At 39.9% G+C, this 72089-nt stretch overlaps 2 protein-coding genes and 1 long non-coding RNA gene across 3 annotated transcripts; 1 reads left to right on the plus strand and 2 right to left on the minus strand.

Annotated features, from left to right (window-relative positions):
- The first annotated feature begins 4139 nt into the window (after positions 1–4139).
- On the plus strand, positions 4140–31001 carry LOC148871294 (uncharacterized). The gene is made up of 3 exons (XR_016108234.1): positions 4140–4286; positions 24748–24890; positions 30727–31001. It is a non-coding gene; the product is annotated as an uncharacterized LOC148871294 (long non-coding RNA).
- A 26545-nt stretch (positions 31002–57546) lies between these two features.
- Positions 57547–58170, minus strand: LOC148871295 (uncharacterized). Its single transcript, XM_088970022.1, has one exon. The coding sequence runs from the start codon at positions 58168–58170 to the stop codon at positions 57547–57549; it is 624 nt and encodes a 207-aa protein (XP_088826148.1).
- A 6089-nt stretch (positions 58171–64259) lies between these two features.
- LOC148871296 (uncharacterized) lies at positions 64260–67801 on the minus strand. Its single transcript, XM_088972881.1, has 9 exons — positions 67569–67801; positions 67202–67363; positions 66995–67090; positions 66769–66892; positions 65526–66669; positions 65219–65384; positions 64961–65125; positions 64709–64861; positions 64260–64613 (listed from the first exon to the last, which is right to left on the minus strand). Exons 1-9 carry the CDS (start codon positions 67629–67631, stop codon positions 64413–64415), a joined length of 2274 nt encoding a protein of 757 aa, XP_088829007.1. The 5' UTR covers positions 67632–67801; the 3' UTR covers positions 64260–64412.
- Between the last annotated feature and the right edge of the window lie 4288 nt (positions 67802–72089).

Genomic DNA, 72089 nt, shown 5'->3' on the forward strand with positions numbered 1-72089 from the left:
ATAGTCTATGTCATGGTTGAAGTGATTGTATTTGTTTAGGTTACGGTTGGTGGGGTCGCCTCTCATCCTAGGTGGCCATCTGGCGAACTCGACCATCTTGATCTACATCAGGATCTCTCCCCTCTTTGCATTCATGGTGGTGTACTTCTGGCTTTATAATGGGGGAGTTCTAGATCACTAGCCCGATCTGGAACTCTGGTGTGGAGACCTGCTCCTTCTTCTTTGCGATTTGTTTTGCCTATTGCGGGGTGACTGACTTCTAACTGGGATCCCAAAGCCGCCTCCACCTTTTTGAACTTGTTGGCTTGGTGGAGGAACTCCTCCATAGTGGATGGAGGGTTCAACTTGACTTCCCAGCACAAGTTGGGGTGGCGAACATCGTTTACCACTGTAGTGAGCTGAACTATGGGGTCGAGATTAGGGATCTGGAGACGTTCCAAGTTGAGTCTTTTTATGTAATCCCAGATTGTCTTGTTGGGTCTTTGGACCACGTTCAGTAAGCAGGTCGCGGGCTTAGGGCACCTCTTGCTGGTGGCAAAGTACGTGGTGAATAGGTCCATGAACTGGTTCCAGCTCTTAATCGAACCTACGACCAGTCACTGGGAGGCCATGCAAAGGCTTGTGTTGTTCACCCCATGAAGCTGCATCGGGGCCTGGAAGCTGTCAATGTGGTCGACTAGATCTGATATGCCATCTTACGACTCCAGGCTCGGGGCTTTGAAGTCCTTAGACCGTGGGGCTATAAGGTTCTCTACTGCTAGCGGAGAGGTGTGGGTCACCTGCGGTGCTGTGGTGTTGCTAGTTGCGTGATGACCTGACTACCTCCCATTTCTTCTTTGCCTCCACATTGTTAGTGGGAGCGAGGTAGCTTCTCCCAAAGTGGCGACATGCCCATTAGCGATGTCTTCTCCTTGACACCTCGGTGGTATGGTTACCTTTTGTTCTGGTAGGTTCCAATGCCTTACTGTGTTCATCAACTGGGACCTGGTTCCAATCATTAGTGTGACAAGGTGGGTCTGGGACCTGGTCCTGGTTCCTGATGCTGAGCTGTTGATCATTTGGCTGCTGGTGCTGGTTTTGGTTCTATTGGTTCATATGGTTCTATTGCTGGTTCAAGTTTGGCTATTGCGGCTGCTGTTGTTGCATCATGGATGTGAATTTCTCCTCCCACATCTGCATTTGCAAGTTCATGCCGCAAACCTACTATATCAATTCATGAAACTGGTGCACATGAATCCCCACAGGAGTCGTAGAGGGCTCAACTGGAGGGAGAGGTGCATTTACTTGGGGTAATGGGAAGGCTGGGTTTGGAACTGCTGGCACGTTGGGTAGAGCTAGGGGCACTGTAAATTGCCCGATGGTTACAGACAGGACCTTAGGGTGTGCTACGGGTTGTTCTTGCCCCCCTATGACCTGGATGTTGATGTTGACGGGCTGGTTGTTTCTTGATGAAGCCATTGATCAGTAAAGTGAGAAAGCAGGGTGGTGAGATCACAAGTTTTTGTTGCGTTCCCATAGACCGTGCCAATTGATGTAGCACAATCTAGTCGCTCCTTGCTGGAAGGCAGCTTAGACGTCAGACTGCTACATGGCTGGGTCAAACTACAAGGCAAAGAGATCAAAGGTCTTGGGGTACTTTACCTGGTGTAGGCACTTCAATGCTTAAGTTAGCATAGGAGATTGTAAAGAGATGATAGCTTGTGAATACTAGCAAGTGGGAGCTAAATTGCACGTACATTGTGAGGCTAGAGGCGAAACCTTTATATAGGTGAGCTGTTGTGGGTCTCACAAAATGTGTCCAAGATCTTCGGCCTGACTAACCCGGAGTTCATTCCTGACCCTAAGATGGACTCTGTATAAGCTAATAAGGCTTATCCAAGTACATCCGATTCAAGTGGGATAGAGATACAATCCGTTGGGCTGCGGCATGACCCCATGGAGATCAGAAACAGATGGCTTGCTTCTAGAAGGAGGCTACGTGGCATCTCAGTAGGTCGGTGAGTGTGGCGAGCTGCTTAGACCCTAGTACTAGCTAAGTGACCCGAGGTGCCTGAGGTGATTTGGACTACTAAGGTGTCTGAGGATGCTGAGATGTCACCAAGTCAATGGGTCGCTCCACGTGTCATCATGTCACTGGTCGAAACAAATTATCCCTCATCAGGGCCATTCAAGCCTAGTAAAACTTATTTATTTATTTTCTTTTTTTGTAAAAGCCAATTTTCATCAATAAAATGACTAGTAACACAAATGTAACTTATATTAAATTTAGAGGTCCAAATATCAGAAGTAATTGCAACCTTAGAATTAAGATTTGATGAATATAAATTAAATTTTGTTTGTATGAATAAAAAAAATTTAAAGCATATGATCTAATAGTATTCCTAGAAACTTCTTTAAATTGTGGATTTATAGAATTACGTAAAAATCTTTCAAATTTAGTATTTTTAGCTTATAAAAATGGTTGTTCAGCATGTACAATATATATTGCTAACTCTTGAGAATACTTAAAAGTACCAAAAAAACCATACCCAATTTATGTTTGTGTTGTTTCTTTCCCTTCTTCTTCTTCTTTTTCTTCTTCTTCTTCTTATTCTTCTTCTTCTTTCTCATAGGAGAGAAAATGTCTGTCCAAGTGGCTAGTACTGCCCTTGCTACAGTAGCTAAAGTCTTTCCTACATTTTTGGGAAACGACTATTTTTTCCTTCTCCTCAACCTCCTCTACGTTAAATATTTTCCAAATTAGGCTAGTCAACTTAGTGGCTTTCTTTTTCTTTCCCTGGTATCAGTACTAGGGGTGGAAATTCTATCACTATCAATAGCATCCATATCGGTGCTAACACTATCATTTTGTAACTGAATATCGTTGGCATTGAACATGTTGATGTTGGGGAATTGGTTTCGAGAGGAGTCAACCATTTTTTTAAATTCTAAAAAAAAAAAAAATTAATTTAATTGCACTTAGCCGAATTGATGGTTCGGAATCTCAACTTGATTTTAACAATTGAAGCCTCCAAGCTTCCCAAATTGCTAACTTGAGATACTTGAGCAAGCCTTCTTCTTGTTGAAACTTCAGTAAAATTGAGAATTAGAGAGTGTACAGTCATGCCATGCCGTAACGTGCCATGCCATGCCATGTCGTGCCATGCCAGCCCATGGACATGAAACTTCTAGCTCGACACGACCCGCATTTTGTCGTGTTGGGCCGACCAAAAATTGTGCAAGGCCCAACATGTTTTACAGATCTAAGCTCTAGGCAAGGGGCAGACCGGGACTGGATTTTGCATGTCCCGTCCCTAACCCCGAACTCAAATACTTCACCCTGTATCCCAGTAGGGTTAGAAATCCCTACCCCATCCCTATCCCTGCATAAAATGGGGATCCCCGAATTTGCATTGCCTCATCCTGCCCTGGTCATTTCTACTTGCAGATATATATTTTTTAAACCTACCTAAACTATATTATATTATGTAATGTAAGACACACACACACTTTTAGTCAAGACGGGTTTAGGGCTGAGGTCGAGGCAGAGTGGACAAATACCATCCCCACCAAGAATGGCAACAGGGCAGGGCAGGGATGAGGAGCCACTCCCTATCTCTGTCCCTGCCTGTCCCCATAGGAATCACCACTCTTGTGATTCTTTCATGATATCATGGGCAGGGATGAGGAGCCACTCCTATTAAATATATACATACATACATACATACATAGCGAGGATCCCCATGGGCAGGGATCGGGGGCCTGTGGGGTGAACATCCCCAGCCCATCCTCACCAACAGGGATGGAAATTTTCCCATCCCCACCCCTACAGGGAAAATCATTCCATCTTGGGGAGGGTCTCTACAGGATCAGGAAAATAGAGAAAATTGTCATCCCTAATCCTCACCCATTGTTGATCATCAGAGTTCCGGGTTTCCTCAAAACCTACCTCAAACCCGATCAATGGTAAAAAAACCAGTCCTGATGAAAGCGAGTCAAATTGCCATCTCTAATGAAGAAGTATGGTAAGAAGTACTACAAATGAAAAATACCATTACCGTCTCAATGTTTTTTCCAAAAATATGATAGGAGTTGCTGAAAACGAGGATCTTTATCCAAGTGCAGTTCATTGAGTTACCAAATTTTCTGATCTCACGGAAGATGAATTTGAGAGGTTGTTTACGGGGTTCAAAGGTGTTTCTCCTTTCACTGATATCTCTGATACTGCACCCACCGTGGATTCTAAAGGCCTGACTAGAATTTTCCACTGCAGAAAGAAGGGAGATATCACCAACGTCAAGATGCAGGTTTGGAGTTTTTTTTCCTCTCTTCTTTCCTTGTTATTTTCTCCAAAGCCAATATTTTTCCTCTCATATTTTTTCAGGGGTACTGTTTCTTAGTTCCATAGGAGGTGAAATTAAGAAGAGTAGATTGGAAATGTCAATTCTAACTCCTCTACAATTTCTTACTGTCATACGTAGAAAAAATTGAAAATGCTTGATATGTGGAATTGTGGATTGATCATTAGTGGATAGTTGCAGACGTCACAATTAATGTAGGAAACTTGTGGATCTTGTTGGGCACTTAGCGCCATAGGAGCCGTTGAAGGGAACAATAGATCCCTAGCTTGTATGCAGCCTAAAAATGAAGTCTCTAATTTTGTTGCTTTTGTTTGAATTTTCTTTTGGAAGTGTACTTTCTTTTTTGATTTTGAGAGGGGAAAAGTTGGTCAATGGGATTTTGATTTTTATTGACCAAGAACCCATGTTATTTTTTCAAATTTATGTTCAGACCAGGAAAAGTTAATTTTCTTAGGTATCACTTATCCATTTCTAAGTGGATAAATAATTTTTTCACCTGGGGAGAAGTTGCCAATACTTGAATGGGACAAAAGTACCCCTTTTAATAATGGATTTTTATGGCTAAAATGTCTATTGTTTTATTTACATAAAAAATAAAAAAAAACATGGATATATAAATGCATTTACATGGATAAGTCTTTTCTAAAGAAACATTTATGTGAGTAAATGTATTTATCCGATTAAATAACTTACCGAACAGTGAATAGAACCTTCATGTATTGGTATTCGAGGAAATCAGTCCAATTATAAGTAGATAATAGGATTTTTGTAGACCTGGAGTCCTGGACAAATCAAATAGGTGGAAGGGAAAGCAAACACCCCTTTCAAAAGGATTGTAGACCATGCATAATTACTACATACAAATACTCTAGGTCTGATAAGTTAGTCATCAAGATATCTTTGGATTGCTTCCAACCAGTGTTGTCAACACTAGGACCGGACTAGATTGGTTACAGTGAGAACCAGAAATTTTCCATATTCTTAGAAATTGTCTTGATCAAACCTCTCTGTGTTTTCAATAAATATATAATATATGATATATATTGTTTTATGCTTATTTTAATATAGAATATCCTTGAGAATTAATGAAAAATTAATTATTTTTCTTAATTTTTCTAAATTTTATTTGAATGAATTAAATTGTTGATCCAAATCAAAGGTGATAAAAGTAGTTTGTCCAATCTGACCCTAACCTCGATGGGTCAGGTTTGGTTTGTTTTCGATAGTGTGCATCAATCCCATTCTGATTATTAATCAGGACAATAGCTTATACCCACAATTGGATCTAACCGACAAAGAATTCACAATTCCAAATAATAATGAAAACTTAGAAATTCATTTTGATAAAATATAATTTTAATAAAATTGACAGTAAAGTAAAAAGCTGCTCATATGTTGATAAAATAAGTTTTTATCAAAGTTTTCTTATGAGTAAAATATATGTCGGTATACCTTGTTTATCTTTCAAAAGTTAAGTCTAAAAGAAAATTGTAGAGGACAAAAGTGTCATTAACTGTTCATTGAATTTTCAAGTAATGTCATACTCTCTCCTTTCTTCTTCCTTTTCTCTTTGCTTCTTTTTTTTTTTTTAAATTAGGGTAAATTACAAAGACCCCCCTGCATTATGTGGTCTGTGACAGACCCCTTTGTACCATGACCGTTAGACAAACCCCCCCTCCCGTTAGCTTTCTGTTGAAATCCACCATTATAATATTTTTTAATCCCCATACTACCCTTGTAGACAATTGGGAGAAAAACAAGTTCAATTTCTCAGAAGTGGGGGAGGAAGGGCTACTCTTCCGGTGGCTATAGGGAAGGAGAGAAAAGGGAGATCGACAAGTTCTCTATCTCTCAGAATAAGCCATGTCTGCACCTAGGCACTCAATCTCCATGACACCGATATTTAGCTGGAGTGCTACATAGCCCAGACCGGATCCAGGGATGGTTAAGTTTTGCCGGAGACTTGATAATTCCACGTGGGACGAAGTGATTCACTCATGTACACATGTGAAGAACAAAACCGGATATGATGCTGAGAAAAAATACAGAGATGCTATGAACAAAGTGAGGGAAAAATACTGCAGGTGTGTTTTTCTTATTACAAGGGTAATATGGAGATTAAAAAATATTATAACGGCAAATTTCAATGAAAATCTAACAGAAGGGGGTTTTGTCTCACGGTCATAATACAAGAGAGTCTTTGTCGCAAAACAAATTACAGGGGAGGACATAGCCCACCTTGCCCCAAAACCCAACAAGAGAACACACTTACACTCTCAACCCAGCCCTCAAGCATTAAAGGCCAAGCATAAACAAGAAGACAATACATTAATCAATACGTACGTAAGACAGGAATCTTCATATATTCTTCCCTCAAAAGATTTCTAAGGTCTCGAGTATCTTGAATTGAGCTAAAGCTGTGGAAACTCCTTTCTCTAATCCTCATGTTGGCCAAAAAGTCTGCACATCTATTTCCTTCTCTAAGAGTATGAGAGAATTTAATTCTCATGGAATTACACATATTCTTGATATTTCTTAATAAATAGGTCATATTCCTAGAATAAGATGTCTTCTGAAGCAAAATCTCAACTAAATTCTTATTATCACTGTCTACCTCAATCTCAGTAACCCATCATAGAAGTTCCATTTCCATAAAAATAATAGAAGCCAAGACAAAAAAACACCGTTGCTATCCCTCATGATTTCTCTACCTGCACTCTCACCCAGATTTCCACGACAAGCATTATCAACATTAAGTTTAAAGTGGAATTCACCAGGAAACTCAAACTCCCAATAGAGCCATCAATGTTTTCTTTTTTCAATAGGTTTGATGGGAGTGTTCAAAACATGAAGGGCAAGGGAGTTTACCTCAGGATATGACGAATTACCTTGAAGCAAGCTAATTTCCAAAAGCCATTATTTATTAATTCTCTTGACAAGGGTAGAAGAGGTAACCCCTTTACCTTCAAATCTACAACTACATCTCTCCTGCCAAAAAAACCCAAAGTAAAATGGGAGGTAAAATTTCGATAAGGCGCTGAGATTGAGAGTCCACCACGTGTTGAGCGATGATGATGGGAATATCAAATAAGTTGCTATAATACACCCTAACTTATTAGCCAAAGCTCCACTAACAAAAACATGATTAGTACTCTCCAAACTTGGCTGATCACAACAACATTTATAATTCACGTTATCAATAGGAATCACACCGTGAATCAATTTCCAAATGAATAGAGATATCTTTGTGGGGAGACCAGATTTCCAAACTTGTTTATGCCAATCAACAATAGGACCATGGTCTCTAATCACACTCCAAGCTGAAGTAAGAGAAAATCCATATGATGGAAGATGATTTGGCCCGACCTACAAAACGATGACATGTGGACCTGACTCAGTACGAGCAATAGCTCAGCATCATAACCTGATAACAGTTAAGTAACAGGCCTATAAAAGCAGTTCGTTATATCATAGCTTGTTAAAGAAGGAGCTCGCTACAACACGAGCTCCGGATTCCCCGAGCTACCCCGAAGGGAATATCCCAAGGCTACCTTAGCTCGCGAGCTAGGGAAACCAGCTCGCTCAAGCCCCTAAGCAGATAAGTCATTAGAAGGGCAACCCTCAAGTACTCCTAAGCTCGCTACAAAATAGCTCACAAATGAGCAGCGCAAGCGTTTCTCAGGAAGTTTCTATCTGACAGACTGTACCGATCAGACTACGCCATGTCCCTTGACTGACGACGCAGTCCCTGTCCTTTCAATAGTCTGCACCCACGTCTTTCAACAGGCGGAGGCGTGCCTGCCCTTTGGAGACGTGTCACCCATCCGAACAAGGGGGTACATCGCAACGGCCACCTGCGCAGCCCCTGGCAGGTAACGGGCTATATCATAGCTTGCTAAAGAAGGAATTCGCTACAACACGAGCTACAGATTCCCCGAGCTACCCCGAAGGGAATATCCCAAGGCTACCTTAGCTCGCGAGCTAGAGAAACCAGCTCGCTCAAGCCCCTAAGCAGATAAGTCATTAGAAGGGCAACCCTCAAGTACTCCTAAGCTCGCTACAAAATAGCTCACAAATGAGCAGCACGAGCGTTTCTTAGGAAGTTTCTATCTGACAGACTGTACCGATCAGACTGCGCCATGTCCCTTGACTGACGACGCAGTCCCTGTCCTTTCAATAGTCTGCACCCACGTCTTTCAGCAGGCGGAGGCGTGCCTGCCCTTTGGAGATGTGTCACCCATCCGAACAAGGGGGTACATCGCAACGGCCACCCGCGCAGCCCCTGGCAGGTAACGGCTGTGGCAGGGGTCTAGTGGTGGTTTTGCCCGATCTGACAAGAGCGCCCCTATAAAAGCACTCGAGGCAGAAGGGGAAGGGATCTTCAAATACTTTTGACACCAACTCACTCTCATACTCTCAACTTGAGTACATCTTTGCTCGCGAGCTAATCTCTCAAGCACAGTGATAAAGCGCGACCTACACTCTTAGCTTTCGCACTCTTCTTTTCTCTTTCCCCTACGTTCTGACTTAAGCATCGAAGTATTCCCACCGGGTAAACCCCCGGGAATCCTTCCTTTCCATCTTCTTAGGTGCCGTCTGTTTCCAGCAAGGAGCCAGCCCACAACTAGTTAGGAGTGCCCAGATCGTGTCGCATCAATTGGCGCCTTCTATGGAAATCGTTTCTAAAAGCCTTACTCTAAGCTTTCACAGTTCCTTTTTTTCGAAAACTCAGCATTCATGGCTTCTTCAAGCAATGTCGGATGCAGCATGGAGATGGACATCACCAGGGAACAACTCCAGGCTCGATGGTCTGCATTGGGCAGTTCACCATTCCCCTCTCAGTGGACGGAGTCCCTAGCCTGAACGTGCCACAAGTAGTGGCGCCTATGAGTGTTCCCCTTCCCCTCTCTGTTGAGACAACCTTTGTTGAACCAACTGTTGTCCCTCTAGCGACTAGCCAGAACCAACTTGATGATTTGATGCAGTGCATGCGGGCCATGCAAGCCCAAATGCAGCAGCTTCAGCAACACCAACTCTACCAGTAGCAGGTACTGCATCACGTCTCTCAGTATCACTATCTGCAACAGTTCCCTCAGCTGCCTCAACCTCAGCCTCAGCTCCCTCTTCGGCACCCAACCTCGCGACAAGCCAGGTCTCACCACCAGGATGAACGCCCTTCTCGCCCAGAAGAGGCTTCCCAGAACCCCCCTAAGAGCCAAGCCTCCTCCTGCTACAGGAAAGAAAGGTCCGCCGCTCCGGTCTCACCGTGGGTAGTCAGGTCGGGAGGATCCCAACTCGCCAGGTCTATGTCACCCCAGCAATCAATGTTCGAAGCCCCACTTCTGGAGAACCGGTTCAAGATCCTAGCTGTAGACTCTTAACAGAACCCCTCTGTCCGCAGCCATCACCAGCAGCCCAAGTTGTTTCCTGCGCAAACTATCCCTGACAGTGTGGAGGCGAGCAACACCAACACGGAGCCCGCCAAGAAGCAAAGACGTCGCCACTGAGTGCGCCGAATTGCCACCTACGACCTGCTCGAACTCAGAGGTAGGGAAGAGGGAAACTTGGGTGAAGTAAAAGCTCATCTCCTTTCCGTTCCATCCCCCTGTCTCCCGAGCTCCTGGCCATTCCAAAACCCAAGGACTTCAAGCTCCCCCCTCTCGATAAGTATGATGGGTCGTTCGACCCAAATGATCATGTAGACGCTTTCCAGTCACAGATGCACCTGGCGAGGGCCAGTGAGTCTTGCATGTGCGTGGCCTTCTCCACCACTTTCAGAGGAGTGGCCCGCACAGGAAAGCCTTCTCAGTATAGTTTAGAGAGAGGGAGAATCCATTTGGGGCTACATCGAGCGGTTCAACAGTGCATGCATGCAGATACTGTGCCTAGACCCCGCAATGCGCCTTGCAGTAGCCAAGAAGGGTGTGACGCACAAGGAATTCAAGTGGCACATGGTTGTCAACCAACCGGTGACCATAACAGAATTCCTCAAGCTCGTAGGTAGGTTCATAGCCACGGAAGAGGAGATTAACCAGAAGGGCGAGAGCGCACCCGAAAAGAGAAAGAGAGAAAGAGAACCTTCCAGCCAAGGAGACAACCGAAAGAAGAAGCTCGGGGGGCCAAGCCGAGTTAGCCATTCCGAGCCCCTGTAGCAGATCGAACTGACTACACCCCACTGAATGCTAAACGGGCAAAAATCTTGATGGCAATCAAGGATGCCCTGTACATGAAGTGGCCACCCTACCTGAGGGGGAATCCTAATGAAAGGAATAAAAATCTATATTGTAGCTTTCACAGAGACCACAATCATAGTACCGAGAACTGTAAGAATCTCTACGACGAGATAGAGGAACTCATTCATCGCGGATATCTAAGGAATTTTGTACAAAATAATAATAATAATAATAATAATAATAATAATAATAATAAAGTAGGTCAGCAAGGGAGCACGGTAAGGATGTTCCCGAATCCAACAATAGGCCAGCAGAACAGTCACAGAGGTAGCCCTCGGAAGAGAGGCTAGTTCGGGGCACCATCCACATGATAGTTAAAGGCTCGATCGTTGCGGGCTGTACCTCAGATGCAGCTCAGACATCAGTTTGCGAAGCTGCCAGAGAAGAGCAGAATCATCCTAAGCGGCCGAAGACAGAGGAACCGATCTTCTTCATGGAGGATGATGCACATGGGGTCCACTACCCCTAAGATGATGTGCTCGTCATAAAAGTAAGGATCAATGATTTCGAGGTCAGGCGCGTCTTCATTGGCTCAAGTAGCTCGACGGATATCCTCTTCAAAGCCACGTTCGACCAGCTTCAGCTGCAGGGAAGTGACTTAAGGCCCGCGAATACTCCCTTGGTAGGCTTCAGTGGAGAAGAAGTCAGGCCCCTGGGGAAAATAACAGTACCTGTGGAAGTCAGTGCATGGCCCAACGTAGTAAGACTCAACCATGACTTCTTAGTGGTCGCGATCCCTCCCCGTACAATGCCATAATAGGCCGATCGATCACCCATGCCCTACGGGCGGTGGTTTCCACTTATTACTTGGCAATGAAGTTCCCTACGGACTTCGGAGTGGGGGTAGCGCAGGGCGACCAGCTTGAGTCTCGCAAGTGCTATGTTGCCACCCTCAAGGGAAAGACCAAGGTGGCTGACAATCTCAAACTGGAGCGACCTATGGAGCAAGGCGAAGAACGAGCTCCACCCACAGAAGAAACAATTGCTATTCCAACTTCAACAGAAGACCCAACTCGGGCACTTCAGGTCGGAGTTTCAGTCTAGGAGCCCCTGCGATCCGAACTGGTAAGTTTCTTGCTTCAAAATTTAGATGTATTTGCATGGTCCGCGGCAGAGATGCCCGGCATAGACCCTAATTTCATAACTCACAAACTCAATACTGATCCTGCAGTTAGGCCCGTTAGACAGAAGAAACACAACCTAGCCCTAGAGCGATGGAAAGCAGTCGACGAGGAGGTTGGGAAGCTCCTCGCAACTGACTTCATAAGAGAAGTCCATTACCTGAGCTGGGTAGCCAACCCCGTTCTGGTAAAGAAGGCTAACGGCAGCTGGCGCATGTGCGTCGACTACACTGACCTGAACAGAGCCTGCCTAAAAGACTACTTCCCCCTCCCCAGAATCGATTGCCTAGTGGATGCGACCTCAAGGCACGAGTTGCTGAGTTTCTTAGATGCCTATTTGGGCTATAACCAGGTCAGGATGGACCCGACGGACGAAGAAAAAATTGTCTTCATCATAGAGTTTGGTCTATATTGTTACAAGGTTATGCCCTTCGGGTTGAAAAATGCTGGGGCAACCTTTCAAAGGCTTGTAAATAAACTATTTGAGCCATTAATTGGCAGAAAAATAGAGTGTTATGTAGATGACATGGTCGTCAAAACCCAATTCTCAAATGAATTAGTACAAGACTTGCATTCTGTCTTTCAAATTCAGCGACAATTTAACATGAACTTAAATCCAAACAAGTGTGTCTTCGGTGTCACTTCGGGTAAATTCCTGGGATACATCATCAACCGGTGTGGCATTGAGGCCAACTCGGATAAAGTTAAAGCTATCCTAGATATGAGACCACCCCAGAAGTTGAAGGAGGTTCACAGGCTGAATGGCCGCATAGCCGCCCTGAGCCGCTTTATGTCCAAGTCAGCGGACCGCTGTCTGCCTTTTTTTAAGGCAATTAAAAGCAAAGGGTTCAAGTGGACCCAAGACTGCCAACTCGCATTTGACGAGCTCAAGAAATACCTCGCTAGTGTACCAACCTTAACCCGGCTCGAAGAGGGTGATGTTTTAGAGCTGTACCACTCGACAAGTGACGAAGTGGTCAGCTCGATACTGATAAAGGAAGTAGATCGGGTCCAACGACCCATCTACTATGTTAGTAAAGTATTGTAGGGAGCAGAGACGAGATATCTAGAAATAGAGAAGCTAGCCTACGCACTGGTCATCGCAGCTCGAAAGCTCTGTCCGTACTTCCAAGCTCATACTGTTATCGTCATCACCGACAAACCTCTGAGGCAAGTCTTACTTAAGCCCGAGGTCTCTGGTCGACTGACGAAGTGGGCCATTGAGCACAGCGAGTATGACCTCCGATACAAGCCGCGAACTGCCATTAAGGCCCAAGCCTTAGCAGATTTCATCGCGGAGTGCACTTTCAGCTCTGAAGTCCCTAGGTTGGTTGAGCACGAGGCCCCCAGTTTGGGCAAGCCCAGAGCTCCCAGGCCAGTTGAGTCCGAGCCCCGTGAGGTAGCAGCCAGTGTGGAGTCTCTCCTAGTTAGGCCAATCGTGAACTGGGATGAGGAGCCCTGGATCCTTCATGTAGATGGCTCCTCAAACCAGCAGAGCAACAGAGCCGGAATAGTTCTGCACGGCCCAAGTGGCACGAAATTGGAGTATGCACTACGCTTCGAGTTCGCGGCATCCAACAATGAAGTGGAATACGAAGCGCTGATAGTTGGATTAGCTTTAGCTAGAGAAGTAAAAGCCAAGCACATCGTCATCTATAGTGATTCCCAGCTCATAGTCAACCAAGTCATAGGAGATTATGAATCTCCCGAACCAACCATGGTTGCCTACTTAGCCAAAGTAAGAGAGGCTCTGCTTAACTTCCAGTCACACTTCATCAGGAAAATCCCGAGGTTGGAGAACGCTGAGACCGATGCCCTGTCCCAGTTAGCCAGCACCAACGATATCACCATGAGAACCGTGTACATAGAGGACCTGCCTCGGCCTAGCATTCTTGGGGGGGGGGGCAGAGGAGGTCACTCCCGTCGTTCAACCAGAGCCGAGCTGGATTGACCCACTCGTGAGCTTCTTGCTACACGGGACCCTCCCCGCAGATCGCAATGCGGACGGAAGGGTAGAGCGCTAGGAGGCCAAATACGTCATAATAGACGAACGGCTGTACCGAAGATCCTACACGCTCCCCTATCTACGCTGCTTGTGACCTATTGAAGCCGAGCTCGTACTCCGCGACACTCATGAGGGTCTATGCAACGGACACTTGGGGGCAGGGCCCTCGCCTAAAAAGCACTACGATAGGGGTACTATTGGCCAACAATGAAAGCAGATGCCATCGAGCTCGTCAGAAAATGTGACAAATGCCAGAAGCATGCCAATATCCACCATCAGCCCGCTGTCGACCTCAAGTATCTCACCAACCCGTGGCCCTTCGCACAATGGGGCATCAACATACTTGGACCTTTCCCACCAGTGACAGGCCAGAGGAAATTCTTAGTAGTAGTAGTGGATTACTTCACCAAGTGGGTAGAAGCTGAACCTCTTGTAACAATCACAGCGCAGAACGTCCAAAACTTCTTTTGGAAGAACATTTTGTGCCGCTTCGGGTTACCTCGGGTACTAATTTCTGACAATGGCAAGTAGTTTGAGGACATCAAATTCCAGAACTGGTGCCAAGATATGGGGATACGATAGAATTTCACTTCGGTTGCACACCTTCAAGCAAACGATCAAGCAGAGGTCACGAATAGGCCATCCTCCATGGATTGAAGGCACGTTTGGACCGAGATAAAGGATTGTGGGCAGATGAGCTACCTAGTGTTCTATGGGCTTACCGAACCACGGAGAAAACTGCCACAGGAGAGACTCCCTTCAACCTTACCTACAACACCGAAGTAGTTATCCCAACAGAGATTGAAGTACCTACGTTGCGACTAGAAGCATACAATGACAAGATAAATGAAGATGAGCTATGTAACAACCTCGATTTACTCGACGAAGTAAGGGACCTCACGCACATCAAGACCGCAACTTACCAGCAAAGAGTAGCTCGGTACTATAACACCAAGGTTAAGAAGCGGAACCTCCGCATCGGTGACCTGGTCCTCCGTAAAGTTATGGTACCTGAGCCCGGCATTGGCAAGCTTGGGTCTAATTGGGAAGGACCTTATCGAGTGAAACGAGTGCTCGGGGAGGGAACATATGAGCTCAAGACCCTCAAAGGGAAACAAGTACCTCGGGCATGGAATAGTGTCAACTTAGGAAAATATTACCTGTAACAACTGAGTAGACCACGAGTCACTCCCAGAGCCTAAGGGCCAAAATGCCAAGCTATCGTGACCTCGATGCAATAAGACCCAGTCATCTCCATAGCATGGGCAAACTTCAAGGACAAACTATAAGTCACCCCCCAGCTCTCGGGCCAAAACACTGAGCTAACTGAGACCTCGGCATCAAGAAAGACTTAGCCACTTCAGTGAGGAAGGCAAAGTATGAAATATCATAGGCGTAAACAAATCGGGTTTAAACCCCATGAAACATAGCTCGCCTCAGTGCGTTGGTTGAACTAAGGAATAACCGACAAGGGCATGGTTCGGGCACACATGGTAATCACTCCGCCGTGCATCGTAGAGATGCCTTAAATGATTTAGGGACAGTTTGGGATAACGACTATCGAGAAGTCCTACTTCGGGTATGTAGCTCTAATAGCTCGGGTGTTGAGATCACCTTAGCAAAAATAAAGAGAGCGCATCATACTTGGAAGAAAGAAGAAGAAATTTCATTACCACTCAAAAAAAATGGAAAAGAAAGAAAAATAGCAAATGACAAAGCTATAGTCTAGCTAAACAGCTCTGGAATGTCTGACAGAGTGAAAGGGCACAACCACCCAACAAAAAGATGTTTCCATGACTGGGTTTATGGCACCCAGGAGCCACCAGAAGTCCAGACAAACGCCGCCAAAGCCTCAGGGATCCGCCTCCTCGTCCTCGTCCTTCGGAGAGTCAAGCTCCTCTTCCTTCGCCTGGTCCGCCATCTCGGAAGGAAGACTCTTCATGGTGATGCCGTCGAGGCTGAGCCCGGAGAATTTCTTCCGAACCAACCACCGGCAAAGCTTAAACCTAGAGCGGTATGAACTCGAGCCATATTCTACCTGGAGGTCATGATATTCCTGGGATTTTTTGAAGTCCCAGACCACCTTCTCTCGCTCGGCCTCCACCATGTTGTCAAAATTCTGAGTTCGATCCAATAGAGTGGACTCCAAATCCTGAACCTGTTGGTGAAGGAGCTCCCTCTCCGCTGCCACCCTTGACGACTCCTCCCTGTAACGTCCGCTGCCACCCTTGACGACTCCTCCCGGACGAGCAGCTCTTGGGACCCACTCCCCTTGCGAGTGTGAAGGAGCTTGCCCTAAAGCTTCTAAAGGTTGACCTTCTGGTTATGAGCGTCGCAGGAGTGGACGTGCATCTGGAGGGCCATGGCGTGTATGGCGGTGTTTACCTGCCAACAAGAGACAGGAGTCAAAAGACAACAAAAAGGGAAAGGAGGGCAATGGAAGAGAAAAGGACCATCTACCACCATACAGTGAGAAGCAATGAGCACGGCAAGATCCCCGGGCTCCATCGCCCCCCACTTTGCGACCTCCTCATTGTAGATCACTCTCCGACTTCTTCTGCGAGCCACAACAAAGTCGTTTACGCCCTCCCATTTCCCCACTGGGAGCCGTGGATAGGGAAATGACCGAGACGAACCTAGAGGGGCTACCTCTTGTTGCGGCGGCTTGCCCTCCTCGAGGCTGGCCTCGTCGGCACCCCCTTCGGATGGAGGCGGTGGAGAGGTGAAACCCGACTCGGCAGACCCGAACTCAGTACCCTCAGAGGGAGGAGTCTGGTCAGGGTTCGACATCTTTACTTTGCGCCTCTAGTTGCTTGACAGAAGGCGGCATGAATCAACACCAGGCATGATGGCTACCAAGAAGAATCCATAAAGTGTCAAGTTCAGTAAGAACAAAGTACACGTATATATACAACATTGTGACAAGGTGCTACGTGACCTAAAGAGGCAACCTACCCGGGCTCAGGCCGGCCTGCACGAGCTTCTCCTCGTCCAAGTAATCCAAACAGAGGAAGCCAACTGATGCCTAGGACAACATCATTTTTTGAGTGTCGGGGTCCAGGTCGACCCCGAAGTCATGGATGGCGCCCCCCCAAGAAGTAGGGAAGGGCCACCCCTCAGGATTGCGGACCAAAAAATAATCCCGTTTCCAGGCGGGAATTTTATTCGAAAGCCCGTATAAGAGCTTGTAGCCACGACGAGGAGAGAAGTAGTAGAGATGCCTCTTCGGTGGAGCCCTGGGAGTGGCATTCTTTATACAAAGGATAGTAGAAAAAATGTCGAGGTTTAAGGGAAGACAGTATTCACAACACAAGGATATAGTCCCAACCATGTTCCGAATGGTGTTGGGATGAAGCTAATCGATGGTGATGTTAAAGTGGTTTAGCACCTCCACTATCAAGGGGTGTAGGGGGAGATGCAGGCCAACCTCGAGCTGCTCCTGGTATATAACTATCTCATTGGGACCATGCTCCCACGGAAAGTTACTGGTGGGAAGGTAGTAGATGAGGTCCCTAGGAAGGTGGAAATAGCTAATTAGAGACCTAAGTCTCCCCTCTATCATGGAGGAAGGGCCGAAAGTATCGGCTCCCTCCCCCAGGAAGTGGAGGCTCCATCACTGGAGGTCTTCCAGACCCCCAGGGCCCGTTCCCAGGCTCCCCTTGAGCTCGAGGGAGCATCATTATCCTGATCACCACCCCGATGACGAGTGTAGTATGGGTACTTAGACATGACTGATAGTAATCGAAACTCACCAAAAGGGACGGGACGAAGTGAACTGAGGAACTCAAGTAGACTTGACAGATGTGCGACCTCAGAATCCCAAGACAGTAAGATGGTGTGAGGGAAAATGAGACCAAAAGGGCCCTTCTATTTATAGCCTCCACGCCTCTGATTCAATTACCCAGATTAAGGTAGATCCGACGGTTCGTGGGTGTACTGACCGCACGCCTTCTGAAAACCAAAAAGCAATTGGCTGCACATCTCCCATGATTGAGGTAATGACGGTTGCACGACATCCAGAGTTAAGAGCCACTGCAGCACGTTTTCAGAATTCAAAAAGTCAAAAAATCTCCTGATTCCCGCGAACGCATTTAATGTGAGTAGTCAATCAAGTTTGAATTTCGGTCAAATCAGTCCATCATACATCACAAACTCCTTGCGCTAAGGCAACACTCTCAGCCCAAGGAGTGAGGGGCAATTGATGGAGGATGATTTGGCCTGACCTACGAAACGATGACACGTGGACCTGACTCAGCACGAGCAACAACTCAACATCATAACCTGGTAACGGCTAAGTAACAGGCCTATAAAAGCAGTTTGCTATATCACAGCTCACTAAAGAAGGAGCTCGCTACAACACGAGCTTCGGGTTCCCCGAGCTACCCCGAAAGGAATATCCCGAGGCTACCTTAGCTCGCGAGCTAGGGAAACCAGCTCGCTCAAGCATGACCTGACAAGAATGCCCCTATAAAAGCCCTCGAGGTAGAAGGGGAAGGGATCTTCAGATACTTTTGACACCAATGCACTCTCATACTCTCAACTTGAGTACATCTTTGCTCGCGAGCTAACTCTCGAGCACAGTGATAAAGCGCGACTTACACTCTTAGTTTTCTCACTCTTCTTTTCTCTTTCCCCTATGTTCTGACTTAAGCATTGGAGTACTCCCATCGGGTAAACCCCCAGGAATCCTTCCTTTCCATCTTCTCAGGTGCCGTCCGTTGCCAGCAAGGAGCCAGCCCACAGCCAGATAGGAGTGCCCGGATGGTGCCACATCACCACCTAAATAATTGCATGTCCAAATAAATTTGTCCTCTTCATCATGCAAAGAAAGCTTCACATCTTTAATCATATAAATTATATTTTGGGGAATATCTTCATCAAGGACAAAATTCCAACTACCATCCATATTTAATACGTGGTTCAAGGGAATACCTTGGATCTCACAGTCTTCCAATTCGTCCATGAGAGGACCCAAACCCAACCAATTATCATAACAAAAAGAAATATTTCCTTTCCCAATTAGCCATTGACAATGCTGTAATGCTATGCCTTTAAGACTCATCATGTCATTCCAAAATTTTGATCCATTTCTAATCTTAACAAGCAGCGCCAAAGAATTGGATTGACATATTTTGAATACATGAATTCAGCCCATAAGCTATTTCTTTGAATGAGTCTAAACCATGCCTTAAGTCTAAACCATCCCTTAGGCTGTGCTGGTTGCAATGCAAATAAATTTACACTGATGCAAAATCATGGCAGTGCAAATGATTTGAGTGTAAATTTTGACTTATTTTTGTTTCAAATTTTAGCTTATTTTGTTTGTTTGCAGTAAACATGAAGTAAATTAAGATATGAAGTAGAATAAAATAAAATCCAAAGCAAAATTAAATGAGAATTTGCATTTTTTACATTTGTACTCCTATGCATTTGTATTAGTGCAAATAAAATTGCACTGCAACCAAACACAGCCTAAGGGATCTAATATCAAGATCTCCCTCTTGAATGGGTTTACAGATTTTTTGCCATCCAATCCAATGAGTTCTACTACCAAAAGTAGAAGCCCCCCAAAAAAATTTTGCAAAAAGCTGGTGTATCCTGTTAATCACTGATTTAGGAGGAGAAATTACACTAAGGCCTCGTTCGCTTTTTGGTAAGTTAATTACCCGAGTAAATGTAGTTACCTGGGCAAGTTTTTCCTGGGAAACACTTACTTGGGTAAGTGCATTTATTCATGTTCTTTTACTTCTCATATAAATAAGGCAATGACCATTTTAGGCATAAAAATATATTATTAAAAAGGGCATTTTTGTCCCATTCAATTGTTGTCATCTTTCCCTCTACGTGGGAAAGTTATTTACCCACCTAGGAGATGGGTATCACTTATTTGGGTAAGTGATACCCAAGAAAATAAGCTTTCCTTGGTCCCCACAAAAATCTGAAAAAAGAACATGGGATTCTTGGTCAATGGGAACCAAAATCCCATTGACCAACTTTCCCCCTCTCAAAATCCGAAAAAAGAACGCTCCCTAAGAATGTAGATTGGCATTGACTATAAAACATGTTTGATTAGCAACAATCTACTAAAGGGATGGGAGATCCATCATATAGATGGCCGAACCCTACAAGAAGGTTGGGCGAAATTTCAAAAATTTCTTTACCCCCATCCAGGAATCTTATTCCCAATTTAGAAAACTATATTTTCAATGTTCGTTCTTGTAACCAAACCGGACCAAATCTGATACCAAGATTAGGGAGGGATATACCTGATACGGAATCCACGCAGAATCTCCTCCCAACGTAGGTATTCACACCCAAAGAGTGTACCAAATCCTTCCTTCCCTGAAGATGACACAGCTTTGGATGAGGCTGGATCAATAGGTAGTTCTTCACCAAGAACCTATGATTCTTCAACACGAATCAAATGGGGTAGTGAGCACAGATTCAAAATTGTTTCTTCTAGTAAGAAACAATATCAAGATCAAATCTTGATCAGATCCAAGAATTGGAGATCGGACAGGGTAGGGCGGCAAGAGCAGGAAGAAAAAGAATTGAAGGCAAGATCAGTCTAATTGAGTTGTCTTCTCTCTGTGTTGTGTGTCTTTTCAAGTCCGCCCTGCTCTCTATTTATAACCTTAAAGAGACAACCTCCTAATCTGATTAGGAGTTTCTTGATCCAAATCTTTATTTGGATCTGTACTCTTTAAGTGATAAGGATAATCCCTTATCTTATATGCAGTTCAAGATCAGTTTATTCCTAATCAAATTAGGAGTTTCCTGATCCAAATCTTTATTTGGATCTAAACTCTTTAAGTGAATAAGAGTTATCCTCTTATCTTTATCTACTGATCTAAACCTAGATTCGCCCCTATTTAATTAATCCAATTAACCTAATTCGAAATGGGCCTCTAGGCCCATTAAGCTTTCAAGCTCACTTCCTTTTAATGCTGGTTAGCTTGGCTTTCTTTGTATGGCGTGGGATCCTAACATTAATCTACACATCAACCACATTGGTTCAGCCTAGCCTCTATTACAAGGCCTGGCCGAATTCACTACTGAATACAATGAACCCTTGAGCCTATCACTATGGGCTCTTAATGGGCCCAACATTTACAGTAAATGGTCCTTGAGTCCAGTCATCTTATGAAGGCCTAAGGACTATGGGCAGATGCAAGATTTGCCCATCAGGTATAATCCTCAATGGTTTTACAGTGATGTACTCTCCCTTGGCTGCAAGGTACAGTACTGTACTCTCTACTCACATGGATCCCAGGAATTAAAACATTTTGCAAACAAGATTAAGAATTGAGTCCAACCGAGTCGTGGTCCCATTTGTCATTATCAATTGCATAAAATTTAATTATGCAATGTCTAGGGTACATACAAGATGTGTCACTTTGTATTCTTAGTGGTTTATATAACATAATTATCATATCCACCAAGCGTACAAACTAAAACACAATGCATAAGATAGATGGATAGATAGGCACGTTAAGGTTGTGTTTGGTTTGAAGGGAAAAGTAGGGAAGCGAAGGGAAAGGTAGGAAAACCTTTATAAAGCTTGTATAGATTTCCCTACCTTTCCTTTCCTTTTCCTACCTTTTCCTTCAAACCAAACTTAGCCTTAGTGGCAGCAAACGGGAGTGGATTCCCAAGACTTCAAGGAAAATTTTATCTAATACTATAATCATTACCATGATTGGATATGATCCCATTCTCAGTAGAAACTGATACAAAGACAGACCCAACAAGCTCTAGATTGTGATTGGAGTTCAATTTCGTTCTGCCATGCTTTATTTTTTAGAGGGGGGGGGGGTTCAAAAATAGTAAACCGGCCAGACTTGTACCACTGTTTAGTGTTACTCTAGCTCCAGGCAACCTCATCAAACAATTAACCATGTGAGATAGGAATTCTAGTGCTATATCACCTTATTTCTGCGTCAATTTTGACCATCCATCACAAGAAAGACTGATGGAACAAACTCAAAAAAAGCTCAAATTTTGCAATAATGCATTTGCACTTTGTCATGGCCCTACTACAACATTCCATGCTTCTCGAAGACGTTGACATTCAACCAAGCATCAAAAGTTTCCACTCAAAGTGCTTGGCAATTTGGACTAGAATGCTTGCAAGTTAGATAATTGTACCTTCAATTTTCCTTTTTTTTAGTGGGAATTGTACATTTAATAGAATTGTCTCTTATTAGATAGGTATTGAGAGCTAGAATTTACTCACTTTTGAAGAGAATTTAGTGTCTAAAGATAAAAAGTATGCTTTTGATTTCATTACAACTTAAATGATATTTTATTATTTTTTTTGCTGCAACCATATATTATTTTGACTGTTTGGCAAGTTGGCATTATTGAACATTAAATATATGGCATTTCTTGAACTCATGTCACCTATCTTGGTCCTTGAACTGAAATAGGTGGCCTTTGGGGGGGGGGGGGAGATTTGTCTTGGTGGCTTTTGGACTGAAATAGGTGGTCTATGAGGAGGAAAGACTTGTCTAACTAAAGAAGTGAACACAAAGTTGATTTTGAACAGAAAGATCACACACGCACTCGGTGATCATTGATTGTATTTATAGTTATTTTGATATGATTATCATGTACAAGGATAACTACAAGTAAAGATCAGATTGGTTAGGAATTTTGGTTTATCTTGATTAGTTACAAAAGATGAGGCTTATCTGGGTTAGCTGGCGTATGGATGAGATTTATCTTGAATAACTGGTGTGTGGGCCGATGCATGGGCCTGAGGAGTGGGCTCACTATCACTAACAGACGTACTGGCTCTTATTACTTACTTGATAAACTGGCAATTTTTAAACCCATGTCACCTATCTTGGCATTTGGGATAAAATAGGTGGCTTTGAGGGGGGAATGATTTGCCTTGGAGACATCATCTTTTATTGCTTAGAAAAATGGAAATTCTTGAACCCGTGTCACCTATCTTGGCATTTAGAATAAAATTGTAGGGAAAGGTTTGGTCATTAATTTCTAGCATTTGCATATCTTGTGGAGAGACAGTTCTTGAACCTATATTTCCCATTTTGGCATTTGGACTAAGATAAGTGATCGTTGAGGGGGAAAGATTTTCCATAAACTTCTAGCATTTGCACATTTGGTGGAAGTTCTTGAACCTGTATCACATATATTGGCATTTGAATTGAAATAGGTGATCTTTGAGGGGAAAATATTTTGCCATAAACTTCTAGCATTTTCACATTTGGGGAAGAGCACAATTCTTGAATCCATATGACCTATCTTGGCATTTGGGCTTAAATAGGAGATCTTTGAGGGGGAAAGACTTGGCATTAGTTCCATTATTGGTAAGGGTGACAGACTTTTCTTTGTCTTTTCTTATGTTTGTTTTGAAGGAAAAAGTAGGGAAAAGAAAGGAAAGGGAGGGAAACCTTTATAAACCTTGTATAGATTTTCCTACCTTTCATTTCCTTTCCTTTCCTTACCTTTTCCTTCAAACCAAACATGGCCTTAGGAAAAATTCTAGATTAGTACTTATACTTTAGGGGTAGTGTCAAGTTAGTACCCGAACTTCAAATCATGTCACAACAATACCTAAACTTTCAAAAACTGTCAAGTTGGTCCAACATTAAACATCATATAAAAGGACAAAAATGCCCTTCACTTATCATCTAATTTTCTTTATCTACCACACTCATATAAAACGTTTCATCAACACCTCGACCACCACATGGTTCAATCTTAAAGTAGTTTGGACCATCTAAACCAGAAGAAACTCTTGGTATGCCATTGTACAATCCAAGACCAAGAGACGCTGAGATAGACGAGTGATCTAAGCTAAAAAAGATGTGCATGCATTTCTTTTCCTTCTTCTCCATCAGCCCACCACATACAGAGAGAGAGAGAGAGAAACTTGCTCAATCAGACCAACCATTACAAGAAAACACAATTGAAGGCAAAATAAGAGAAGAGGGGAAAGCGAAATCCTATGACCACAGCTGTGATCTCATGTCCCAAGAACACAACCTTTTCTCTCCCCTGTGTTTATGTGGTTTTTCTGGTTTCTTTGAGGGTTTTGAACCCAATGAACTCATCCTATGCTCTTCCCAATCCCAATACAACTGTTGACTGAACGTTGTCCTCCAATTTTCAATTATTGAAACAAAGTTTTAGTCTAGAAAGGCGAGAACTGTATATGAAGCAAAGAGTTGTGGGAGGTGGAAGTTGGTAGAAATCAATTTACAAAACCGGTAGAGCCATCTGGCTTTAGAAATTAAAAAAAAAAGCAGACAAAGTTGATGGGCCCAATTCTTCTCTTGTTTAATTTCTCTGCACATTGACTGGAGCAGGGTAACTAAACTCAACGCAATGCAGCAACCTTTCTTGATACTAACTCAACGCAACGCAGCAGCATTGCTTGATACAGACTTGAATTGCCAGAGAACAGAGGAACGACCATATATGTAGACCTCTTGTTTTTCTTTTTGTTTTTAGCTCTATCTTCCACAATTATCCCAACAAATTCAAGTGTGACAATACCCATAAGTCAAAATTTGAGCACTAATGATGATCATAGAATTCTACACTAGCCCTTGTTTCCCGTTGGCTCTACTACACCGGCCGTAGTGTCACCGCCCACTCCATCCGGCCGGAAGCTCGGTTTCTCCAAACCTAGAGCAGCCCTTCTTCCCAGAGGTACCCACGAGGCCAACCCCAGATCAGACCCAGACCACCACTCCGTCTCCTCCTGCCGACAATGCCTCCACCTCGGGTACAAATGTAGTAGCACAGCAAGCTAGTCCAACCAAGAAGGTTGCAATTGGAATTTCCGCTGTGAATTGCGCTTCTAGCCATAAATATCGTCATCTTCTCATTTCCCTCCTATTTTTCCTGATTTCAAACTCGACCTAGTTGAGATTCTTGGTTGAAGGTTGGTAGGTTGCTCTCAAAATATTGAAATAACATCTAGGCCTTTTTTTCTTTGCTAAAAACATCTAGACCTTATTTTCTACAATTAGAAGTTTTAACAGTTACCACACTTTTTGTGTTATTAATTGCAGGCAGACCGTCTCAACTGCTGACGGTTTAGTCCCTACTGTGCAATGGCATACCAAGGAAGTGAGCTGAACCACTCTATGGAAACAATGAACAGTATGGTTCAGTTTGAAGGTAGAAGACAATGGACATTGTCTTCTTTTGAAAGGTAATTTTGATAGTTTTAAAAATTTTAAGTCGTATATGTCATCAAGTGATAATTTTGAAAACACTTTAGGAAAATAAATAAATAAAACTGAAGGGTCAATATAGTAAGAGCGACAAATCCAAATTGTAAATAGCAGCTATATGAATTTAATGCATAAGTAAGCTAAATGAATGAGACAATCAAAGCAATTTAATCTATGTGAGTATATGTTAAATCCAGAATTTGGGTTTTACAGAAAAGGGAGAGTATGTATATAATTGTATCAAAGGCTCATTTGAAAGCAATGCGAATCTGAATTCAAGAATAATGAAATGAATTGATGTGAATATTTCAATGTTTGACAGCAAGAAGTCAAGAAAATAAAATAAAATAAAATAAACTCAGAAAACAAGAAACTATGGTAACATATTCAATTGATACAAACCAGTAATGGAAGTGGGCATACAAGATGACCAATGAAAAAAAGGGAGAATCGTGTTAACAAGTCCAGTTATGCACATCAAAATAGATCTGAATATGAATGTAAGTATTCTAATAACGTATCCCTAAAGCACAGGTATTATGCAGAAAGGTTCTCTATATGGTTGGATGGAAACACATACATTTAGATATTGATGATAGGGGGACTTAAACAGAGGTAAACAAACAGAAAAGATTTTATTTTATTTTATATTTTTTAAACAAGAAGATCTTATCTGACAATATTATCAGTAAAAAAAATCAAAGAGGCAAAGAGAGTTTAGAACTTTCCTTTGTTTGGAGAGATCTGTGGTTGCAATCTTGAGGCTTAATGTAGAGCTTAATTACTCACATCACCAATTCGTCTATGTGATTAGAGGTGAGCTGATAGCAGCCCTGTTGTGAAACCAAGGTGGGAGATTGTATTTGTTGTTGCCCCTTTCAATAGAATCGGTTGAGGGTTTATCCGCCTTTGAGTCGTGTGGGACCTTTTGAAGAAGATGATGATTTCTGAAGAAGAGGTCCCCTAGGTTTCTTCTTTTTTGAAATTTAAAGGGTTCCTCCATGAGGAAGATATTGGGGCCTCCTCTTAGAATGGAAGGTGGGGGCATAGGAGGGAGAGAAAAGGGAAAAAGAAAAAGGGAAATGAGGTAGGGCCCATAGGGGAAGAGAGGAAAGGAAGATATTAAAAAAAATGTTGTTTACATTTTTCCCCTCTTTTCCACTAGCTATGTGTAGTGAATGGCAAAGAACTGGGCTGGATGAAATGGGGTTCCGGGTTATGGTGAGTGAATGTAACTAGAGAGAGATTGCCCTTCTTGGATGCACGTGGCAGCCAAGAAGAAAGGGAGGTAGAGACAAGGAAGGCATGGTATGTAAGGGAGGAAGAAATTGAGAGGATTTAGGTTAGGTAAAGAAAGAGGAAGGGGAGGAATAACATACAACCATCCTTATATGCCTCACCTTGATATAGCAAGTAAGTAGAGGAGAGTAGCTAGAAAGCAATCTCACTCTAAAAACCTGCAAGTTAAATTATGAAAAGTAAAGAAAAACAAAGAAAAGGTAAGCAAAGGAAATATTTATTATTATTATTTTTTATTAATGTGGTGAGAAAATAGAGGTTAGAGAGCTGCAATCCAAGACAAAACGAAGCAAATTTGACGAAGAACAAAGAGTTAAATAAGGATATTGAAGATGCATCAAAGCACATTTGTTTTAGTGTGTATAAGTAAAGAAAGAAAGTGGTTTTGAAGGTGCCAAGGTAAAAGCAGAAAATGTTAAAAGAAATAAATGGAAAAAATATTGTAAAGAAAAGGAGATGGAGTTCAAGGGAAAGAATTATAATATTAATAATTAACAATAATAAATAGGGGTAGTAGTAGCAGTAATGGTGTATAACAAGTAAAATAAATGAAGGATGAGGGGTGGGATCTAACCAATATAACCTGCAAACATGTGTTATTAAGCATACAGATAACATTAGTTATGGATAGAATTTCTTCATGTATTTAATGTTAATTGGGGAAGATAAGGGTGTACCATTAGCATGAGCTAAACGATAGACAGAGGCAGAGTATGCAGTAATTATAATGAATGGTCCTTCCCAATTAGGACGGAGCTTACCATGGCGATGGAAACATTGTTTGAGTACTAAATCACCAACATTAAAGTCATGACTATGCACACGCTTATTATAATAATAAGCAAGGTGTTTTTGATATGCATGCATATGATCAAGAGAATGTAACTTGTGTTCTTCTAAGAGATCTAAGCGGTGTAAGCTTGATTGGCTATCATGTGGGATTTTGTCATGCAAAGAAATGCATAAGGATTTAATTCTAGCTCCATGGGTAAAACGACTTCAGTACCATAAAGTAAGGTGTGGCACCTGTTGGTTTTTTAAAGGAGGTGCAGTATGCTACTCTATGTTGGAAGAGTCGTATTGTGCTAATAATAACAACCAAGAGTAGTGTCACTAACAGAAATATAAAGGAGTAAAGTTTTGTTTGGTTGAGGTGGAATAAGAATAGGAGGGTGAAGGAGGAGGGATTTGATGTCTTCAAAGGCTTTTTGACAAGTAGGGGTCCACTCGAAGGGAATGTCCTTTCGTAAGAGCTCATAAAAGGTTTGCTACGAAGGGCTTGATGTTGATTATATCTACAAAGGGATGTGAGTCGACTAAGGAAGCTACATACCTCACTAACGGTTCTAGGTGGTGGCATGTCTTGGATTGCTCTGATTTTGAGAGGGTCCACTTCAATTCCTCAGTGGCTAACTATGAATCCTAAAAGTCTACCAGAAGTAACACCAAAGATGCATTTTTGGGGATTGAGCCAAAGCTTGTAAGTATGAAGGCGAGTAAATACCTTTCTAAGAATAGGGAGGTGGGATTCTCGATTTTGGATTTACCTAGGATATCATCAACATAATCTTTTAAGATGTCATGCATAAGGTCATGAAAAATGGTGGTCATGGCATGTTGGAATGTGGCTCCTGAATTTTTTAGGCCAAAAGGCTTTACTTCATAACAATAGATGCCCCAAGGGGTTATAAAGGCTGTATGGTCTTTGTCTTCTTCGGCTAGGTGGATTTGGTTATACCCAGAAAAGCCAATCCATGAAGGGTAGCATTTCATGACCGGCTATACTATCCACTAACAAGTCAATTTTTGGAAGGGGGAAGTTATCTTTGGGCTATGCACGATTAAGGTCACAATAATCTACACAGATACGAATGGAACCATCTTTCTTTGCGACTAGAACTACGTTAGCTACCCAACCGGTATAATAGTGGGGAAAATGAAACCTACATCAACTAGTTTTTGAAGTTCAACCTTAACTTTTGTGGCTATGTCTGGATGCGTTCGACATAGTTTCTGGGTGACAGGTGGGGTGCTAGGCAGTACGCCAAGGTGATGGACAACTAAAGAGTGATCTAAGCTAGGCATGTCAGTGTAAGACCAAGCGAAAATGTCTTGAAACTCTCTAAGTCAGTCAGTTATTTGAAGATGTTCATATTTTGTAAGACAAGCTCCTATCTTAACAATGTGTGAATTTTCTTGAGTACCTAGGTTAATGTCAAATGTGTCCTCGATGAGAGATGTAGGGTCATCTTCTAGTTGGTGAGGGGCGATGAGCACTATAGAAAAGTCAGTATCATCAGAAAAGTTTATGGTATGGGTGGAGGATCCCTAAAGTGTTAATTGGTGAGAGTTAAGTGTAGTTGTGAAGGAAGATGTAGATTAAGACAAATTTACGTCAATTGGGTGCGGAGGGAATGGGTTTGCAAAGATTCCTAGATCAAGAGAGGGTTGGTTTTGTGATGTGGTGGAAGTGAGTAGTAGGTGGGGGGGATGTCAACTAAGAGTTTATTTTTTTCAATTAAATCTTGGACAAAATATTTAAACACGTTATAATTAGCTACAAGTTGTCTTGGTGTACGGTGGAAGTGGTAGTATTGGTCTTCTCTATAATTTTTATGTTTTGGTGCATCTGGTTTGATTCATGGGTGTTGGATCATATTGCGTTGGAGGAAGTTATGAAAGAGGTCAGCATAATCGATGTTAAGTATCTTTAGTGGTTTTCATTCATTTTTATGTTGGGTTGGTGCATATGTGAAGTGTTGATCTGTGTTATGGATGGATGTGTGGGGTTGGGTGTAAGTACGAGAAGATGTGTAAGTAGAGGACCTAAACAGGAAGGTTCCGTTTGCTTCAAAGGCTCTTTGGATAGCTATACCATGTTGTATGACTTTTTCAAAGGTGGAGAGGCAAAGGATGGATAGTTGAAAGCAAAATTGGGGAACAAGGACATGTATAAAGGTTGAAACAAGGAAATGTTTTGGTTGGTTATTTGGAAGTTGGCTTGCTAAGGCTCTCCATCGGTTGTAAAACTGGGCAAACGTCTCATCATTATTTTTTTGTCTCATGTTGGTTAGGTCATTTAAGGTGACTATGTGAAGTGTTGATCTGTGTTATGGATGGATGTGTGGGGTTGGGTGTAAGTACGAGAAGATGTGTAAGTAGAGGACCTAAACAGGAAGGTTCCGTTTGCTTCAAAGGCTCTTTGGATAGCTATACCATGTTGTATGACTTTTTCAAAGGTGGAGAGGCAAAGGATGGATAGTTGAAAGCAAAATTGGGGAACAAGGACATGTATAAAGGCTGAAACAAGGAAATGTTTTGGTTGGTTATTTGGAAGTTGGCTTGCTAAGGCTCTCCATCGGTTGTAAAACTGGGCAAACGTCTCATCATTATTTTTTTGTCTCATGTTGGTTAGGTCATTTAAGGTGACTTCAGCTTCAAGATTGTAGGCAAATTGGTTAACGAATAGCCGTGATAGTTGGAAAAAGGTGGTGATAGACTGACTAGGAAGATTTGTGAACAATGTAAATGCTAAGCCTGTTAAACTTTGGGGGAAATGTTGTGAAAGTAAGACGTCGTTGTGCTGAATATTTACACATTTAATCGGAAAAGCTTTTATGTGGGTGTGGAGGTTTCATGTTCCGTCATATAAGGTGAATTGGGGAAAAACGAAATTTGGAGGAAAGGGGATAACACTAATGTAAGAGAGGAAAGGAAGGGAACAAAGATCATGTAAAGAAAAAGCTTCTAAGGAGCTTTTGTGGTCGTCTAACTATTTATCTATTAGCTTGTTGACCATTAACTTTATGTTTCCTTGAGGTGGGTTGTTTAGGCTAGTATCCAAGATAAAATTTTGACTTGTTTAAGAAGTTGAATAGTTTATATTTATACTCAAGAGTCTTATAGATAGTTTATGCTTATATCTGGGAGCAACTTTCAGTAATTTACTATGTATCCGAATGCACTATTAAATAGTTTAGGCTCGTATTTAAAAGCAACTATAGATAGTTTTGGCCATATCCAATAATGATTGTAGATAGTCTAGGCTCATATCTAGGAGTGATGGTAGAAAGTTTATGCTCGTATCTAAGAAAATTATAGATAGTTTATACTTGTATATAGGACCAGTTATAGATAATTTATGTTCATATTTAGGAACAATTTTGAATAATTTATAGTATATCTGAAAAGCATTAATAAATAGCTTAGGATCATATCTAAGGGCAATTATAGATAGTTTAGGCTCATACCCCTAGGGAGCAATTTATAAGAATTTTTATAGGTAATATTTTTAAATACTTCTTATTCATAAGTTCATCATTTAATTGCAATTTTACATCATCAAATGATGTTTCCTTGAGATCATCTTCATGAATACTTGGCATTGATTTGAAAGTTTTCATGTTGTTACAAGATTTACAAAAACAATATTCTCATTATCTTTAATTTGTTCTCTTTTAACTTTGGACTGAACTTGATTGGTGAACACCAATGTTTGTTGCTTGATTATCAAAGCATCATCTAAATTTATTCCAAGAGCAATTTGGCGCTTCCTATCAAAAGGGATAGAACTATGGGGGTCATCCCTTCCTTTTCTGACCTCCTAGTGATTGTTCACTTTTTCTTCCATTATTTGTTTTTTCTTCATGTCCAAACTACTTTTCTTCTAAATAATAGTTGGGGTTGATGTTGATTGCCCCAATCTATTAAATACCAAAGTGTGAAATGTTGGCAATACCAGCCTATCAAATGATAATACGCACTTCTTAATTAGTTTTTTGCTTCTTCAACAACTTAAATTGTAATGTGATTCACACTTTCCTTTCTACTTGAAACATGCATGAGTTTCCTTGGTTGATGAGATTTTTAATTACAAAATCTCTCCATGGATCTAAACCTTTCTCTTTTAAAGGATGTCCTTGGTTTTACTTGTTACTTCATTTGTCTTTACCTCAAATTAAATGTCATCGGTAGATGCTTAACATGACATTTACATCAAATAACCATAACATCAACTTCACAACTGAGCTCGGCTCAAGTGAGTGCTCAATACATATCTTCATTTCTTCTTAAAAGTCTCCCAAGGCATCCTATAAGTGTAAAGCTTGAGAGATTTCCTAAGAGGAAGTTCCTTCTTTTTTGGAATTTCCTTAGGGGTGGAAGACAAGTTCCCTTTCTCTCTTCCAATGAAGTTTATAGTTTAGAGAGCTTCAAGTCCAATCTATCTTGGGCTTTGAGTTTGTGGGCCAGTTTAATTCAAGGTCCAATTTATATCTTCATCTTAAGGAGGGAATTAAGCATTTCCCAGGAAGTCCCCATCCCTTGCATTTAATTTCGGTTTTCTTTAGGTAGTTCCTTATCCTTTTCCTAGCTTCATGCCCCCACCAAAAGGCATAGAAGCAAGGTTTAAAATATGATACGATACACCTGATACAGCGGCATAACTCAAAGGCATAACCGACAACAAGCATATTTGACTCCCTATTTAAAAAGGTGGAGCCAGCATGATTTGAACCCAAGTCACCAAGCACCCAAGACTTAAATGCATCTTTAACCACTAAGAGCCCTTTCATTTTAAAATAACTTTAATGTCCATATGCAATCCAAGTAAATAAACTATGTTTATATTTAACACTTCTAACTATGGATTAAAAAGAATAACATTCAAAGTTACTATTTTATAAACTAATAGAATAAATAATACATCAAATTCATATTTGTATCAAAAATGATTTTTAACTTGAAGAAATCTATACAAATAAAAATATTATTTATAGAATAATTATTTTGCTACTTAAAATTTAAAAATTTGCACACGATATGTATCTTAAAATTTTTATAAATTATCAATTAATAATTTAATTTTCATTAAATAACAATGCATTTATTATTTATAAAATTAAAGATATTATTTACAATATATTTGAGAATATAATACATATTGAATCTATCAAATCCACTAATCTTCATTTATATCAAAAAATATATTTTATAATTTAGAATATTTAAATAAATAAAAATATTAATAATGAAATAATTATTTTAGTAATTAAAATTTACGAAATTTCATACGATATTCATCTTTGAAATTTTAATATACTTGATTTTTTTAAGTTAAAATTTTCTATGTTCTTAAATTATAAACTGATATTTTAATTTGCATTTTATAATAGCATATTTATTGTTTACAAAAAAAATATTGTTTACCAAAACTTGAGAATTAATTGTTTAGTTAACCTTTTTATTAATGCTAAAAATTAAAAATAGTAAAATTTAAAATAATTGATATAATAATTGCATATGTTTTGTGCTTTGAACTTTAATAGAAAATAAAATATCAATGGGTTTTTCCATGTATTAATTTGAAAAAGTCTATACAATTGTCAACACAAACTTTGTGCGTAAATTTGGAGAACAAAAAATAAGGACAAATTCAAAGATTCCTTTTTTTTTTTTGTAAAATGTATGTGGGATACAATCTCGTTTCATGGGCATGACCTGAAAAGTTTGATGACTTGTAATTGTGGATTGTCACAAACACAACTCAAAAAATTGATGACTTGTAGTTGTAGAAGAACTTGTAGTGATCAATTGTATATATGTAAACAAAACCTTTCATTCAGAATTTATACTTGATTAAAACGTGATGCGGCACTAATCTTCAATTGCAAAAGGTCCCTTGATTATAATGATTTGATGGGGAACTTGACTGCAGCAATTTGATAGAAGATTTGTCGTTTGTGATAGTTTAATAGAAGTTTTCTTTGATTGTAACTCAAATACCAAAAGGAAAAAAAAGACTTTCCCGCCAATATGGCACAGAACTGTAATAATTACAGAGCTTGGATGGCCGACTTATGGCAGCCTTCTCGTTCCTTATTACTACAACAAGAAAAGCTTGAAAAAAATTAAGGAGCCAAAGGAGAGTTGAATTATCTTAGTTGGGCATGCCACTCAACATGCACATAGTTGACACCATTTAACTTAAAACTTCAACAGTAGCATGCAAACTGGACTTCTTTCAAATTCTTCTATCCTCTCTTTCTTTTTATTTCTCTTATTCTGTAAAAGAACATTTTCTCCTCTATTTATAACGCTTCTTGTTAAGCGAGACCAGCCAAAGATTTGAATTCAAATGAGAGGAATCATATTCGGTAAGTTATGATTTCCTTTTTCATTTGATAGTAATTTGAATGCTATTATAGGTATTGGTTGCCATTTAAATGGAAGATCCCACAAGATTTATTTGAAAGACATCCTATGTGATCAACTTAAATTTTATATTAGGGTAAAATACTGAAAGCTTTCCTGAAGTTTCTGACCATTGTTGAAACTTTCCCTGAAGTTTATTAATTGCAACCACTGATATAGTTGCAAGTGAACCCCCTCTAGTAGAACCTTCTAAAAAATGAATGAAAATGTCCAAAATATCCATGCAATTATGGTTTTTACTGAAAAAAAAACAATACAAACTCTATGAATAATAAAAAACAGAGAGAATTTAAAGTTGTAGCTTTACCTTTGAGTGATTGATATGAAGGGAGGATTTGGAAAATAAATCAATTTCAAAAAAGAGATTGGAAAGGTTTGGGGTAGTTTTTCATATGAAGAGAAAGTTTAGAAAATAAGCATTTTTGTTAAAAGTAACTGTATGGGTATTTTGGAAATTTTCATGCCTCTTCTTAAAAGATTCTACCAAAGGGGGTCTAGTTGCAACCATGTGAATAAGTTCAAGGGAGATTATTGCAATTACCAAACTTTAGGGGAGGTTTCAGAAACAACCGAAAACTTTGGAAGAGGTTTCAGCAATTTTACCCTTCATATTATTATTTAGGCAAGTTGGCAGGCCTAAGATGTTTGGACCATGGCGATCTTTGTATAAGGTTGATTGAAAGGGGTTTGTAAAGGTTCCAGTGACAAGAGACTAGGGCCCACATATGGAAGGAAACCCATTAATTGAGTTAAGCTAATCCTCCTTGAATCGGCCAACCATATTTTCCTTTCAACGAAATTGGTTTGAGAGAATTGGACCCCACTAAATTGATTAGAGAAAATCTATCTAATTGGTTTGAGAGTTTGTGATTAAAGAGAAAGAAAATACTTTTGATTGCAATGAATGGTAGGCTCAGTCTCAATATTCAATCCCCAACGTGGCAGATGCTCATTATCCCTATTCAATTTGGTTTGTAGTGGGCCCTATCCAACATACTCTTGGGTTTGGATTTATTTAACAGTACCTTTTTTCTTTATTCAATCCCACTCAATTCTTTTTGGGAAAATACATTAGGGGGCCTATTTTCTAGTTAGAATTCACATTGAGTCCCATCCAGCACCTTTTTTGGACCCAGTTTTTTATTATATTGGGTCCCATCCTTCCTATTCAATTTCATATTGGGTCTTACTAATGCACTTTTAGGGTCAATATCTTAAACCAGTTAAAATCTACATACCAAAAATAATATATGTCTTGGAACTTGATTGATGTATTATCAATAACATTGTATGATATCTATGCAATTGTAATGTATTTCTTCATATATACTATTAAAATATATTCTATATGTGTTTATACATTATTTGTGATGATTTTGACATTAAATTTAGTGTTATTAATATATTTATAGAATTTGTATACATTTATAAAGCATATCCATATCAGACTTCTCCAATATGATACCCAATACCTATATACTTTGATACTCACACAGAAGCATGAACCTAGGAAACAAATTGGCTCATAGGTTGTTGTTCTTCCAATTTAACCATTTGCATCCTTCTAGCTCATGCATCACTCTAAGATTATAGCTTACTTTGCTTTTCTCATTATGTCTAATAGCATGCTCATACATCATTTAGGTTAGTAGTTTACTTTCATTATACATTGTTGCCTCCATTATAAGTTATAACATGCCATGTAAAATTGCATTTAGGCTTTGGACTTAACATTTTTTTCAAGGACCAAGGAGGAGTATAATACATTCCCTTATTACTTCACAAATTTGTAGTTCAATGCATCAAAACTATTTTAAGGCAAACGAAATGAAATAAAGGTCAGGGCTTTGGCCCCACAACCTAGCCTCTTCCACACTCCAACTTTAACCCTTTATCTAGGATGGTTAGACCTAATTATTTTGGAGTCTTTTATGAAATTTTGAAACCAAAACTTCCTTGTCATCATATAGTCTAAAAAGGTTTTTAAAATTTCTATTAATTCTTCTTTTTCATCATTTTTTTTTCTATTTTTTTTTTTAAAGTTTGGTGGTGACTCCTCCGCACAACCCATCCTCTCTTCACCATTCCTATTCTGGCCCCGTGCACACAAGCCAATTGCCATAATAATGTTTATATTTTTTTTCTCCAATTTTTTGTTATTGTTTTCATTTTCTATGTTTGTTTATAATTTTTATTATTTTTTTTCTATTTCTGTGTTTTTTATAATTTTTTATTTCTTTCAATTTATGTTATTTTTTTTTATGTAATTTATGTATGTCTAGCATTAATGGGTTGGGCAGGTTGGGATGGGTTAAGTTGGGTTTGAGTTGAACCCAACCCATTGAATTGTTGATATACCTTGTATAGATTCACCTTTTGCCAAAGTTGGAAGGATAAAAGACGTAGATGTAAAAGAGTTTTTAGTAAATAATTTGTTAGAAAAATGTAGTTATTATAAAATTATGAAAATGTAAAATATAATAACAAGTAACAGGTAGAGGCTGTTTGTAAGGTTGAGGCTTCTACATTGATTATGGAAATGTAAAATGTAGTCATTAAGAACGCTTGTAGATATAAATGATAAAAAATAATTATTTAATTACTGTAAGTAATTAATTGTTCAATTTGAATGTTGTGTTACTTAGATTTGCCAAAATCTTGTCAATTATAGACAGAAGCCTACAACTTTTCTATTCCCAATCATCATTGTATGCAAACATGATTAAGGGGTAAATTGTTTAGGTGACTCGACAAAGATACTATATGGCTTCCAAATGCATGAATTAACTAATTGTTTAGTTTTCTTAGTTGAATTATCTTGGAAATATTTGTAATTAAGTTAGTTATTGTATAAGTCTTTTTTAGTTTTGCAATTTATAGGGACTACTTCCATCTTAAGTACCTAATCTTTCAACTCCAAAATAGTTTGGCAATAAGGAATCCTATTTGTTTGTTGAAAGTTGTATATTTCCTTGTACCATTCCAATCTTGAAAATGAAATGGAATTTTGTACTTGAAAAAATTGAATTAATTACATACTAGTAAAACCTATTACAAAGCTACTTCAAGATTGCAATTGGAGCAAACAAAACTATTCTCAAGTGAAATTTCTTTCCGACAAGTGGAACATGCCTTAATTCATTGCCCTTAGTCAATGTCAACATATGTGATATATCTATTAATCCAATATCATTGGATATACTACTTTTAGCACTTAAATATGTGTGCAAAAATATGTATGTATTATGTTATTCTTTGTTGTTTGTTAAATTCATGTACTTGATGTAAATGAGGCACCCTTAATTCTACTTGGATTATTAGTATGTTAAATTCAAAAATAGTTATTGGTTTTGCTAATTAATGCAATATGGATTAAAGTTGAGCCAATATTGTTATAATATCAAACTGTAGTTTACAAGTTCCTATCATGTTTAATCCTTTATGTAATATTTATTAGGGAAAATTTCTTAAACTATTCCTACTGTTTAGTTAATTGACAAATTGTAGTATCCTTACTGTTTGACTATTGTCGTAAACCAATCCTAGACAATTGACTAGCTCTATCCTTACTGTTAACATCCGTTAATGTTCCGTTAAAATTCGTACATTTGACATCACGTGACATATAAATTTTTTAAAACCCAATTTTATCCTTCGTCGCTCTCCCTCTCCTTCTTCTCCTCCTCCTCTTTCATTGTTTTCTTCCTTTCAGCAGTGACAAATCGAACCGGCGGCAATCCTCCAATTGAATTTCCTCGAATGCCCATCAAACTTTCTTGCCCTACTAGTACTCCTCCCGCAAGAAACAGCCATTCTTGGAGAAGCTATTGAACTCCTTAATTAAATGGAAGGAGGTACTAAAAACAGCAGTATCATCAACAAGAAACCTCGTCCTAATATTATCCCCACTCTTGTTGTCAGCTGCAAATCGGCCATAAGAGTCATTGTGCATGTGATTAAGCCCAGGCTTCTGATTCAATACCAACATTCGAAACAAACACCAACGACTTCGGTAAGGAATTAATAACTTCTCCGTGTCCTTACTCTCCAAGCACATCGATAGATACTCTACCCCATTGACCGAGCTGATAAACACTAATCTAAAGGTTACATTCATCAGTAGGAAAAACAAGGCTTGTTACCTTCTGGGTCTTGACCCTTTCCTTGAGCAATCTGAAGTTATGCACCTTCCAAGTGAACTTTCCATTCAAAACATTTGAAATTGGAGAACGGAATCATTATTGAAGATTATAACTCATTGTTATCGTGAGAGAAGGAGATTGATTCATTCAAGACCAGAATATCTGCGGTGATGACAACAGAATCGTTATTGAAGAGGAACCTGGCCTTGGATCCAAAATTGCGGAAAAGGGATGAAATTGCACTAGTCGTGAGATTTCTTCTTGCTGGAGAAGCAGTGCCAAGAGTCTCTCTGAATGGACTTGGATTTGTCAAGATGATTAGCGATGGAGAGGAGGTAGCTAGCGAAATAGTCCCATTTTGATGACGATGAGTTGTGAAGATCCATCACTTGGTTTCTTTCTGGTCCAAAGCTCATAGGGAGTCTTCAAAACTGATTTGGTTGGAACCCGGTTCAGCACGTATATCGTAGTCTCTAATGCGTAACCCTAAAAGGATATGGGCAACTCTGAGTGAACGAGAAGTGATCGGACCATACCCAATAAAGTCTGGTTCCTCATCTCTGACACACTGTTTAGTTGTGGTGTAGCAGGAGGAGCTAGATGTAATACTATCCCATTGACCTTTAAGTAATTCCTAAATTCATCAGAGAGATACTCTCCACCTCGATCTGATCGAAGAGTCTTAATTTCTCTCCCTAACTGCTTCTCGACCTCTTGTCTGAACTCTTTGAACTTTTTAAATGATTCAGACTTGTGTCTCATTAGGTACACGTAACCATACCGAGAGTAATCATTGGTGAATGTTATAAAATAAACATGTTGGTTACGTGTCCTAACACTCATGGGACCACATGCATCAATATGTATAAGGTCAAGCGTGCCTGTACATCTTTCAGGCTTACCGTTAAATGGCCGTCTCATCATCTTACCCTAAAGGCAAGGTTCACAGGTTGGAAGATCTTCTACAATTTGAAAATCCAAAGGACCATCATTTACCAACCTTGTGATATGATCTATGTTAATATGGCCAAGTCGGTAATGCCACAGGCACGTGGGATTAACTGTATCACGGGTTCTTTTCTTGGGGATGTCACCCGACGTAGTTTCGGTTATCTTAGTTTCCAAACAAGGATGGAGAACATAGAGACCATTCTCAAGTTCTCCGTATGCGAGGAATTTGTTATTTCTTTTAATAGTAATCATATTACTAAAGAAAACAAAATATCCATCCACACACAGTTTTGAAACAAAAATCAAATTTTTTCTCAAATTTTGTACATAAAGACAATCTTTCAGTACAATAGTTCATTCTCTAAAAATTAACTCGACAGTTCCTATAGCTGTAGCTACAACACTTGCAGAAGTCCCCAAGTAAAGAGTTACTTCTCCGTCACTCAGCCTTCTGCTTATCCTGAACCCTACAGTGAGTTACACGCATGAGTCGAAGCCCTGGAGTCAATGCACTAGGAAGCAGAAGTTACCAACAAATTGGTTTCTATGACATAGTATTTGAAATTACCTTGTTTCTTGGATTCCAGGTACTGAGGATAGTTTCTCTTGCAGTGGTCGGCCTGCTTGCAGAAGTGACAAGCATCTGATGCTCTATCTTTCTTCTGCCTTTTGTACTTAGCAGCTTTCTTCTGAGGCTTTCTCTTTGCCTTCCTCTTCTTCTTACCTGATTTGCCGGCTTCAACAAGCATAGCAATGGACTCATCCTTCTTTATCAGTTCTTCGGCCCTCTGCAACATATTACTGAGTTCCTGAATGCTAACATTTAGCTTATTCATGTTATAGTTCATGATGAACTGATTGAAGGAATGAGGCAAAGAATTTAGGATGGCATCCACCTTCATGACATGGTCAAACCTGGACCCAAGAGCCTCAAGTTCATTAATATAACCCATCATCTTGAGACAATGGTCATGAACCTGTAGGTTCTTGGACATCGGTGCGGTAATAAACTACTTCAAGACCTTCTGCTGAGTAGAACAATTTTGCTCTTTGTACATCATCCTTAGACTATCCAAGATATTCTTGGACAATTTGATCTGATTGAACTGTCGTTGTATCGGATTATCCAAGGAGGCTATGATGTAGCAGCAGGCTAGGGAATTTTTCTCTTCCCATTACTAGTAGTCCCTCCTACAGGCCTCAGAAGCACTATCACCCGAACATTTCGGGGCAGGATTTTTAGCTACTTTGTCTAGTTTTTCCGATGTTAGGACCAGCATAAGGTTATGGTACCAATCAGCATAGTTTGGGCCTTTTAGTTTGTTGTCATCCAACAATTTTACGAATTGTCCATTTGCCATTTCTAATAAAAAGAAAATATTAGTCCACAACCTAATTTGATTCATGTTATCTACATAAATATGACTTTTAATCTATGTTCCATTTCCATTTGATCATCTTTGAGATTTTCCTCCTATTTTAGTGACGGAGACTATGAATTATGTCTCTGGAAATGTGTGAAATCACATAGGGTGCATGGAGCCAACTGTTTCAGCTGCATAACCCCACCACCTTTCTGTAAAGGATCATATCCACTCATCTATTGAGCTTTCCCTTTGGCCTCTTTCAGACAAGGTTCATTGCCATTTTAGGTTAAAACTTTCTGTCCAATGAGTGCTCACCCATCATATTCATGAATGCCAAGGTACCGTGAGAGAGTCTTCCATTTTAGGATAGGCCCCTCCCACATCGGTCTATGACACCCCTATCATCTTATGAAACATTCCAACAGATCCAACAGCAAATGGATAGCCCAATTTTATGGCGTGTTTCCTCATTACTGAAGAACCCATCTTCATGCTAATGATGGAAGGCCTTTAAAGAGTTCATCACATGAATTTCCCTATCACTTGCACCCATATTTCAGGAGGGAACAAAATTATTATGCCTTAGTTTAATTTAGGTCAAACAAAAATTTCTCCCACTGACTTTCATAAAGCCTGATTTCGGTGGGCCTTAAACGGCTAAGGTTCTGTGCGATTCCTCTTGAAGAGGTGTGGGGCCCACCATGAAAGGAGATCATCCAATGATCTTAAGGACACTATGGCAATGATGTGCACTCAGCCATGGTATGCGCAAGAGCCACTATCGTATCAGCATGGGCCAAGTACTTATGGCCCATAAACGTTGCACATCATACATCCATACATCACATGTAGGGATAAAATTGACCCAATCAATTAATATCTGTAAAACCTAGTATTAAAGCCCATAATAATTCATAATAATAATGATTAATATTATCTAGGTATATGGGCTGAATAGCAAAGAGTAGTTCGGCCCATATAGCTTTTATGCAGTTAATGGGCTTAAGTAGTTTTAACATATTAGAACTGGGTTTTACAGGTGTGGGCCGAATTAGATCTTGCAATTAAACAACAACTCCTGGACCCAAGAATGAAAAATTAGGGCTGAGAACAGCTCCCATCGAACCACAGATACGGTCCAACCAGTTTGATCCAATTTGGTTCGAATGGGTCTAGGGTTTGATTTTTAATTCAAGAATTAATTCAATATTATGATTTGAAATTAAATTACTGATAAAAGACATTCAAGAATTAGTATAAGGGTTGTTCATAGATCTGCTACCATGCAAAACAGATGTTAGTTCACAGTTTGCAGTTTCTCAAACAGGGGTTCATTATAGGAGACAGTGAACCCCTGAGTCCATCACCATGGGCTCTTAATGGGCCAACATTTACACTAAATGGTCCCTGGGTCAAGCCACCTTATAAAAACCCAAGGACTGTGGGTAGATGCAAGATTAGCCCATCAGGCATTACCCTCAATTGTCTTACACTTAATCTCTCAACCCATGATGATCAAACACTATCCGACAAGAGAGGACCTCTCCTTCGGCTACAAGGAACAGTGCTGCACTCTCTACTCACATGGATCCCGAGAATTAAAACCTTTTTGCAAACATTTTGAAACCATAATATATATACATATATATGTATATCTCTATATAAATATATTTTGCAAAACAAATTTCAACGGTTGAAATCAACTGCCGGCAATTTTGACTTCTATCAGAGAGAGTGCATCCCTGATCATTCACTTTGCCCGACAAAGGGGTTGATCCTGTCACTATGATCACCCACTCAGATGAATTCTTGGACTGTCCCAACATACCTAGGTTTTGACCCCCTCTAAGGATCACACTGATTGGCATAACAAAGACTGTCCAATCCAACACCTAGTGCAATATCATAATTGAGTCTAAGGGTCAGGTGTAACATTCCAGTTTTGCCCATCTATCTCCAAGGTCCAAGGCAATACTAGAATTTTGGTCCGGTTCAGGGTTTCAAGAAAGCACACATTGCATGTACCTCAGGTCTCACCCTAGCAACTAAGACAAGCTACCCCAACCAACTTGGCGGCACATCAGTGTCAACCTTGACAGGATAAATCTCCACAGATCTATCCAATGGCTGTGAAAATTCTAAACTAACACGAGTCTCATATGTGTCCAGTTTAAGGGTATTACATAGAAACACACCATAATAACATGAATCAAATATGTACTTTATTCATTTACATTAAATGTCATAAGGTACATGATTCTGATTGGAGCTAAGGGCATACACTGTCTAACATGCTTAACTACCTTCACTATAAGAAGAACCAATTAATAGTTCATATGTCTAACAAAAAACATGTTGGATTGCCTACTTGCTTTTATAAGGTTTTTTTCATGTTTATGCTTAATATGGGATATTTCATCATTTTATATAGTTTTCATTACTCCAACTTATTTATAATTAAAAAATATCTTTATCTTGTGTATAATCAATTTTCTCTTCCATAGTTCCATGTTGTGTACAATTATTTTCTCTCTTTGACATGTTTTGGCTCAATTCAATGAATATATTCATTTGTTTGAATTCGAGCTCGAATTTGATTCGAACTCTATTTTACTGCTCAAGTTTGATTCGATTAAGTGTTCAATATGTTCGAATTTAGTTCAAAGATTCAAAAAAAAAAAAAAAAAACCTAAATGAACTTGCAAATTCGAGCTCGCGAGCTCAAATTCGAGCCTATATTCAACATATCAACCATACCATTTTTCACAATAAAGCATCAAATTTAAATCTCAAATTTCTTAATAATTTTCTCACAAAAAACACCCTACATAAATTAAACAAGAATGAAACATCAAATTCCCTAATGATTTTTATTAGAAAATTAAGAAAAAAAAAAGACTTTAACCAGTTGAACATGTATCATATTCTCTATTTCTCGCGTCAAGCAAATTAATGAACATGCATCCGTGAAAAATGCATATAACGATACAAGGAAGAAGAAAAGGCAACCAATCGGTTAGATAAAGCCTGCGGTATTCATTTCTAAAAAGAAGCAGAACTAAAGGAGCTATATATATATATATATATATATATATATATATATATATATATATATATATATATATATATATAAAATAGAATCGAAACTTGCAAGGGACTGAATCCATTCAGGACAGTTAAAGACAAAAAAGTTCCCGATCCAACCCTTCTAGCACATGTAGGACCTGTGGTGTGGATTAGAGTCTTCAGTAATCAGCCTTCGTCTATTAGAGAAATGAGAGTTATTACACGTTGACGCTATTAAGTTAATGGGACATGGATTCTTATTAAATTGTTATATTTATTAGATTTTTTAAGAGAATACTAAAATTTAAAATTTTGTTCTGAATTTAAAAAATATACTAGTGGGGACCTGTGCAATGCATGAACTTTGATAACCAAAACCTAAATAAAAGAAACACATAAAAGTAGACAATTATTTTATATTTAACTTTTTAAATAATTAATGATTATTTATATTTTATATACTATTTTTAATAATTGTTTGTGATGAGGATAAAATTGACCATAAGGGCAAGGATGGAAAGTTGTTGGAGTAAGGTGTCACCTCATCTCGGAGTGTCACCTCGGCTATTAAGAGAGACCTACAACCATAAGAGATGTCAGAGGCCCCGGGTGATTCCAAGGGTGTGAACTCCGACGGTTAAGTCAATAATCGCCAACGGAAAATAAAGTGGGCTGGAGAGCTTGTGAGGAGAGCTAGAGAGCTCGTGAGAAGAACTAGAGAGCTATATGCGGTGAGCTAAAGAGCTCGTAGGGAGAGCTGGAGAGCTTGTAGGGGGAGCTGGTGAGCTCGACGTGATGAGCTGAAGAGCTCGTAGGGGGAGATGGAGAGCTCGTAGGGAGAGCTAGTGAGATCTATGTGATGAGCTAAAGAACTCATATAGGAGAGCTTGAGAGCTCCATGTACCGAGGTGTCTGGCATGCCTTGTTCATAGTAGCGTACTACCATGTTTAGATGTGCCCAAATGAATGGGGGAACTATTTATAGAAGAGGGGCTTCATCCAAGAAACGACACATCTCTCACACGTGATCGGAGCTTAGTCCACTTGTCGTGCCCTTAGTTGACACATTGTGTGCATGTGGTAGGCAATGGGCCTACATGGAATGGCGTTGGCATTGATGTTCTAATCAACTCAGCCACGTGTTGCTTGTGCATGTTATGAGTTGGTGTTAGATCAACTCGTAGCTCATAACGACTAGGTCAGCTCGTAGCTCGTCATGACCAGCTTAGATCGTGACTCATCAGGACCAGGTCAGCTCGCCAAGACAGGTTAGCTCATTAATTGACAACTTTGCCCCCCCCCAGCATGTTGCCACTTGGTGGTTTCTAACTGGTGGTCAGTTTTGGCCATATTAGATGCCTCCCACTTTCGAGGATGAGGTAGTGTGCAGATTGGCTCGTCTGAAGGAAGTTCAAGTTTGGTTACTTGTGTCTCCGAGCCGATAGGTTAGCTTTGCCTCCGGTTCGGTTGAGTTAGCATAGTTTAGCCACTACCCCAAGTCAGCTTTACTATCCCTCTTGCTTGGCAAGGGAGTTTGGTAGTTGAGATGCTGAAATGGGATTTTTGCTCAGGTTCCCACAGACGGCAGCAATTGATGAGGATCAAAGTTGACCACAAGGGCAATGATGGAAAGTTGATAGAATAGGGTGTCACCTCAGCTACTAAGAGAGACCTGCAACCATAAGAGATGTCAAAGGTCTTAGGTGATCCTAGGGGCGTGAACTCCGACGATTAAGTCAATAATCGCCAAGTCAGTTTGGTTGGCCAACCATTCTACAACCAAACCAACTAGTGAATATTTCTAATTTCAGCTAAATTAATAGTTTAATCTCTAACAAATAACAATAGTTTAATCTCCAATAAGTATTGAAAATTGATAGAGAAAATACAGAATTACTAAATTTAAATTTATAACAAAATTTCAAACATTTATTTTCTAGAATTATTAATTGATGTAAATGAAGTAATGTTTTTATTACTAGTACATTAATAATTGCAAATAATGTTCTATTTTTCAATGTCTATTAAAAATGTTATATTGAAAGTTATTACATAAGTTTGTTATTTGGAAGCTTATTTCAGTAATACTTAATTTTTTTAAAAATTATTTATATGTTATATTCTTATTATCGAATATTGTTAAATCTATTATAATTAATTTTGTGTTTTTTATAAGTATTTTAAAGTTATTACATAATTTCGTTATTTAATCTATTTTTTGTTTTTCAAATAATATATAAAATATCAATTACTTTTTTGAACAATATTTAAATAATTTTTTTATTTAATTTAAATATTTAAATGAAACTTAAAAGATTTAAATTTTATTTATTTGAATGTTATATTGTACTATTAAATATTTTCTTATATAATTATGTAGCTATTTTTAATATTTTTATTTAAAATATTTAGTTATTGCAATATTTCAATATTACTTTAACTTTTTAAAAATTTTAAGTTATTATATTTTGAGTAACATTTAAATAAATTTTTTATTATTTAGTTATTAAATTGAATAACCCATAAATTATTATTTATATTGTTATTACATAATTTCATTATGAATTTCATATAATATAACATTATGAATTATATGAATATTATTAAATTTATTATAATTAATTTTTGTGTTTTTAATAAATAGGAATTTGAGATAACATAGGTCAGAAACTCTTTCCTAAATTAGAGATAATTTATGACATAAACATGAATTAGTGATAATTAGAGATAAATTAGGAGAAAGTGGGGGATAGTGGTGACATGTGGATACTAGGGAATAGGAACAAATCGGAGTAAGGATTGGCTTTATAGAGGATTCTTATATATTTCCTAAAAAAATAGGTGCTGAGTTTTATTAGTTTCCTAATAAAAGGGAGAGGAAAAGGGTGAATAAGGAATGCCAACTTGCTGAGGTGGCAACTCCATATACTTAGAAGGGAATAATGCACCCCCTCTAAAATTGTAGGATTTGGGTAATGAAGCAAGGAAAGGCCATCTGACGTGGTCTATTTTAGTTTAGTATATATAGATAATAAAAAATATATAATATAACTATTATATTATAATATATATGATCAAACTCAGCTTGTGAGCTTGTGAAACAAACATTTCATCGATTGAATTCAAATTCGAATAACCAATCGAGCTTATCATGAGATTCAATCTTAGTTAGCATCAAATTTGAGACCGAATAGTTCAATTAAAGCTCAATTCAATTGCATCCATTGCATTGGTTTCTCATTAATTAATAAGATATATAAGTAAGAAGACATATTCTTAAAAACTTTAAAGATGTGACTTGATGTGGCACAACCTGACGACTCTCACATGTCTGGTGACTCGGACGTTGATTCGGATGTTAGCCTCATCAATGGCCGAGTTTTGCTAGGAGATAAGGGGATAAGAGAGCTTAATTGCATGTACCTTCTTAGGTGAGAATGATTTCTTTATATAGATGTGGGCGACCTGAGACCTCTTGCAACGGGTTTCAGGTTCTTGTGGAGTCGTTTCCATTCACTCAAGAGAGTAATGGTGTCCAATACGTAATCCACATAGGGGCTAAGATCTGTCCAGTTAACTCTGATGTATGTGTTGTGGTATGCTGGCTTAACGGTCGACTCATTAGTGCTCTAGAGATTCCGAATTGGCAACAGATCTATGTGACAAGTCAGTGAGCTCGCCACGTAGGATGTTAACAGTGCTTCTCGTAGCTCGGCCAGTCTTTGGGATAAGTCACTAGTTGTGAGGAGACTTTTTAGTCTGGTCTGGCCGATGTGTTCAAGGTCGGCCCAAGCTTGGTGCTACAAGCCGACTTGCCGAGGTGATTTGCTTTCTTGGCATCGAGGTGTTATTTAAAAACCACGTGTCATGATGTAACTCGAAGGACCAAATTACCCCACATCAATTGCCCCCCACTCCCGAGTTAGCATTAGCTCGGCAAAGGGAGTATTTCTTAACATGGTAATTGGTCCAATTGGTCCGTTGGTCATTTTGGCTTGCTCACCTGATCTGGTCCGTGGTAGGGCAGGACGACGACAAGATTCAAATTTCAAATTTGAAAAGTGGCATGCTTAAAGGGCGCGCAAGTTTTAAATTTTAAATTTGCCCACGCGTGGTAACGCCTTCTCGACCGTTGATTTGTTGGTAGTGCGCCTCAGCTGTTGCTCTTTCTTCCCAGCAGACTATAATTATGGTTCCCACTAAGGCCCCACTCGCACTATTTTTGGCTTTTTCTTCTAGAGAGGAGGGTGGCTGATTAGCCAATGTGTTGTTATTTGTTCACCTACTGTTACCTTGTTTATCACTAGCACTAGCTCCTCTATATTTTTCTCTGGTGAGTAGTCTTCTTTCGTAAATATGTCTTTCGATCCATCTGAGGGTAGATCCTTGAACTTTCCATGGGTGAGGGTGAGGTCTTCACCACGTGATGAGGAGGGTTCTCAAGCCATGACTTCTTCGTATCAATCAGGGGCCAAGGTGGGGGCCCGAGAGGAGGAGTTTCCCTTTGGTCCTATCGAGCTATCCAGCGAGCGGATAGTCGAGTTGTATACCCTTTACCAAATCCCTAGTGAGTTTGATTGCATTCAACCCAACCCCAACCATCTTCCTTGTTGTCATGATTGAGACGAGATCTATGTTTTTGAGGAGGCATTAGTTGTCAGCCTTCGCTTTCCTCTACATCCTTTCATAACCATTGTACTTTCCCATTATGGTGTTTCTTTAGGTCAGCTTCATCCCAATGTTGCCTGCACCTTAGTAGGTTTAATTTCTTTATGACACTAACTCAACTTTTCCTTAGATTTAGATATCCTTGTCAGGTTATGTATTGTGAAGAAGGCCCCCCACGTGCTCTATTGCTTTTATCATCCTTTCCACCAAGGTCAGAAGCTTTTAGATGCTTTCCCTCAAAAGACTAAGGTTGGAAGAGTAGATCTTCCTTTCTTGTAGTTCTGGCTGGAACATGGATACCATATGGCAGGAGGACTGCCAGAAATTTGAAGTTGAGTTTGACAACGAACTGTGACGGCTGGTCCACCGCCTCGTATGCTGGAATTTCAATATAGAAATTTTTTTGGCCGAGAATATGCTTATTCGGGCCAGCCTAAGCCATATAGGTAGGTCGGCCGACTTGTCTTTCCAGACTTTTCTTTTGTTATTTAACCTTGTTGAAAGACAGTTATTTGTCTAAGTATAGTACCGCATGGGTACTCTTATAATTTTCTTCTTTTATTTTTTATCTTATGTCGCCTTAGTATATATATCAAAGCTGGTGCCGCCAGTAGTACCTTTTTGGCTATCAATTCTCTCTTCTCTCTCTCTTCTCTCTTCTTCCATTCTTCTCTCCTGCATAAAATGGTATAAGAGTGGGACTATCAGACCTAAAAGGAGAAGTCGAGTGAACAAGTTTTCTTTGCACCATATTTCCAGATCTACCGCCCTCATTTGTTGTTTAGCTCATTGAAGATCTCATGCACTGAAGTAACTTTTCTCTCTCTCCTCCTACTTTTTCTAGTTGTGTGCCAGGGAAGAACCTATACTAGGTCTACTAATTGGAAGTAAGGTGATCAACACCTCTTTCTTTCCTTTCTTGTGGGGTCAGCTGATCCTTGTAAAACTGTAGGTTGTGAGGACCTTTTGTGTACTACAACAGCAGCTTTTACGGTGAACTAAAGGTCAAAAAGTGGCATGTACTTGTTGTAACAGATTTTGTGTGCTGCAACAGAAGCTTCTATGGTGAACTGAAGGTCAGAAAGTGACCTGTACTTGGTGTAACAGCCATTCTGTTGATGCGTAGGTCAAGAGATGACATGTATGCACTGTGGCAACACTTGTGTTGATTCTGTAGGTCAAGGGATGACCTATTAGTGTTGTAACAACACCTGTGTTTTTACAAAAAGAGGTGTGTTTTCGAAGAAAAAAGAGGTTTTTTTTATTTCTCCCTCAGTGTTAAATTTTTTTTAAGGCTATGTACCCCATTTAATAGTGTTTTTCTGAATCTGAAACCATGAGTGGTGAAGATTCTGCTACATCCAGTGTTTCCTCAATGTCGAATGGAATGAGTGGGGGTGTGGACCTATCCATTCCCATGGCTGTTATTCCTCTCGATGGCTTAAATTATTTAGAGTGGTCAAAATGGATCAAGTTGTACATCACTGCAAAGGGAAAGATAGGTTATATAAATGGGAGAATCAAAGAACCCAATTCAGGGAGTGTTGGAACTAGGAAAGCAGCATGATCATGTCTTGGCTTTTAGTGTCTATGCAACCTCAAATAAGAAGGAATTTTATGTGGGCTGAAATGGAAAATGAGATATGGGAACAAGCAAAACAACCTATTCTAAACTGCGTCACTATGCAAAAATCTACGAGTTATAGGCAGAATCGTCCACTTGTAAACAGGGCGGGATGTGTCTATATGTGTACTACTTAGACTTGACCTCTATTTGGAAGGAGTTAGACCATTATCAAAGTGTGGACTAGAAGTGTGATGAAGATTCAAAACTATACAAAAAGAGTTTGATGAACAATTCTAAAGAAGATGCAGTTGTGTTGGCAGCGAAAGGGAGTGTTACTATTTGTGGGGGAAATACCTTTAGGAAGGGTGATTTTTAGAAAAAGGTGGATGACAAGAACAAATTGCGGTGTACTCATTGCCAGAAACCCTGACACACATGTTGGGATCTTCATAGGAAGCCGAAATGGGCTCAAGATCAGAATAAGAAGCAATGTTCAAATATGAATAAAAAGTCAGGACAACAAGGTACATGAAAACACAATATGGAAAATATGGCTACTCAAGAGAATCAGCCCCCCATTACTACTGTAACTCAAACACATACCTCTGGATCTGACCCAAGGGAGGATATTATAAATTATTTCTGTGACCATTTAGAGTTTTATGGTAGAGCAATTCATCAAATGGATACTCCTCCCTCAACCTCATTTGCGTCTATATCAAGTAATTCTCCCACAGCTTTCCACGTAGCATCTCATACCCCTGACACTCCTTGGATTTCTGATTCTGGAGCATCTAAACACATGACTGGTAAGTCCTCTTACTTTCAAACCAATCACCTCCTTTCTAGAAGAGACAAGGTGAGACTAGCCGATGGATCATACTCTACCATAGCTTGTCAATGATCCATTTCTCTTCCTTTTGGCCTTACCTTATCTAATGTTTTACATGTCCCAAAATTTTCCATTAATTTGTTCTCTGTTAATAGTATTACTAATAACTTAAACTGCTCAGTAACCTTTTTCCCTTCTCACTGTGTGATCTAGGATCTGGCCTCAGAGAGGATGATTGATATAGGATATATGGTGGATGGGCTTTCATACTGAAGAATAAGGCTGGCCTTCAAGTCATAGAGTCTAAGAGTCAGTCTTGTAAGAGTCAGGTCTATTTGTGGCACAATTTTCTTAGTCATTTATCTTTTGAGTCTTTTAAAGTTGTGTTTCCAGAATTGTTTAAGTCAATGCCAGTGTTAGAATTTACTTGTCAAACTTGTCAATTGAGTAAGCAATGTAGAACCCATTTCTCTTCAAAAAATAATAAATCTGAATTTCCTTTCCACATTATTTATTCTGATGTTTGGGGCCCTGTTACTTTACAATCTGAGAGTGGCTACAAGTATTTTCTTACCCATATTGACGATTACTCCAGATATACATGGGTATATCCCATGCGAACCAGGGATGAAGTACCTAAAATTATCCAAGATTTCCAACGGATGATCTTCACCCAATTTCAAACTGAAATCCAAATCTTTCAATCGGACAATGCCAAAGAATATTTTCATGGTGATCTCATGGAATTTTTTGCTTCACGTGGCTCACTTCACCGTAGCTCTTGTTCCTAGACACCACAACAAAATAGTGTTACTGAAAGAAAGAACCGACACCTTCTTGAAGTGGCCCGGAGTTGCTATTCCATATGAATGTCCCAAAATATTTTTGGCTTGAGGCTGTCTTTTGTACTACCTACCTCATCAACCGCATACCCTCTTGGTGGTTAGAGCATAAAGCCCCACATTAACTTCTTTTCCCTAAGGCACCACTTCTTCCTATTCCTTCTCATGTGTTTGGGTGTCATTGTTTTGATCAAAACCTGTCACCCACTCGTGGAAAATTAGATCATCGTGCCATTCCTTGCATTTTCTTGGGGTACTCCTTCACTCAAAAGGGATATCGGTTCTTTGATCCTGTCTCTTGAAAATTTTATGTCTCTATGGATGCCTCTTTTTTTTAGAGTGAGCCTTTCTTCCCTTTTTCTCCTCAGGGGGAGTGTAGGAATGAGGAGAAACTAGTTCAACTCCCTCCTCTTCCTGATCCTCCTCCCTTTCGTGTCTTCTTTCGTCATCACAAAAGCCAATCGTGTTCAAGAGCTATGGGGCACCAAGAAGCTGTACCACCAATGCCATTAGACTCCCCAGGAGTGGATCATACCCATTCAGGTACATTGGTCCCTGTTGATGTTCCTAACCCTATTGCCATTGACACTTCTGTTGCTAATGACCTTGACCTTCCTATTGCTCACCAGAAAAGTATTAAATCTTGCACCACTAAACACCCAATTTCCCACTTTGGCAGTGTCCCTATCCCTAAGATTGTGGCAGAAGCCCTTTCGATACCTGAATGGACATATGCTATGAAGGAAGAAATTAATGTGTTACATAAAAATGGCACATGGGAACTTGTAGATCTTCCTAAAGGGAAAAATCCAGTTGGATGTAAATGGGTTTTCATGGTTAAACACAAGGCTGATGGCACCATGGAATGGTATAAAGTTTGTTTAGTGGCAAAGGGGTTTACACAAGTGTATAGAGTAGATTATGCAGAAACTTTTGCACTTGTTGCTAAGATGAGCTCCATTAGAGTCCTTTTCTCCCTTGCTGCTAACCTTGACTGGGATCTAGATCAGCTTGACATCAAGAATGCCTTCCTAAATGGTGACCTTGAAGAGGAAGTATACATGGTTCAACCCCCTGGTTTTCAGGCTCAAGGTAAGGAACAAAAAGTGTACAGGCTAAAAAAATCATTATATGGCCTGAAACAATCACCAAGGGTCTGGTTCAGCTAGTTCCATGTAGCAATACAACAAAGAGGATACAAGCAGTGTCAATCTGATCACACATTGTTTGTGAAGAGAGAGAAAGGGAAAATTGCAGCACTAATAGTATATGTTGATGATATAGTTATCACTAGTGATTGGAAGGATGAAATTCAGACGTTAAAGAATTTTCTTGCTACCCAATTTGAAGTGAAAGATCTAGGTCCTCTAAATTACTTCCTTGGGATTGAAATGGCCCACTCACAAAGGGGTATCTTCATTTCCCAAAGAAAATATGTCCTAGATCTACTCTAGGATACAGGAAAACTAGGAGTGAAGCCAGTTGAATCCCACATTGACCCTAACCACAAACTAGGAGACTATCAAGGTGAACCCATCAAAGATGTGAAACTGTTCCAGAGACTTGTAGGAAGACTATTATATCTTTCTATGACTCGACCAGACATAACTAATGCAATATGTGTTCTTAGCCAGTTCATGCATGCCTCTAAGACTACCCATCTTGAAGCAGCAGAATGAGTTCTCAGATATCTTAAGAAGTTCCCAAGTGGAGGCTTGTTGCTCCAAAAGCATGGACATTTGAAAGTTGAAGTGTATATTGATGCAGATTGGATAGGATCCCTAAATGACAGAAAGTCAACTAGTGGCTACTATACTTTCATAAGAGGTAATTTAGTTACTTGGAGTAGCAAAAAGCAGAATGTGATAGCTAGATCTAGTGCTAAAGCTGAATACCAGGCAATGTCTCATGGAGTGGCTAAAAAATTTGTTGGGTGAGTTAGGTTTTTCAGTTGATGGACCAATGACACTATTATGTGATAACAAAGCAGCCATAATCATTACTACTAATCTAGTGTTGCATGATAGAACTGAACACATCGAAGTCGACAAACACTTTATTAGAGATAAGGTCGTCACAGGGGAAGTGTGTACTCTTTATGTTACTTCTAAAGATCAATTTGCAGACATCTTTACAAAAGGGTTACACCACTCACGGCAACATGATTGTTGTGACAAGTTGGGCATGATTGACATCTATGTCCTAATTTGAGGGGGGTATTAAAAGACTGTTATTTGTCTAAGTATAATACCATTGGGGTACTCTTGTAATTTTAATCTTTTATTTTTTATGTTCTATCGCCCTAGTATATATATCAAAGTTGGCACTGCCAGTAATACCTTTTCTGCTCTCAGTTCTCTCTTCTCTCTTCTTCCATTCTTCTCTCCTGCATAACAAACCTTTAGCTCGGCTAATCTTTTTCCCATTTTTTCCAGATATGGCGAGTATGGAATCTCTTTTGGCGGCATCCAAGAAGAGGGCCTGGAGAAAGAAGAAGAGGGTTGATCATTCATCAAAAGAGGGCACCTCAGCTAGCTCTAAGGTAAGGTCGTTGTCGTTTGATCCTCCTTTTGTCAACCGGGACTCTATGGGCCCTGCCACCTCTCAACCTCAGGTCGGCCAAGAGGAACGTTAAGCCAGCCCTTGCACCTTTGACATACATCGCTTTGTTCCAAACAATGACGTTTCTATGATTGACCACCTGAACAACCCGAATATAGCTCTCTGGATGGGAAGAGGCATACTACTTCTGGAAGATGTGTGATATTACCACGGCTTGGACCTAGCCGACGTTAGAGCTCGGATGACTCGTTGCATCCTTCAGGTTTGTCTTCTGCTTTTTCGAAGCTTTTGTGTTTCTCGATGTATAGTTCTTGTGCTGATTATACCTTTCTTCCTTTGGTAAGCGAACATTATGGGGCAGGTACTACTGGATTAGGTTGCCTCAGGCCTGAGAGAGAGAGAGTCAAGCTGCAACCAAGCATTGATACTCTGTAGTCTCAAATGTGAGGGATCCAACTCATCAGTGTCGAGGAGGACTACCAGTTATTTATCCAGCTGAACGGGAAGATATAGCGTGAGCTGGACGAGGCCCGAGAGACTATCGCAGCCTAGGAGTGCCAACTAGAAGAGAGGCGAACAAAGTATACAGAGGATGTCCACTGAGCAAAATTGGCATCCATTGAACGTTTCCGTGACTCCTCTGAATATTCCTAGGAAAAGGTGGAAAATGTTGTCCTCGCAATGAAAAGGGAATTTAAGCTTCATCGCCGCTATTTAAAGACTTTGCACCCTGATTTGACTTTGGTGTCTTATCTATCAACGACATGCCAAATGAGCTTGCTGTGTAAGTCAATGAGGAGCCGTAGAAAAGGGTGAGGAGGATGGCGATGTTGATGATGAGCTACAAGGGGATGATGAACAATAGGTCGGCCTTGATGTTTGTTGTTTCCTTCTTTTTGTTCTAGGAGCCTACGTGTTCCTATAAGATGATATTCCGTGGACCTACAAACCTATGTTGCTTGGATTTTGCTACTACTTTGCCTGAACATTTTTTAATGTACTTCGACCCTTAAATACTTAATGAAACTTACTTTGCTTCTATATCTGATGTCTTCTTTGAATTGAGCTTCTATCATTCTCTATCTTGTCGTCAGCCTTTTCGGCCGAGCTGTGGATAGGTCGGCCCAAATGCCTTAGCACTAAAAAGCGTTGGCGCCCCTTGGTCTTCTTTTAGCCAAGCTGTGGGCAGGTCGATCCAGGTGCCTTAGTTCTAAAAAGCGTTGGCATCCCATAAGTTTCTTTTATACTTAGCAAAATTTTGTTGTTCCATAGACGTAGCTCATAACTGCATTTTTCAAGAATCGTTCTTGACCGAAATCGGACCAATTCGGAAACCAAAAGAAAGGGAGAAGTATATCTGATATGGATTCCACAAGTGTAGCTCCCAAAGTGGTAGTTCACACCCAAAGTGAGTCCCAAAACCAGCCTCCACTAAAGATGGTGCGGCTTGAGATGAAGTCGATTCAACAACACAGTTTTCAGCAAAACTACAATCCAACAGGTTGGATCGAACTAGGGAGGTGAGCATGGTTTTTCTCTAATATTTTCATGCAAAATTCAGAGATCAAACTGATCAATATCAGTCACAAGAAGGGGAGAACGAATTACGGTTTCTGGGGCGACAAGAGTAGTGAGAGAACTGAAAGCAAAATGTGTAACAAGAGCAGTTTGATCTCTCCTTTTATAAGCCTTAAGTAGCACCACTCCTAATCGAATTAAGAGGTTCCTAATCCAAATCTTTATTTGGATTTGGACTCTCTAAGTGGATAAGACTTATCCTCTTATCCTAATGGGTGCTCCATACTCTTATCCAAACCCATATTCACCCAAGTCACATAACTGCTTAAATTGTCATGTGACCACTTGATTAATCCAATTAATCATGGGCATTTAGGCCCATTAAGCAAGTGGCTCACATCCCTAAGTAGTTTATAGCCCATTTAGGTTCATTTTGTATGGCATGGGACCCCAACAATGACCTTACATAAGCCCACATGGGTTTGGCCTAGTCTTTATGGAAAAACCTGGCCAAATTCACTATCAAGTATAGTGAACACCTGAGTCCATCAGTATGGGTTCTTAATGGGCCCAACATTTACATTAAATGATCTTTGAGTCCAGCCATCATATGAAGGCCCAAGGATAATAGACTTAAGTAAAATATAGCCCATCAGGAATATAGCCCGAATTGTCTCTTACACTTAACCTCTCAGCCCATAATGATCAAACACTACCCGACAAGGAAAGACCTCTCCCCTGACTGCAAGGTGGAGTGTCGCACTCTCTGCTCAAATGGGTCCTGGGAGTTAAAACCTTTGCAAACCATTTTCTTAAAACATAATATATATATTATTATATAAATATATTTTGCAAAACAAATCTCAAACATGGTTGAAATCGACTACCGACAATTTTGGTTTCCATCAGAAAGAGTGTAGTCCCAATCATTCACTTTGTCCAACAAAGGGGCTGATCTTGTAACTATGATCACTTGCTCGAGTGAATTCTCAGACTGCCCCAATATACCCAGGTTTTGACCCCCAAAGGATCTCACTGATTGGCATATCAAAGATAACCCAATCTGACACCGAGTGCAATACCATAATCAAGTCCAGGGGTTAGGTGTAACTTTCCAGTTTTGCCAATTAATCTCAAAGGTCCAGGAGATAATTGGAAATTGGTATGGTTTAGTGTTTCAAACAAACACACACTACATGTGCTTCGAGTCTAACCCTATCAACTGAGACAGGTTGCCCCAACCTTTTTGGCAGCACATTAGTGTCAGCCTTGGTGGATGAATTCCCCAAGTCTATCTAATGGCTGAGAACATTCTAAACAAACACAAATCTCATAAGTGTCCAGTTTAAGGGGTAATTACAAAGAAAAACACCAATCAAAACATGGAACATTTATGTACTTTTACTCATTAACAATAAATGTATTACTACATCAATTTGATTGGAGCTAAGGGCATACATTGTCTAACACTTTCCCACATCGGCCTCAGGCACCATAACCATTTTGAGTACTAGGTTGCCAACTCTGAATTGGTGTCCCTTGATTCGGGCATTATAGTACCAAGCCACTCGTTGTTGGTATGGTGCAATCCGAATATAAGCAAGGTCTTGAACTTCTTCTACTAAGTCGAGGTTAGTCCATAGATCATCTTTGTTAGTCTCTTCATCGAACATCTCGGATCGCAAGGTTGACACTTCAATTTTTGTTGGTATCACAGCTTCAGTTCCATACGTCAGGTTGAAGGGAGTTTCACCTATCACTGTCTTGATGGTCGTTCGGTAGGCCCATAACACACTGGGCAGCTCGTCCACCCACAAACCTTTAACTCAGGAAAGCTGAGCTTTGAGGCCACGGACTATTTGTTACATCGGTCTGGCCATTAGCCTGAGGATGAGTAACCAAGGATGTATGCCCATATCTATACATCAATTCTAAAACTTGATATCTTCAAATTGTTTGCCATTGTCCGAGATCAGTACCCTCGGTATTCCGAACCTACATACGATATTCCTCCAAAAGAAGTTTTGAACATTCTAAGTTGTAATAGTTACTAGCAGCTCGACCTCTACCCATTTTGTGAAATAATCAACTGCTACAACTATGGCTCTTCTCTACCCAGTCGCTGACGGGAATGGGCCTAGTATGTCAATTCCCCACTGTGAAAACGGCCATGGATTGGTAAGATATTTTAGGTTAGCAGCTGACTAGTGCAAGATGTTGGCATGCCGCTGGCATTTATCACACTTCTACACCAATTCAATCGTGTTCGCTTTCACCGTAAGCCAGTAGTCTCCTTGTCGTAAGGCCTTTTGGGAGCGTGAATGATTGTGTCCACAAAGTCCTTCATGAATCTCCCACAACACTTGGTCTGCTTCAGCTTGGCACAATCAGTGCAGGTAGGGGAGCATGAATGACCTTCTATATAGCTGCTCGCCCACGATCACGTAGGCAGTTGCCTGTCGCTCTACCCTTCGCGATGTCTTGTGTTCCTTTGGTATAGTCCTATGGCACAGATAATCAAAAAACGAATCCATCCAACTAGGTCCTATTGTCATCATTGGTATAACCTCTTCTGCCACCCTCTCAATAGTCGGACGTTATAGGTCTTCTATGTAAACGTCTTTCTTATGGAGTCGATTGCACTAGCCAACTTAGAGAGTGCTTCGGCCTCAATATTTTCTAATCTCAGGATCTGTTGGATGTACCAAGAGTGGAAGTTGGGTAGGAGCTCCCTTACCTTGGCCAAGTAAGCCATCATGGCAGGCTCTTGAGCCTCATACTGCCCATTCACTTGGTTGACTACTAGTTTCGAGTCACTACATACTACAAGATGTTTGGCCCTGACTTCCTTTGCTAGTGATAGCCTAATTATGAGTGCCTCATATTCAGCTTCATTGTTCAAGGCTCGAAATAAGAACCAGAGGGTGTATTCCAACTTTACTTCGCTAAGACCATAGAGGATCAACCTAGCCTCACTTCCACACTGGTTGGACAAGTCTCCAACATGGAGAATCCAGGGCTCCTCATCCCAAGTTGGGTTCCCCCGAGCCAAGGCAAGTGTCGCACTGGTTGAGGCCTCCAAAGTGGCTTGTAGATCGACAACTTCAGGGGTAGGCGAGCTGAAGGTACATTTGGCGTCCTCTACCTTAATTGTTGGTCTCGGCTCATATCGAATATCATACTCACTGAGTTTGATTGCCCATTTCGTAAATCTCCATGAGACCTCGAGCATCTAAAGAATTTGCCTCATAGGCCGATTGGTTATGACCACAATGGTGTGAGCCTGAAATTAAGGTCTTAACTTTTGGGCTGCTAACACTAAAATGAAGGCTAATTTCTCAATGTTAAGTACCTAGTCTTGGCGGCATGTAGTACTTTGCTTACGTAATAAACTGGTCATTGTATCTTGTCAACCTTTCTAATTAGGACCAAGCTGACTACCTCATCACTCGTGGGAGGTAGAGCTTGAGCTTGTCCTAGGTTCCAGGTTTGGTCAACAAAGGCAATGAACTTCAATACTTTTTTAGCTTTTCGAAGACAAGTTGGCATTCTTTGGTCCATTAAAAGTCACGGTTCTTTTTGATTGCCTTAAAAAATGGCAAACACCGACCAACCGATTTAGACATAAATTAGCTCAAGGCGGCTACTTGGCCAATTAGTTTTCACACTTCCATAACCAATCTAGGGGGTCACATATCTAATATTGTCTGGATTTTTTCTGGGTTGGCCTCGATGCCATGTCAGCTAACTATGTATCTGAGGAACCTGCTTGATGTGACACCGAAGACACACTTGTTTGGGTTGAATTTCATATTATATTTTCTTAAAACATTGAAATGCATTCTAGATCAGCAATTAAAGAGTTCGGAAACTTAGTTTTTACAACCATGTCATCCACATAGCATTCTATTTTATTGTCAATCAAATATGAAAAAAACATTATTTACAAGTCATTGGAAGATTTCTCTAGCATTTTTCAAGCCAAAGGGCATTACTTAGTAACAGTACAAGCCCGTTACAAAGGTAGTTTTTTCTTCATCAATCAGGTTCATAGATATCTGGTTGTAATCAGAGTATGCATCCATGAAACTCAACATCTCGAACCCTGAGGTCACATCTGCCAGGCGGTTGATTCATGGGAGAGGGAAGCTATCTTTTGGGTAGGCTCTATTCAAATCGGTATAGCTGTCGCACATGCACCACTTGCTATTGGCTTTCTTTATGAGTACTGGGTTTACAACCCAGATCGGGTATTGGACCTCCCTAACAAAGTTGGCTAGGAGTAGTTTCCCACTCCTCATCTACTATCTTCCATCTTTGCAGGGTGAGGTTCCTTTTCCTCTATCAGATTGGTTTGACTAAGGGATCAAAATTCAATTTATGAGTTATTATCTTTGGGTCTATGTTGGGCATTTCTACTACCAACCAAGCAAAAACGTCTAAGTTATTAAGTAAGAAGCTTACCAGGTTGGAGCATACCGGTTCAGTTAGGTGAGCTCCTATATGTACTGTCTTCTCTGGCTCAATCTTTGAGACCAACATTGGGACGGTATCTTCCATAGGCTGAGCTCGCTCGTCTATGTTCTCAGGTGGTGGATCCAAGTCGATGTCGATAGCGATCTTGCCTTTTGCCTTTAGGGCAGCCACATAACATTTGCGAGACTCTAGCTGGTCGCCTCGCATAACTATGATACCTTCAGCGGTGGAAAATTTTACTACCAGATGATAAGTTGATAATATTGCCCAAAGGACATGCAGGATAGATCAGCCCAGGATGGCATTGTAAGGGGAGGGCATGGTGACCACAAGAAAATCATGATCAAACCGAACCAAGTTGGGGGGTGAGCCCACCACAACTGGCACCCTCACCCGACCAAGGGCCAAACCACCTCTCTATTGAAGCCAACTAGGGGTATGTCAGCTGGTTGCACATCATTTTTCCGAGATCCATATGCTCGAATGCTTCCTGAAAAATAATGTTGGTTGAGCTCCCCAAGTCGACCAGAACTGTCTTTACCTCAAAATCATTGATAGCCAACTTCACCACCAGGGCATCGTCATGCGGATACTATATTTTGTGCATGTCGTCTTTCATGAAGTACATTATCTCTTCTTTTCAGGGGTGCTTTGGTGGGTTCTCATTGTCATGTTCTAAGTTATGGATTGAAGTTTTCCTTGTCGAGGTAATATAACCTACTAGTATCGACCCTCCGATGATCATGTTGATGACCCCCGGATGGGCCACTCTTGCTATTGTTCTCGAGGAGCTTGGTCTCTTTCTTGCTCCTTGCGTGTCTGGGGCACCTCCCTGCGTTGCTTGAAAGGTCAGCCTGCTCCTTCTCTCTTTACAAATTGTTAAAGGTACCCACAACGAATCAGTTCCTCGATCTTGTCTTTAAGATTTCTACAATTTTCTGTATTGTGACCTATGTCACAATGGAAATGGTAGTATTTATGCAGGTTCCTAGTTGATGGGTCAGCCTTCATCATGGGAAGCCATCTTACATACTCTATTGGTGTTATTTGCATTAAGATTTCACCCCTTTTCGCGTTTAGGGTGGTATAAGTTTTATTATACAATGGTGGAGTTCTAGACCATTAGCTTGATCCAGAACCCCGATGAGGAGATGTACTCTTTCTTCTAGGCGACTTGCTTTGCCTGCTTCCTAGTGACCAACTTCTCTTGGGTGACTTGATTCTCCACTTTGTTTTGTTGCTTACTACTTCTTCCACCCACTTTCTTTTTCCAGATAATTCTGACTGTGACCCCAATGCTTCCTTTGCTTTTATGAACTTATCTGCCTCGGTGAGGAATTTCTCCATAGTTGTTGGAGGGTTCAGTTCCATTTTCCAGTGCAGGTCGGGGTGACGTACACCTTTTTTTTGCCACGATGAGTTGTACGATTGGGTTCAAGTCTGAGATTTGCAAGCATTCCAAGTTGAACCTTTTAATATACTCACTAAGTGTCTCATTAGGTCATTGGACGGCGTTTAATAAGTAGGTTGCAAACTTTGAATGCCTCTTACTAGTCGTAAAGTGAGTGATAAACAGATTGGTGAGCTGGTCCCAATTTTTTATGGAGCCAGGAGCCAACCCCAAGTACCATAACTGAGTTGAGTCTTGGAGAGTTGTAGGAAAGGCAATACATAGACTTGCATCATTGGCCCCGTTGAGCAGCATTGGGGCTTAAAAGCTGTCTGTGTGGTCTATTGGATCTGTTGATCCATTATATGATTCAAGAGTAGGCACTGTGAAGTTCTTTGGTCGCGAGGCTATAAGTATCTCTAGGGCTAAAGGTGAATCACGGGTTATAGGAAGCCTTGATGAGGTACATGCCTAGATGGTTGCTTTACTCTCTTCTTTTTTGTCCATCACGCTCACAACCGGAGCGAGCTGACTTTTCTTCAAGGCACGATGAACACATTGGCACCTCCTTTTAGAGCCTTCAGAGGAACTGGAGATCTCAGTTCCTATGGGAGCAGTAGCTTGGCTTTCCACCAGAAGTTGATTCTGGTTCTGATTCGGGACTTGGTTCTCCACTGGCATGGGGGTTGATTGTGGTTTTGGTCAGGAACCCGGTTAGAGACTTGTTGGTTCTGTTGTTGTTGTTGCTGCTACCCCCCCCCCACTAGGTTGGCAAACTTGTTCTCCTAGGATCTCATATGGTCGCTCATTCCACAAACGCATTGTACCAAGTCATAGAACTGACACGCATCAACCCTGGCGGGAGCCACAGATGGCTCAATCATAGGAGGAGGCGCGTTCACATGAGATGGCGTCAAGGTCGGGTTTAGAGCGGGTTGGACACCTGGTGGAGTCAAAGGTACATTAATTTGTCCAATAGTTATCGAGGGGATTTCCGGGATCTTGGCAAGTTGTTCGTGCCCCCTAGAGACTTGGTTATTTTTGTTATTAGAAGGTTGCTTTCTTGACGAAGCCATAACTGTCAATATGTGATGTTTAAAGAGAATGAGAACTTAGCTTTTTGTATCATGTTCCCATAGACGGTGCCAATTGATGTGGCATGATCTGATGGCTCTTGCATGTTTGGTGACTCAGACGCTGATTCGGATGCTTGCTTTGTCAGTGGCCGAGCTGTGCTAGGCCGAGTTAAGGGTGGTTGAGCTGTACTGTTCTACAAGAGAGGTGAAGTTAGAGTGCCTGGGTTGTTTTACCCGGGGTGGGCATTCCAATGCTTAAGTTAATGAATTGTATTGAGAGTTCTTAGGAGATAAGGGGATGCAAGAGCTTAATTGCGCATGCCTTCTTAGGTTAGAATGAGTGCTTTATATAGATGTGGGTGATTTGAGACCTCTTGCAATGGTCCCTAAGTTCTCATGGAGCCATTTCCGTTCACTCGAGAGAGTAATGGCGTTTGTTACATAATCCGCGCAGGGACTGAGATCTATCTGATTAACTCTAATGCATGTGATGCAGTATGCCGGCTTAACAGTCAACTCATTAGTGCTTTGGAGATCCCAAACTAGCAACGGATTCATCTGACAAGTCAGCGAGCTCACCTCATAAGTCGTCAGTGGTGCTTCTCGTAGCTTGGCCAGTCTTTGGGATAGGTCACTAGTTGCGGGGAGACCTATTAGTCCAGTCTGGCCGAGGTGTTCATGGTCAGCCCAGGCATGGTGCTAGAAGCCAACTTGCTGAGGTGATCCGCTTACTTGGCGCCAAGGTGTCATTTAAAAACCACGTGTCACGGTGTAACTTGGAGGACCAAATTACCCCTCATCATGACTCGTGTAGAAAGTAGAATGCACACAATAGTTAGATTTTCTTCAAGATCATCATAGGGTGGACTATCGAGTATAAGTTAATGTCCTAGATGAAGAGGAATCAGCATAGAAAATTAAATATGTTTATTAAAAAAAAGTGTTTCCATTAGGAATAGCAATGGGGCGGGGTGGAGACGGGGAGCCTCTCCCCATCCCTGTCCCCGCGAAAATCCCCATCCCCATCCCCGCTAATGGGCACAAGGTTATCCCCATCCCCGTCCCCATGAGGATCCCCATCCCCGTGGGGATCCCCATTCCCCGTAATTTTTTTATAATGTTAACCATTTTGATTTTGTTTTTTATTTTATTCAAAAAATAGAAATGAAATAATTAAAATTTACAATCTATTAAAAAATATTCAAACATATTCAACCATATTTTTAAAATATAATATATACATGTATGTGTACATATATAACATATGCATACATATATACATATATATTAGTGGGGATCCCACGGGGTGGGGATGGGCGAGGAGTGCTCTCCCCATCCCCGCTAACGGGGATGAAAATTTCCCATCCCCATCCCCATGGGGGGGAAATCATCCCCATCCCTGCCCCATTCAGGGCGGATCCCCAGGGGGATCGGGGAAATAGGAAAAATTGTCATCCTAGTTTCCCTAGTTTCCCTCTTCTTCAATATAATGAGGAAAATTTATTATAATATAGATCTTAGAGTAGTGAGCCTAACGACATTAAAATTTACTTCTTAACATCTATATATAGTAGACGTTATTGTATGTTGTACGCAATTACTTAAACTTTGCACACAATGATCTGTTGGTCGTTTCCCCTAGTATTTGTCATTTATGTATGGAAGGTTCAATAGTCAACATCACCAAATATGTTATGGAACAGTATGTTGGGGATAACAATCAAACAATTGATATAATGTTATAAAATATAGTTTTATATAGAGCATAGGGGCTTAAAATTAGCTTTGTGCTATATTGTAAGCCCCTGTGGGTGATTATTATGGATGAAATGGGTAAATTGCTGAAACCTCCCCTAAAGTTTAGTAATTGCAATCACCTCCCTTGAATTTTCTACATAGTTGCAAGTAGATTACCCCTTCTAGTAGAATCTCCTAAAAAGAGGCTTAAAAATGTCCAAAATACCCATGCAATTACTTTCAATAAAAATGTTTGTTATCCAAATTTTCTCTTCATATGAATCATTACCCCAAACCCTTCTAATCCCATTTCTAAAATTGATTTATTTTTCAAATTTGCCTTTCATATAAATCACTCAAAGGTAAAGCTGCAGCTTTAAATTGTTTTTTTTTTTTATGTTCATAAAGTTTGCATTTTGGACATTTCTATGATTCTTGCTTAGAGAATTCTAACAAAAGGGGTATACTTGCAACTGTATTAGAAAGTTTAGGGGAGGCAATTGCAATGAATAAACTTTAGGAGAGATTTCAACAATTTACCCTTAATGAAACCCTAATCCTTTTTCTTATTAAAAAAACACATATTTGTGGTCACATATTAGTCCTTACTTGGGTATTTACCTTTCTCTAACTCTTTTTGCATGGAACCACTAAACAAAATTTGATTCCCATACATGAAATCCACATACCAATACTTGCATCATTGTAATCAAGTAGTTCTAATCTAGAAAATGTATATTGCTTAAATATAAGCCATTCCCATTTGATAATGAAATGGTTGAAAGGTTTATACTACTAGTTTTTTGGATCAGTCTCTATTTCATGAGCTAATTCTTTGCTCAACTTGTCAGCACGATCATCTTGTCCACCTGCGAAGGTATAGACTCGATATGCCAGTTGAAAAGTCCTCCAAAGAATCTTAACTGATGCTTTAGATCGGTTGTTATTCTTTGATATAATCTCTTTATTGGTTATTGCAGTTGCTTCTCTTCTCTCCTGAAATAATAAATAAAATGCTCAGAAAGGAGTAAAGAGTTGTTCTTAATAAACTTAATCGGTTGCTTTAGGAAATATTTGTTCAATTAACCTACCTTAAGAGCCAATTCCATGCAACTAGAAGAAACATCCACCATCAATTCCTTGATTCGCACTAGAATATGGAAGTTAAAGTGGATATTGTGATCCCGAAATCGCTTAGATTCTTCATCTTTATATCTTTCTAATGCATCCACTTCTCCCTTAATCTGTATTTATGCATCTTCATCAATTTTTTATGAAAACTTGTACTAGTGAATATAATTTTATATATGAGTGGTTTCCTTTAAACATTGATAAAAATTTACCTTATTGAAGTAGCATTCAACCTTGTCAAGATGCTGACCCAGAGGAGCCACTACCTTCCAATTTTCAAGATTAGTAGCAATTGCATTTAGCCTTGAATACAATGTTGCTGCTGTCCTTAGTATCTCCAATTTCTTTATGGGGAAATCTTCAAACCTCGCTAGTACCTACATTTTAAAGAATTAAACACTGTGAGGCAAAAGAACATCAAATTGATGATGGTGAAATTCATTAAAACAACAATCTAGTGATAAAGTGACCTGGCTTTCATCAATTAAGTGTTCTAGATGAAACTCTACATATTGGTGGAATTTAAGTAGCTCATTCATATCCTTTGTTTGGAATGAACTGATAGCAGATTTCATTTCAATGATTGTTGTTGCATATTCCTGAACATCTTGTTCAATTTGTCGAAAGTAGGCTGATCTGAGACACCAATCAAGAATATAAATTAGAAAAGGGGATGAAAATAGAAAAAAAAAATAGCTTAGATATTTATCTAATTAGGTCTCTAATATCTCTTCATTCATTGTAGATTATAATAATTAAGTGGTTTGGATTTCAGACCTCCTTGTTATCTCTGCTAATGCATCAGCCATTCCCGGTTTACCACCTGAACCCCCAACATGATTCTTTTTCCATTGAGATGACTTACCACCCAAAGTAGATCCTTCCACCTTTCCTTTGAGTAGCCGATACAAGTTCCCCATGTGCATTGACCTTTTTAACTTGGTATTTGTTTTCTTGTGGCATTGAGCTTTATTCACACCAAGTGGAGGAGGTGGGGGGGGAGCTGCTCCCTTTATTAGAGGCATGGGTGGTGACTGTGGCAATGGAATTGCTTCTTTTAATGGGGGGATTGGTGGTGGGGATGGGGTTGCTTTTATATTTGAGGGGGTTATAGATGGTGGATATTGGACTAGGGTTGTGGTTATTGGTGTTAATGTTGGGGGTAGTGGTGATACATTTAGAAGAGGTGGGGATAGTGGTGATGGTTGTGCCAATACCTTTGGTTGCAAAGTGGGCTGGAGTGGTGGTAAAAGTACAGGAGAAACACTCATTTCTTGAAGCACATCACTTATTTCATTACTTTCAAACTTATTGCTTGTTTTACTTGAATGGGGTGGGACCTTTGATGTTTCATTTATGTCTCTATTATGTTCATTTTCTTTCTTGGCTCTTGGTATTGGTAATGCTTTCGAATTTGTCTTTGTTCCCTGGAACTTCAGCTCTGGTTCATCAATTTTTTTGCATATTTGAGCCATAGACTCAAGACAAGCACTCGTTTTGGGAAGTCCATCGCTCTTGTTACTTCCAAGCCTATTGTTTATTGTATAACTCGGATTGGGCATCTGGCCCTCTAATATATTGTTTGTGTCTCTCTTATCTTTGAGTTCTTCCTTAGCTCCTAGTGTTGGAACATAAGTGGGCTTCAATTTCCTCATAGACTGAAGCCTAAGAGACCAAAGAAATGGCAGTGAATAAGAAAAGCTAGAGAATTCCCTTATTGTTCCAAAACTTTGTGTCACCGCTGAAAGGACTGAAGTTGGGGTGCCCGGAGAAAGGCAAGGATCTTTATTATCTGTATAGGAATCATTTAAGATATCTCCGAAAGCAATCTTATCATCATTCTCCCCATCTTCATCCATGACATCATATATTTCTTTTGCTGCCTTAATCATATTATCAAGCTTCTCCAGCACTCTTTCACCTTCAACACAATGATAAACCAATAAACAATTAATATTGTTTTCATGTAGGACGACTAAGATTTTTGGGTAGTGTCCCCAAGAGATAAGTATTAATGTACCTAATTTCTCTGAATTGATGTTCATGTCATCATCTTTCTGGCATATGGATTTGGTCAACCACTCGTGGTTCTTGGCCCATGAATCACCAACAGATTTAAGAGCTTTATAAAAGAACAACAAAACCTATACAAACAATATTTATTGTATTAGTTTCTAAGTTGATTTTAGTTAAGAATGCATTTTCCAAACTATCCCATATCACTTTTTATGTAACAAACAACAAACCTGATTTGTAGGCATTTCATTAGTTTCTCTCATTAGAGTATAGGGCACGACTTTGGGGTAAAGCTTGTGGAGGTCCTTCACAGTTCTCATTAACAACTATAAGAAGATACAAAGTAAATAACTAAGAATTGTAAATAAACTCTATAAAACTTCAATTTGTAGTTTCTTGACAAATTTCTAATTAAGAAAAAGAAATGATAAGAATACCTCATTGATAGGATCACATTCATTGCAAGGAGGAAAATCAATAAGATCTCTAAAGGTTAAGATCTTTTTTCGAAGCTCCATTATTAATGGAGAGCCTTCTATCCATTCATGTGGATTTTCTTTTTCTTTTTTATTTTTAAATACACCAATACCCTTGATTGCCTGCATTAATAATTTTCTTTTGGCTTAGTAGATGATTAATTCTAAGTGTGTGGTAAAAAAGCATAAAATTTATTTCTCATACAATATTAAATTGTCGTGTATTGTTACAGAATAAAAGAAGTTAAACATGAATAAATGTCTACATTTTTATCTCTTACACAAATAGGAAACAGGAAAGAAGAAAACCATATGAAAGGGACCCTACCTCGAAAGCATCCAACTTGCGATGAAACAACAACGGTGTTGAGTTCTGGAATCTTGACGCCATTCGTGACCCCCCCAAGTTGTTTTAAAAAGATTTGGGGGAGTTTGGTAATGCTTTTATAATTGTTTCCTAAACTCCATACTGGGTTAACTCTTAGGTTGATGAAGGTAGCCAAACAAAAGAGATTGTTTAAAGAGAATGTGCTATGACGACTTTGCAGAAAGGAAATTAATATGGGTTGCACCTTCTTGCTTGTAATAAGGATTTTAAGGTGAAAATTTGTTGAAATAAAGTAGAAAATAAACAAACCTAGAAAAAAATAGCATAATTCTTACAACGGCACAACGAAGACAAGATAAGAAAACATCATTAACTTTATTTAGGAGACCCCGTTGTCTAAACCTACCTATTGTCAAGGGCCCTATGTTGCAAGAGCTTAGTTGTTTTGTTCCTGTTACAACTATAACGGTTAACAAATCCCCCTCCATTAGAAAAATATGGAGTTGGGCTGTTTAAAAGTATTTGAAATTAGGACACTTGAGACAACTTTGTGAACATTGAGGGAAAATAGGCAAGACATGCATTACATTATTTTTAGAATGAATGAATCCTCATTGAGATTTTGAACATTGAATACACAAACCCCTTTATCTATGTGCCATTGTTTTTCCTCGTACAAATTAGAATTGTAAACTACTATTATTTTCAGAACATCAAAATTTCTATTTCCAAAATTACCCCATTCCTCAAGAAACCAAAGAAGTGTAAATCAAATTGTCTTCAAATTTGGAAAAGATGCTTTTAATGATGTATGGAAAGCTTTTTAATCAAACAGTTATCTCATGTCATTTAGTGAAAATTGATTGTTGGCCATTTCTTTCTATTTTCTCACTAACCACACTTTCACATGGGAAAACACAATATGATGCAAGAATAAGAAATGAGAAAGAGAGAAGAGAAGCGGCCATCTTTGTCTCTTTAATTTGGTAATGAGGAAGGAGAAGGATAAGAAGGAGAGAGAGAGAGAGAGAACAGGGGAGTTGCCACCTCCCTAGTTCATTCGGGTAGGAGATTCAAGAGAGGAAGGAGAGGAGAGGTGGGGTAAAAACGAAATTATAAAAAGTTTAATGGCCATGGGAAATGCCCCTCAATGTTTTCTTAATAGATGGTCTATTTTAGTTATGTAGGGCCATCTTATAAGGTATATGTAAGTAGTCTTTGAAACTACAAGGTATATATATATAGATAGAGAGAGAGAGATAAATAGATAGAGAGAGAGAGAGAGAGAAAGAGGTAATTAATATTCCTTATCTTATATACTTTTACATGGCTTTAAATAGAATAGATTGACAAAACAGGACTTATGTAGCCGACCCATATAGGTGGGATAAGGCATGGATGATGATGATGATGATGATGGTCATATATACTTTTATATATGAAATTTACACTTTTAGGCATAAAATATACTAAAAATTGCAGAAAAAAAAATATAGGAGATCTTTGTATATATAATTAACTGTATAATTAGTCTAGGTCTGAATCAGTTCAGAATAGCAAGCTAGAACTGTCTTGACACAATTTTTAATCAGGACAAGACCATAGAACTAGAACCGGTAACAATTGCTTTGGTCAATTCATTTCTATCGGGTAGACTCAGCCCATTGACAACTCTATTTTGAGCCTAACAACATTATTTCCAACATTCAAGACTCTTTGCAGTGAAGCCAAATAAGGCTAATTAACCTCATTGGCAAACGTAGGGACATATTATCGTGAGCAGTGGTCAATCTATTCATGTAAGCCATGAAGAGTTGGCTGTTAACTAAGGTAGATGCCATGAAGGAGAGCTTGTTGTCTCCAATAGAGAATGAATAAACTCCAAACCAAGATCTAAAACAAACTTTAGCGGTTCCAAAATAGCAACAACTTCCATGTTGTACGTAGAGTAATTTTCATTGCTCTACCATAATAGAAACTTCTAGCTATTTTGATCAAGGATCACTAAGCAAATAGTAAATCTCAAACTTATTGTAGTCGCATCAGAGTTTACTTTTAAAGCTCATAGAGGGGGTCAAGACAAAAGAAAGCTAGCTCCTTCTCATTGACCAAGTGTACCAGAAGGTTGCTGGGTGGCCTTTGAAGCCTTGTGGTGAACAAAGGACTCCATTTCATTAATGTGAGAATGGCCATTGTTCAGCATTGAGTAAACATCCACCTGCTACAGACATATAGCGCGCCTTCCAAATGTGCTAAAATTGCACATTTATAAGAGTTCATATCTCTGCCCCACAATGCCCCAACAACATATCCCCACCTTGTATTGGGAACATCTCGCAATAACAAATACAGGAGATGATGAGACATCATTTGGAGATGTTCCCAATATATACAAGGTGGGGATCAGCTGTGAGAAAAGACACATGAGTATCATCACAAATGTCATCATGAAATGCGCAATTAGCTAACTAGCCCAATATCATCCAGCTCCCACTTCCATTGATGTGAATACTCAACCTTAACCCAAATCAAATTACACTTGTCACCAGTACAATAAAAAATATATATTCAACTATTTCAGCTTCAACTCCACACCATGGACACATGTTAGCCTCTTTGTCAACTAGATCTGATATCATATATAGGTAGGATTTTTAAGATGCAATGACAGAAAAATGGATGGACTCCAAGGGGTAAGTGCTTTATCCCATGATATGCCACCAAAGGCCAACTAAACAAATGAGGATTTGGGATTCTTGACTCTTCAACAACTTGGAACCAGAAGCCATCATTAACTCTCCTCTAGATTACTGTTGCCAAACCAAAGTGTCCTCCATGTTTAAAGGATCTTCTGGGAGTCTGATGGGAGAGAATGGTATCACTTCTAATTGTACCAAATGCATGTCATACCTCATGTTCCTTCCATATATTGTTGGTCCTTGACCGATTGTTGTAAAATCATGAATTAACTCATGGGTCACTAAGGCTGTGTTTGGTTTGAAGGAAAAGGTAGAGAAAGGAAGGGAAATGTAGGGAAATCTTTACAAATCTTGTATAGATTTCTCTACCTTTCCCTATCTTTTCCTTCAAACCAAATATATATAGCCTAAGTGAATCCACAATCCATTCATTACCAATCAGCCACAAGGCTTCCTTCCAAGTATCAACCTTGCAGTACTTCAGGATACTACTCCATATTGGTGACATCAATCTTGAAATCTCCATGGTCCAGATTGTAGAATGAGAGAGCGCCATGCTAACCTCAACATCATCACCTTATTCTTTAAAAACACATCTTGAATATATATTGTATTTCATTCTCTTTGCTAATAAAATGAGATCGGCATTTCTTTATGATGTATTGCATCTATGGTTGTATTTGTTTATAACTAATAGGTAGGTACACATGTAACACTGTATGGCACTCAAATGCTAAGTGAGACTACTTATCATGGGAGATCTAGATGACCCAGTTTCTTATAGCTAGACTTGAAATATCCTAATTAAGGGTGAGTCTAGAAAACTCACTTACAAAGTTACTGCATGGATGGTTTTTATAAGATGGTGTAGTGACGCAGCGTGGAAGCAATGAGAAGTCGGGCTGGCGATGCAAGCACCGGACGATCGCTAGCATCTAGCGAAGAATACCGAATTCTCTAGGAGAGAGAAAAGGTGGTGAAAATAGGAAGAAGATAACTGGAAGAAATTCTGAAAATATGAAGTATGAATTGATTAATAATTCTAGGAAAATAGCAGTATTTATAATACATTTGGAAATTGTAAAGGAACTAGGAAAGAACATGAATCTTGGGCTTTCTTGATCTTGATCTTGATCCTCTTGGGTTGTCTTGATAAGGTCGAACATCCTTGGAATTCTTGGGCTTGATCTTCCACCGTCCGATTTCCTTGGCTCTCCTTATGCATGAATCTGGAAGTCTTGGAATTCTTGATGTTTTTTGGAGTCTTTGTTGGATCTTGGAGTCTTGATAATTCTGATCTTGATTTCTTGCAAATCTTGGAAGAGTCTTGCTTTATCTTGATAATCTTGGAAGTTCTTCTTATCTTAACCTTATCCCAGGAGCTGCCACCCCTAGGGGTGAGATGGGCCTGGTGATGGGCCTCCATCATTCTCCCTCACTTGGAGAGAACTCGACCCCAAGTCATGACTAGGATAGGTAAGTGCTATCTCTAGCAGGTACCGGTGAAGGTCAGCAACATTGAAGGTCTTGGATATACCCATATGATCTGGTAAGTCCACTACATAGGCATTGTCATTAATCTTCTTCACGATCTTGTAGGGACCATACTTCCGAGGCTTCAACTTGTTGTAAGTACCTACGGGAATTCTTTCCTTCCTTAAGAAGACCATAACCTCATCACCTACATCAAACACTTGAGGTCGGTGGTGTTTGTCTGCGGCCATCTTGTACTTGGCGTTGGATTGCTCTAGCTTCTGCTTTACGGCCTCTTGGATGGACTGGATTTATTCTGCCATCTGCTCTGCTGAGATACTGGCGTTGG

Source organism: Nelumbo lutea, chromosome 2, assembly GCF_056320005.1.
Source record: "Nelumbo lutea isolate HS-2025 chromosome 2, American lotus-T2T, whole genome shotgun sequence".
NCBI classification, from domain to species: domain Eukaryota; kingdom Viridiplantae; phylum Streptophyta; class Magnoliopsida; order Proteales; family Nelumbonaceae; genus Nelumbo; species Nelumbo lutea.

What these genes read in the sequence shown, in the direction of transcription:
- LOC148871296 (XM_088972881.1), bottom strand. Translation starts at nt 67,631, where the DNA reads ATGGCGTCAAGATTCCAGAACTCAACACCGTTGTTGTTTCATCGCAAG. An exon ending in TTAGCAGAGATAACAAGGAG is followed by an intron (nt 65,385 to 65,525) that starts GTCTGAAATCCA and finishes TTGGTGTCTCAG; the next exon opens with ATCAGCCTACTTTCGACAAA. An exon ending in ACTTAATTGATGAAAGCCAG is followed by an intron (nt 65,126 to 65,218) that starts GTCACTTTATCA and finishes TTTAAAATGTAG; the next exon opens with GTACTAGCGAGGTTTGAAGA.
- LOC148871295 (XM_088970022.1), bottom strand. Translation starts at nt 58,170, where the DNA reads ATGCTCGAGGTCTCATGGAGATTTACGAAATGGGCAATCAAACTCAGT.